The sequence below is a fragment of the Coenobita brevimanus genome, chromosome 117 (assembly GCF_032717465.1).
Source record: "Coenobita brevimanus isolate Jiangsu-jjx chromosome 117, ASM3271746v2, whole genome shotgun sequence".
NCBI classification, from domain to species: domain Eukaryota; kingdom Metazoa; phylum Arthropoda; class Malacostraca; order Decapoda; family Coenobitidae; genus Coenobita; species Coenobita brevimanus.
The window spans coordinates 7170461-7241479 of record NC_137070.1 but is presented as its reverse complement, the minus strand read 5'-3'; the positions used below and the strand labels follow the sequence as shown (position 1 = coordinate 7241479).

The 71019-nt window shown below is 50.1% G+C and overlaps 8 protein-coding genes across 8 annotated transcripts; 3 read left to right on the top strand and 5 right to left on the bottom strand.

Annotated features, from left to right (window-relative positions):
- Positions 1 to 8701: 8701 nt before the first annotated feature.
- LOC145418926 (histone H2A-like) lies at positions 8702 to 9064 on the bottom strand. Its single transcript, XM_080287183.1, has one exon. It carries the CDS (start codon positions 9062 to 9064, stop codon positions 8702 to 8704), a length of 363 nt encoding a protein of 120 aa, XP_080143309.1.
- Positions 9065 to 13597: 4533 nt separating this feature from the next.
- Positions 13598 to 13963, bottom strand: LOC145419021 (histone H2A-like). The gene has a single exon (XM_080287267.1). The coding sequence runs from the start codon at positions 13961 to 13963 to the stop codon at positions 13598 to 13600; it is 366 nt and encodes a 121-aa protein (XP_080143393.1).
- A 12845-nt stretch (positions 13964 to 26808) lies between these two features.
- LOC145418950 (histone H2A-like) lies at positions 26809 to 27180 on the bottom strand. The gene has a single exon (XM_080287204.1). It carries the CDS (start codon positions 27178 to 27180, stop codon positions 26809 to 26811), a length of 372 nt encoding a protein of 123 aa, XP_080143330.1.
- A 13540-nt stretch (positions 27181 to 40720) lies between these two features.
- Positions 40721 to 41092, top strand: LOC145419095 (histone H2A-like). Its single transcript, XM_080287336.1, has one exon. The coding sequence runs from the start codon at positions 40721 to 40723 to the stop codon at positions 41090 to 41092; it is 372 nt and encodes a 123-aa protein (XP_080143462.1).
- A 1066-nt stretch (positions 41093 to 42158) lies between these two features.
- On the bottom strand, positions 42159 to 44777 carry LOC145419205 (uncharacterized). The gene has a single exon (XM_080287438.1). It carries the CDS (start codon positions 44775 to 44777, stop codon positions 42159 to 42161), a length of 2619 nt encoding a protein of 872 aa, XP_080143564.1.
- A 4694-nt stretch (positions 44778 to 49471) lies between these two features.
- LOC145419034 (histone H4-like) lies at positions 49472 to 49783 on the bottom strand. Its single transcript, XM_080287279.1, has one exon. It carries the CDS (start codon positions 49781 to 49783, stop codon positions 49472 to 49474), a length of 312 nt encoding a protein of 103 aa, XP_080143405.1.
- A 4305-nt stretch (positions 49784 to 54088) lies between these two features.
- On the top strand, positions 54089 to 54499 carry LOC145418962 (histone H3-like). The gene has a single exon (XM_080287213.1). The coding sequence runs from the start codon at positions 54089 to 54091 to the stop codon at positions 54497 to 54499; it is 411 nt and encodes a 136-aa protein (XP_080143339.1).
- Positions 54500 to 67387: 12888 nt separating this feature from the next.
- LOC145419027 (histone H2A-like) lies at positions 67388 to 67759 on the top strand. The gene has a single exon (XM_080287273.1). It carries the CDS (start codon positions 67388 to 67390, stop codon positions 67757 to 67759), a length of 372 nt encoding a protein of 123 aa, XP_080143399.1.
- Positions 67760 to 71019: the final 3260 nt, after the last annotated feature.

Genomic DNA, 71019 nt, shown 5'->3' with positions numbered 1-71019 from the left:
TATGGGCGTGCGGGCCTTCTTATTCATCTGGAGAACCAACAACAACGTACCGTCGTCCCAAGAAGTGACGGCACAGAGTCAGATTGCTTCGGTCACTCTCCACTGCCATACGTTCTATGAAAACAGTGAATATAAGGTAAACATTCAATGCCTTCATCACGTCATGCCAAATAACGTATATATTATATCGCGCAAATAATGATGTAAAATGAATAACAGGAGGCAGTGATATATTAGATGGTAACACTTAGTTATCTTTCCCGATTTGAATGAATGTGAAATGTATTAATTTCGCGCGCGGTGGCCAGTACGCCTATAACTCCCAGTCATTTTTTTTTTTTTTTATAAACTCTAATGTCCTGCTGAACAGAAAATGCTTATTTGGAAGTTTTGAACTCAATGTTTGGTTTATGAACCTCTGCATTTTATTACTCTTGCGAATCGATTATGCACTGAGGATATCAGACACTGACAGTAGGTAGCATTCTCCAAGGAGCTCCGACTCTAATGTAGGCAAATTTCGATTTTTTTTTTTTTTTTTTTTTTTTTTTTTTTTCCCACCGATAGCCCTCTGTCTTATATGAAATAATCCTGAGATTTTTTTCATGGGAAACTGGCTAAAGGCAGTGTAATAACTGCATGTCCTTGAGTGAATGTTATCTCCTTTCGTGCTTGTTGATCGAAACATTTAAAATAGCTTACTGGCTTACGCCTCCTTCCCGCTTTCTGTCGTCGTCCATGGAGACATTGGAAACGGAAATAAATGACTTGAAATTATTCCCTCGTATTGTAACGGAAATTATTATTTTATAAATAATCATTAATCATTTCCAATGTTTATTGAAGCTCGCTTTTGTTCAGTCTTACGCTACCCAAAAATCACTGCCTGCTACCATGCTAGATTTGAACTCCACAAAATAATTATTCCCGACTCTTCCTGAGCGCCAGTTGTGAAATATCAGTTTGTTCCGTTTAGGAATTCCTATGATCGTAACTAACCAACTGCTTCCTACAATAATTTTGAAATATACAGATAACTGGTCATGGATTTATTGTTTTTTGTAACAATTTTACCTATTAGGTTTCACCTCGTACAGATATAAGGAAGAGTATGGACACTATCGCTGACCGAAAACTTCTGGATACTCCGCCGGCACTTCTTAGGCCGACTGTACCAACCCACACACTCAACAGGCGTACAGTAAATACATGCATGACATCGTATCATGCATATTCATGTCAGTCTATAATATGTAGGTACTGTACATACAACAACACATGTGCACAAATACATTTGTACTGTGTGCGCAGTGACCTACACATGTACGTACGCACTAAGTCATGCTCACATACTGTACACACAAGCCCTCATACATCCGTACACACAGACATACATGCTCACAAAGACACACACATACACATACGTACAGTATAAACATACAACATACATACATACACACGCACAACTGCAGGTAGAAATCGATGGGTTCAGGTTCACTTTTTTTTTTTTTTTTTTTTTTTTTCTCAGTATAGTAACTGAAGGATTTACCGTGGGTTCGTGGTCACTGTCAAACCTTCATGACGGGTACAGAGCATCTCCTAATATGCAGCGGGAATGCCTTTCTCTTTGTGCAAGCCTGTGTACGTTTATGAGGGCGTGAGTGAATCAATCAGGAAGTAAACGAAACAGGCAAATAACGACTACAAAACCTGCGACGTGAACAACAGATCAACAAAATAAATAAACGAATAGGCAAGTTCCCCCTCCCCCCAAAAAAGTAAATGAATGATTGAAAAAAGGATGAATGAATGAATGCATGTATGTAAGTATATAAGTACAGTTCATTCCTCCGTAAGTGTGTGTGTGTGTGTGTGTGTGTGTGTGTCCTCATACGTCCGTACACACAGACATACATGCTCACAAAGACACACAAATACATAGGTACAGTATAAACATACATACACGCGCACAACTGCAGGCGAAAATCGATGGGTTCAGGTTCACTTTTTCTTTTTTTTTCCAGCATAGTAACTGAAGAATTCACCGTGCGTTCATGCCGGATAGAGAGCATTTCCTAATATGCAGCGGGAATGCCTTTCTCGTTGTGCCAACCTGTGTACCTTTATGAGGGCGTGAGTGAAGCGATGAGTAAGTAAAAGAAACAGGCAAATAACGAAAACAAAAACTGCGACGTGAAGAACACATCAAGAAAAGAAATAAACGAATAGGCAAATATTCCCCCTCTTCAAAAAAAAAAAAAAAAAAAAAGTAAATGAAAAAAAAAAAAAAAAGAGGATGAATGAATGCATGTCTGTATGTAAGTATTGGAGTTCATTCGTCTGTGTGTGTGTGTGTGTGTGTGTGTGTGTGTGTGTGTGTGTGAGAGAGAGAGAGAGAGAGAGATCATGCTTCGCTGCGGAAAAGCAAGAGCTGATATATGGAAACCTAAACTGAGGGTCTGTCATCATCTCTCTTTGAAGAAGGGTTTTGGCCCTGAAAAGGGCCGAGATTTCTTTCGATCGAGGTGAGGGGCCTCTGCATATGAACAAGTTATCTCTTGAATTTGTCGCTGTCACGGCCGTTTTCTCTAAGTGCCAAAACCCACCTATCACCCATCGTACAAGCATTGCATCAACCGCCATACAACCGCCGAGGCCTGAAATCAAATTTAAATGGATCCGGTTGGTACTTGCACGACCGCTTGTTCATTATATAGAAGAGGTGGTTGACAAAGTGGCTGACACTCGCCTCCCAACAGTTTCACTATGCATGCCTTTACCGGAGCTCGCAGTTCGATGGCTGCTGCAGCTGATGATGATGATTTTTAATATTATTATTAATCTTGATGATGATGATGATGATGGATGGATGGATGAAGAGATAGATGGTGGTGGTATTGTTTTTTGATTTTGTAGTAACTAGTTGTTGCAATACTACTAATAACGAGAGAAATGAATGAATAGTATTTTCTTCATTATTCCCATTATTGCTCTTATTTCGGGGTGTTAACCCACCATGGTCGTCACCACACGGATAATATATATACTGTTGTATACATCACCATATCCTCTGTCACTGAACGACTTTGTCCATTCCTTCGATGGTGGGAGAATAGCCATCATCACCTGTGTTTTCATTCATCCACCCGGCCAGGCATTTATTTAGGAGGCATAATTATACAGTACAGTATTATGTAGGTGCAGTTGGGAACGGGACAAGACGCTATGTAGTAGTGGGAATAATAATATTATTAATCGACCTTCACTGATGTCAGTAGCTTCTTACATCCAACCGAACATAAAAATAGCCACAGACATATGCCAGCATTCAACTCATACCACATAGAAACAGACAGACACATACATACAGTATACCAACACATTCATCCATACACAAAGATGATGTTGGGCAATGCCAAAGTCTATTCTCTCTCAAGAAACGAATGTGGCTCCTAAAGGAGCCGATGGAGGTGAAGAAGAAGAAGAATTTCTTGGAAGCGTTTATTTCTTCTCCGTCTTCTTGGGGAGCAGCACAGCCTGGATGTTAGGCAGGACACCTCCCTGGGCGATGGTGACGCCAGAGAGAAGCTTGTTGAGCTCCTCGTCATAACGGATAACCAACTGCAGGTGACGGGGAATGATACGAGTCTTCTTGTTGTCATGGGCTGCGTTGCCAGCCAGCTCAAGCACTTCAGCTGCTAGGTACTCCACGACTGCAGCCAAGTAGACGGGGGCGTCAGCACCCACACGCTCGGCGTAATTGCCTTTACGAAGGAGACGATGGATCCTGCCGACGGGGAACTGGAGGCCAGCCCTGCCAGATCGGGACTTGGACTTTCCCTTCACCTTGCCACGTCCGGACATGGTATTATCGCCTTCGTCGTCGTCGCTGGAGCAGGACCTTCAGGAGAAGACTAATGCGTCACCCGCCCGTGACCTTCCCTTAAATACCCGTCTTCCCGGTCCGGCCCCATCCCACCCGCGAATGGGAAGGAGGCAGAAGCCGGGCTGCGATCTGGCAGCAATCACATAAAAGGATTTCAGCAGCTTACTTTCCTTGTCTGTTCACCATGTTCACCGCGTGGGCCCTAAGCCGCCTGTACCGATTTAAAAATAAGCCTATAAAAATCAAAGCTCATCTTGTCAAGGCACTAGTCCTCCCAGTCCTAGAATACCCACCCATATCAACTCACACACTAAGCAAAAATCAGTTAAAACAGCTACAGGTCATCCAAAACAAGGCCCTTAGATTTGCGACGGATCAACATTATCCCTATACACTCAACACTGAGTAGATCCACTTAACAACCAAAACCCTACCTTTGAACATCAGACTCCACAGTCAAGCCAAAAAAGATCTGGGGAAAAATAGAAATCCACCGTAATAACATCTACAACGAGCTTAAGAACACCACCAAAGACAACAACCTTAATTTTCACAGATGGTTCCCAAGTAGCCTAAGAGCCATATCAACCGACCCACATCCTATATACTAAACGCTATGAAACTCTACGGGAACGGAAAACCAACTTCAACAAGTTACTCAAACAGTACCCGCATCTAACAACATACACTGACAAGTGATCTCAAGAGACTGCAATACTGCTGCTAGTCACCCACAAACCACAAAACACCTACCTCAAAAACCAACGAAACCAACCGCCAGTTAGCTAGCTAAACAAGATTTTCGATAAAAAGGGGAAAGACAGACTTACAAATTTGCCTCTCAGAAACTCTGGTTTGTCGACTTTTTTTTTTTTTCCTTCATGTCTTTCTTTTTCTTTCTTTTCGGCAACGGTGGTTTGGGATGGGCACGTAGGCACAATCGAAATGTTTTGAACTAGGGCTGGGGGTTAAAACAATAGCGACAAAATAAAAGAGTAAATATGGGCGTGCGGGCCTTCTTATTCATCTGGAGAACCAACAACAACGTACCGTCGTCCCAAGAAGTGACGGCACAGAGTCAGATTGCTTCGGTCACTCTCCACTGCCATACGTTCTATGAAAACAGTGAATATAAGGTAAACATTCAATGCCTTCATCACGTCATGCCAAATAACGTATATATTATATCGCGCAAATAATGATGTAAAATGAATAACAGGAGGCAGTGATATATTAGATGGTAACACTTAGTTATCTTTCCCGATTTGAATGAATGTGAAATGTATTAATTTCGCGCGCGGTGGCCAGTACGCCCATAACTCCCAGTCTTTTTTTTTTTTTTTTTTTTTTTTTATAAACTCTAATGTCCTGCTGAACAGAAAATGCTTATTTGGAAGTTTTGAACTCAATGTTTGATTTATGAACCTCTGCATTTTATTACTCTTGCGAATCGATTATGCACTGAGGATATCAGACACTGACAGTAGGTAGCATTCTCCAAGGAGCTCCGACTCTAATGTAGGCAAATTTCGATTTTTTTTTTTTTTTTTTTTTTTTTTTTACCGATAGCCCTCTGTCTTATATGAAATAATCCTGAGATTTTTTTCATGGGAAACTGGCTAAAGGCAGTGTAATAACTGCATGTCCTTGAGTGAATGTTATCTCCTTTCGTGCGTGTTGATCGAAACATTTATAATAGCTTACTGTCTTACGCCTCCTTCCCGCTTTCTGTCGTCGTCCATGGAGACATTGGAAACGGAAATAAATGACTTGAAATTAATCCCTCGTATTGTAACGGAAATTATTATTTTATAAATAATCATTAATCATTTCCAATGTTTATTGAAGCTCGCTTTTGTTCAGTCTTACGCTACCCAAAAATCACTGCCTGCTACCATGCTAGATTTGAACTCCACAAAATAATTATTCCCGACTCTTCCTGAGCGCCAGTTGTGAAATATCAGTTTGTTCCGTTTAGGAATTCCTATTATCGTAACTAACCAATTGCTTCCTACAATAATTTTGAAATATACAGATAACTGGCCATGGATTTATTGTTTTTTGTAACAATTTTACCTATTAGGTTTCACCTCGTACAGATATAAGGAAGAGTATGGACACTATCGCTGACCGAAAACTTCTGGATACTCCGCCGGCACTTCTTAGGCCGACTGTACCAACCCACACACTCAACAGGCGTACAGTAAATACATGCATGACATTGTATCATGCATATTCATGTCAGTCTATAATATGTAGGTACTGTACATACAACAAGACATGTGCACAAATACATTTGTACTGTGTGCGCAGTGACCTACACATGTACGTACGCACTAAGTCATGCTCACATACTGTACACACAAGCCCTCATACATCCGTACACACAGACATACATGCTCACAAAGACACACACATACACATACGTACAGTATAGACATACAACATACATACATACACACGCACAACTGCAGGTAGAAATCGATGGGTTCAGGTTCACTTTTTTTTTTTTTTTTTTTTTTTCTCAGTATAGTAACTGAAGGATTTACCGTGGGTTCCTGGCCACTGTCAAACCTTCATGACGGGTACAGAGCATCTCCTAATATGCAGCGGGAATGCCTTTCTCTTTGTGCAAGCCTGTGTACGTTTATGAGGGCGTGAGTGAATCAATCAGGAAGTAAACGAAACAGGCAAATAACGACTACAAAACCTGCGACGTGAACAACAGATCAACAAAATAAATAAACGAATAGGCAAGTTCCCCCTCCCCCCAAAAAAAGTAAATGAATGATTGAAAAAAGGATGAATGAATGAATGCATGTATGTAAGTATATAAGTACAGTTCATTCCTCCGTAAGTGTGTGTGTGTGTGTGTGTGTGTGTGTCCTCATACGTCCGTACACACAGACATACATGCTCACAAAGACACACAAATACATAGGTACAGTATAAACATACATACACGCGCACAACTGCAGGCGAAAATCGATGGGTTCAGGTTCACTTTTTTTTTTTTTTTTTCCAGCATAGTAACTGAAGAATTCACCGTGCGTTCATGCCGGATAGAGAGCATTTCCTAATATGCAGCGGGAATGCCTTTCTCGTTGTGCCAACCTGTGTACCTTTATGAGGGCGTGAGTGAAGCGATGAGTAAGTAAAAGAAACAGGCAAATAACGAAAACAAAAACTGCGACGTGAACAACACATCAAGAAAAGAAATAAACGAATAGGCAAATATTCCCCCCCTTCAAAAAAAAAAAAAAAAAAAAAGTAAATGAAAAAAAAAAAAAAAAAGAGGATGAATGAATGCATGTCTGTATGTAAGTATTGGAGTTCATTCGTCTGTGTGTGTGTGTGTGTGTGTGTGTGTGTGTGAGAGAGAGAGAGAGAGAGAGAGCATGCTTCGCTGCGGAAAAGCAAGAGCTGATAAATGGAAACCTAAAGTGAGGGTCTGTCATCATCTCTTTGAAGAAGGGTTTTGGCCCTGAAAAGGGCCGAGATTTCTTTCGATCGAGGTGAGGGGCCTCTGCATATGAACAAGTTATCTCTTGAATTTGTCGCTGTCACGGCCGTTTTCTCTAAGTGCCAAAACCCACCAATCACCCATCGTACAAGCATTGCATCAACCGCCATACAACCGCCGAGGCCTGAAATCAAATTTAAATGGATTCGGTTGGTACTTGCACGACCGCTAGTTCATTATATAGAAGAGGTGGTTGACAAGGTGGCTGACACTCGCCTCCCAACAGTTTCACTAAGCAGGCCTCTACCGGAGCTCGCAGTTCGATGGCTGCTGCAGCTGATGATGATGATTTTTAATATTATTATTAATCTTGATGATGATGATGATGGATGGATGGATGAAGATAGATTTTTTTTTTTTTTTTTTTTTTTTGTGTCCGACTCTGGACATAGGCTTCACAGCCTGCTATCAAGGCCCAGCAGTCCTCCTACATACCATACACCTCTACATGTCACCACTTCGGCGCTAACACCCACCGTCCATATTGAATACATGCTAGGGCTGTCTCATACAGGACTGGTGTGTTGGTATTAGCGGGGGTATTTTTACGACATGTCAGCGGATCTTCTGGTAGATCAGTAAAGCCTGATTTTAATGAAATTCAAATCCTTAAACTGTTCCCTGCCCCAGCCGGGATTCGAACCTGGGTCCGGTGGGACTGCAGGCCACCTCTCTACCGTTTGGCGTATTGTTTTTTGATTTTGTAGTAACTAGTTGTTGCAATACTACTAATAACGAGAGAAATGAATGAATAGTATTTTCTTCATTATTACCATTATTGCTCTTATTTCGGGGTGTTAACCCACCATGGTCGTCACCACACGGATAATATATATTCTGTTGTATACATCACCATATCCTCTGTCACTGAACGACTTTGTCCATTCCTTCGATGGTGGGAGAATAGCCATCATCACCTGTGTTTTCATTCATCCACCCGGCCAGGCATTTATTTAGGAGGCATAATTATACAGTACAGTATTATGTAGGTGCAGTTGGGAACGGGACAAGACGCTATGTAGTAGTGGGAATAATAATATTATTAATCGACCTTCACTGATGTCAGTAGCTTCTTACATCCAACCGAACATAAAAATAGCCACAGACATATGCCAGCATTCAACTCATACCACATAGAAACAGACAGACACATACATACAGTATACCAACACATTCATCCATACACAAAGATGATGTTGGGCAATGCCAAAGTCTATTCTCTCTCAAGAAACGAATGTGGCTCCTAAAGGAGCCGATGGAGGTGAAGAAGAAGAAGAATTTCTTGGAAGCGTTTATTTCTTCTCCGTCTTCTTGGGGAGCAGCACAGCCTGGATGTTAGGCAGGACACCTCCCTGGGCGATGGTGACGCCAGAGAGGAGCTTGTTGAGCTCCTCGTCATAACGGATAACCAACTGCAGGTGACGGGGAATGATACGAGTCTTCTTGTTGTCATGGGCTGCGTTGCCAGCCAGCTCAAGCACTTCAGCTGCTAGGTACTCCATGACTGCAGCCAAGTAGACGGGGGCGTCTGCACCCACACGCTCGGCGTAATTGCCTTTACGAAGGAGACGATGGATCCTGCCGACGGGGAACTGGAGCCCAGCCCTGCCAGATCGGGACTTGGACTTTCCCTTCACCTTGCCACGTCCGGACATGGTAGTATCGCCTTCGTCGTCGTCGCTGGAGCAGGACCTTCAGGAGAAGACTAATGCGTCACCCGCCCGTGACCTTCCCTTAAATACCCGTCTTCCCGGTCCGGCCCCATCCCACCCGTGAATGGGAAGGAGGCAGAAGCCGGGCTGCGATCTGGCAACAATCACATAAAAGGATTTCAGCAGCTTACTTTCCTTGTCTGTTCACCATGTTCACCGCGTGGGCCCTAAGCCGCCTGTACCGATTTAAAAATAAGCCTATAAAAATCATAGCTCATCTTGTCAAGGCACTAGTCCTCCCAGTCCTAGAATACCCACCCATATCAACTCACACACTAAGCAAAAATCAGTTAAAACATCTACAGGTCATCCAAAACAAGGCCCTTAGATTTGCGACGGATCAACATTATCCCTATACACTCAACACTGAGTAGATCCACTTAACAACCAAAACCCTACCTTTGAACATCAGACTCCACAGTCAAGCCGAATAGATCTGGGGAAAAATAGAAATCCACAGTAATAACATCTACAACAAGCTTAAGAACACCACCAAAGACAACAACCTTAATTTTCACAGATGGTTCCCAAGTAGCCTAAGAGCCATATCAACCGACCCACATCCTATATACTAAACGCTATGAAACTCTACGGGAACGGAAAACCAACTTCAACAAGTTACTCAAACAGTACCCGCATCTAACAACATACACTGACAAGTGATCTCAAGAGACTGCAATACTGCTGCTAGTCACCCACAAACCACAAAACACCTACCTCAAAAACCAACGAAACCAACCGCCAGTTAGCTAGCTAAACAAGATTTTCGATAAAAAGGGGAAAGACAGACTTACAAATTTGCCTCTCAGAAACTCTGGTTTGTCGACTTTTTTTTTTTTTCCCTTCATGTCTTTCTTTTTCTTTCTTTTCGGCAACGGTGGTTTGGGATGGGCACGTAGGCACAATCGAAATGTTTTGAACTAGGGCTGGGGGTTAAAACAATAGCGACAAAATAAAAGAGTAAATATGGGCGTGCGGGCCTTCTTATTCATCTGGAGAACCAACAACAACGTACCGTCGTCCCAAGAAGTGACGGCACAGAGTCAGATTGCTTCGGTCACTCTCCACTGCCATACGTTCCATGAAAACAGTGAATATAAGGTAAACATTCAATGCCTTCATCACGTCATGCCAAATAACGTATATATTATATCGCGCAAATAATGATGTAAAATGAATAACAGGAGGCAGTGATATATTAGATGGTAACACTTAGTTATCTTTCCCGATTTGAATGAATGTGAAATGTATTAATTTCGCGCGCGGTGGCCAGTACGCCTATAACTCCCAGTCTTTTTTTTTTTTTTTTTTTTTAATAAACTCTAATGTCCTGCTCAACAGAAAATGCTTATTTGGAAGTTTTGAACTCAATGTTTGGTTTATGAACCTCTGCATTTTATTACTCTTGCGAATCGATTATGCACTGAGGATATCAGACACTGACAGTAGGTAGCATTCTCCAAGGAGCTCCGACTCTAATGTAGGCAAATTTCGATTTTTTTTTTTTTTTTTTTTTTTTTCCCACCGATAGCCCTCTGTCTTATATGAAATAATCCTGAGATTTTTTTCAAGGGAAACTGGCTAAAGGCAGTGTAATAACTGCATGTCCTTGAGTGAATGTTATCTCCTTTCGTGCTTGTTGATCGAAACATTTAAAATAGCTTACTGGCTTACGCCTCCTTCCCGCTTTCTGTCGTCGTCCATGGAGACATTGGAAACGGAAATAAATGACTTGAAATTCTTCCCTCGTATTGTAACGGAAATTATTATTTTATAAATAATCATTAATCATTTCCAATGTTTATTGAAGTTCGCTTCTGTTCAGTCTTACGCTACCCAAAAATCACTGCTTGCTACCATGCTAGATTTGAACTCCACAAAATAATTATTCCCGACTCTTTCTGAGCACCAGTTGTGAAATATCAGTTTGTTCCGTTTAGGAATTCCTATTATCGTAACTAACCAACTGCTTCCTACAATAATTTTGAAATATACAGATAACTGGTCATGGATTTAATGTTTTTTGTAACAATTTTACCTATTAGGTTTCACCTCGTACAGATATAAGGAAGAGTATGGACACTATCGCTGACCGAAAACTTCTGGATACTCCGCCGGCACTTCTTAGGCCGACTGTACCAACCCACACACTCAACAGGCGTACAGTAAATACATGCATGGCATCGTATCATGCATATTCATGTCAGTCTATAATATGTAGGTACTATACATACAACAACACATGTGCACAAATACATTTGTACTGTGTGCGCAGTGACCTACACATGTACGTACGCACTAAGTCATGCTCACATACACACAAGCCCTCATACATCCGTACACACAGACATACATGCTCACAAAGACACACACATACACATACGTAAAGTATAAACATACAACATACATACATACACACGCACAACTGCAGGTAGAAATCGATGGGTTCAGGTTCTTTTTTTTTTTTTTTTCTCTGTATAGTAACTGAAGGATTTACCGTGGGTTCGTGGTCACTGTCAAACCTTCATGACGGGTACAGAGCATCTCCTAATATGCAGCGGGAATGCCTCTCTCTTTGTGCAAGCCTGTGTACGTTTATGAGGGCGTGAGTGAATCAATCAGGAAGTAAACGAAACAGGCAAATAACGACTACAAAACCTGCGACGTGAACAACAGATCAACAAAATAAATAAACGAATAGGCAAGTTCCACCTCCCCCCAAAAAAAGTAAATGAATGATTGAAAAAAGGATGAATGAATGAATGCATGTATGTAAGTATATAAGTACAGTTCATTCCTCCGTAAGTGTGTGTGTGTGTGTGTGTGTGTGTGTGTGTGTGTGCTCATACGTCCGTACACACAGACATACATGCTCACAAAGACACACAAATACATAGGTACAGTATAAACATACATACACGCGCACAACTGCAGGCGAAAATCAATGGGTTCAGGTTCACTTTTTCTTTTTTTTTCCAGCATAGTAACTGAAGAATTCACCGTGCGTTCATGCCGGATAGAGAGCATTTCCTAATATGCAGCGGGAATGCCTTTCTCGTTGTGCCAACCTGTGTACCTTTATGAGGGCGTGAGTGAAGCGATGAGTAAGTAAAAGAAACAGGCAAATAACGAAAACAAAAACTGCGACGTGAACAACACATCAAGAAAAGAAATAAATGAATAGGCAAATATTCCCCCCCTTCAAAAAAAAAAAAAAAAAAAGTAAATGAAAAAAAAAAAAAAAAAGAGGATGAATGAATGCATGTCTGTATGTAAGTATTGGAGTTCATTCGTCTGTGTGTGTGTGTGTGTGTGTGTGTGTGTGTGAGAGAGAGAGAGAGAGAGAGAGAGAGAGAGAGAGAGAGAGAGAGAGCATGCTTCGCTGCGGAAAAGCAAGAGCTGATATATGGAAACCTAAACTGAGGGTCTGTCATCATCTCTCTTTGAAGAAGGGTTTTGGCCCTGAAAAGGGCCGAGATTTCTTTCGATCGAGGTGAGGGGCCTTTGCATATGAACAAGTTATCTCTTGAATTTGTCGCTGTCACGGCCGTTTTCTCTAAGTGCCAAAACCCACCAATCACCCATCGTACAAGCATTACATCAACCGCCATACAACCGCCGAGGCCTGAAATCAAATTTAAATGGATCCGGTTGGTACTTGCACGACCGCTAGTTCATTATGTAGAAGAGGTGGTTGACAAGGTGGCTGACACTCGCCTCCCAACAGTTTCACTATGCAGGCCTCTACCGGAGCTCGCAGTTCGATGGCTGCTGCAGCTGATGATGATGATTTTTAATATTATTATTAATCTTGATGATGATGATGATGGATGGATGGATGGATGAAGAGATAGATGGTGGAGGTATTTTTTTATTTATTTTTTTTTTTGTAGTAACTAGTTGTTGCAATACTACTAATGACGAGAGAAATGAATGAATAGTATTTTCTTCATTATTACCATTATTGCTATTTCGGGGTGTTAAATCCACCATGGTCGTCACCACACGGATAATATATATACTGTTGTATACATCACCATATCCTCTGTCACTGAACGACTTTGTCCATTCCTTCGATGGTGGGAGAATAGCCATCATCACCTGTGTTTTCATTCATCCACCCGGCCAGGCATTTATTTAGGAGGCATAATTATACAGTACAGTATTATGTAGGTGCAGTTGGGAACGGGACAAGACGCTATGTAGTAGTGGGAATAACAATATTATTAATCGACCTTCACTGATGTCAGTAGCTTCTTACATCCAACCGAACATAAATATAGCCACAGACATATGCCAGCATTCAACACATACCACATAGAAACAGACAGACACATACATACAGTATAACAACACATTCATCCATACACAAAGATGATGTTGGGCAATGCCAAAGTCTATTCTCTCTCAAGAAACGAATGTGGCTCCTAAAGGAGCCGATGGAGGTGAAGAAGAAGAAGAATTTCTTGGAAGTGTTTACTTCTTCTCTGTCTTCTTGGGGAGCAGCACAGCCTGGATGTTAGGCAGGACACCTCCCTGGGCGATGATGACGCCAGAGAAGAGCCTGTTGAGCTCCTCGTCATTACGGATAGCCAACTGCAGGTGACGGGGAATGATACGAGTCTTCTTGTTGTCATGGGCTGCGTTGCCAGCCAGCTCAAGCACTTCAGCTGCTGGGTACTCCATGACTGCAGCCAAGTAGAAGGGGGCACCAGCACCCACACGCTCGGCGTAATTGCCTTTACGAAGGAGACGGTGGATCCTGCCGACGGGGAACCCAGCCCTGCTCGATCGGGACTTGGACTTTCCCTTCACCTTGCCTCCCTTGCCACGTCCGGACATGGTAGTATAATCTTCGTCGTCGTCGCTTGAGTAGGACCTTTAGGAGAAGACTAATGCGTCACCCGCCGTGTTGTGTTGTGTTGGGATATTCGTCCCAGGACGTACTGGGACACGGGCAAACATGTGAGCCCGTCACAGTTGCGCTATGCATGCGCATCTATATTATCGTGGTGGAGGGTAGCGACTGACTACCCGAAGTAATAATGAGAAAGGAGCACGGGCAACTATGCCAGCGGCATCCCTCACCTCATCTTCTGATGGGACGTATGCCCCACTAGGGAGAGACCTGAGAGCAGAAGTCACAGGGCAATTCAAGAGATAGTGCAGTAGAGGCTCCTCCGACCTCTCTAAGCAGTGTTCACAAGGGTCTGAGTCCACTCCTTTTATCTGTTTATAGCATAAGTATCCCAAACGTAAACGCCGCAGCTTCACTAGCAGACAATTCGGTAAGCCCAGAGGGGGCTGCAATGGTGAATAAGAAGTGGCACTGGCATACCAAGTGGCGGATCGTGAGCCTTCAGCCACACATAGCCTATGTTCCTCCACTGAGTGATGTCCAATAGTCACAGCGAAAGATCTAATGATTTGAGCCTGACTTTTGCAGAGTGGGAACGTGACAGCAGGGAGAGTACAGGCAGAGCGCGCAGCCTCATCTGCCATCTCATTCCCCAAGATGCCAACATGACCTGGAAGCCAGTGAAGGATGATCGTGGCTCCCCCACGGACAAGGAGAGAAGCTACAGTGTATATGGAGGATAACAAAAATGTTGTCTTTGAGGGAGAAGGAGCGAAGGCGTACAATAGATGAGAGAGAGTCTGTATGAATAACCACACGGCTATATCGGCGGTTGTGTGCATGCCGTAAAGCTCCCAGAATAGCAGCGAGCTCTGCCTGGAAGGGAGACGCCCCCTGGGACACCCGCCAAGACTCCACCATGTCACCAAAAACAAAGGCCGCTCCAGCAGTGCCATCAGCTGCCACAGAGCCATCAGTATAATAAACTGCTGACCCTGCAGACCCTAGAGCAGCTACCCGGCGGAGACTATCCTGACGGAGGAGAGCTGGGATGGTATTGCGAGGCTTCCCACCTGCTGGATAAACACACCGGAAGAGGAGGCTCCCAAGGTGGTGGTTCCTCGAACCCGTAGAATGGCGAGTCAGGGACCTGGCATATATCGGCAGTAGCACCCATACTATGTATCATAGCAACCGTGGCACGGGCCCAGTCCCGCCCAGGGGCCGGGTCAGGAGGGCGTGACAGAAGCCGCTTTAGTAGATAAGAGACTGGGAGATGTTGCCTGCGGTGCACAAGTTGCAGAGAGGTCGCTGCAGCCCGAAGCATAATGCGGCCTTTCAACGATGGGAAACCGCCCTCCACTCGCAGATTCACCAGTCTGGTCCAAGGGGGTGCATGCAGAATGATGCGCAGAGCCTCATTCTGCACGACCTCCAGAGACTGAGAAACACTTGGGGCAAGACCCGTCAGGCAGATGGCACTATAGTCCACCAAAGACCGAATAGCGTGGACATAGAACGTGCGCAGCACATAAAAAGAGGCCCCCAAACTCTTCTTTGAGAGGGAGCGAAGAGCAGACAGACGTGTCTTTGCCCACTCGCGCAAGTACCTGACGTGGCTCTCGAAATTGAGGTTGCTGTCTAGTCGCACCCCAAGATACGTGTGTACTGCCACGAGAGACAGCTGGCGGCCACCAATCAGAAGGGGAAAGCGGGGAGGCCTAAGGCCAAAAGGCATGCATGTGGTTTTACCGTAGTTAATTTTTAGGCCCAGCTCCGCACACTTTCTATATAGCCGTGCAAGTGCAATGTTGGCATGTTCGTAACAATCCCTCCTGGCTATGACGAGGGCCAGATCATCGGCATAGCACAGGAGGGTAACGCTGCGCCCATAATCCTCAGTAAGTAGCCCCTCCATGAGGATATTGAAAAGGAGAGGGCTCAAGACACTCCCCTGGGGGGTGCCGTTTAGGTGGGTATGAAAGGAGGAGAGCTGGCCCTGGAAGCGGACCCCCGCAGCACGCTCATGAAAAAAGTCCACAAGCCATGACAAGAGCTTGCCACCCACTCCCTTGTCTGCAAGAGCCTGAAGTATGACTTTAGGGCTCGCCAACTCAAAAGCTTTCTCAAGGTCAAGGAAGACCGCCATCCCCACTCCACCCCGAAGTTCACCGAGGAGAGATGCAAGGCAGTGAGAGGCACTTCTGCCAGGATGATAGGCAAATATCCTCTGGTGAAGCGGACCTAACCTCCATGCCAGACGCGCCCGCACAACCCGCTCAGCCGTCTTGGCAATACAGCTGAGCAGCGAGATGGGGCGCATGGCACCAGGATTGTTAGGCTTCGGGATGGGGTGGATGACAGCAGTCTTCCACGACCTCGGCAGACGCCCCTCAGACCACGAGAGGTTGAGCAGAGCAAGAAGCCGCTCCTTACCACAATCTCCCGCATGCGACAGGATGGAATAAGTCAGCCCATCAAGGCCTGGAGCAGTGTCCGCTCGATGCTGCAAAGCTGCCAGCAGCTCCCCACTAGTGATGGGGCAATCAGCTGGATCAGGACAGTCACAGGCCGCCTGAATAGCCTCAACACGAGAGGCGGACAGCTGCTCCTGAATGGCCAAGATGGACCGCGGGAGATTGCAGGACGCAGAGCGGTCTGCAAAGTGCTGAGCCAGGCGGCTGGCCTCTGCGACAGGATCAGGGTGTGAAGGTGGACGGGAGGGGCGTGGATCGGAGATGGACCTAATCCTCCTCCACATCTCACGGAGTGTGGAGTGAGAATCAAGGGTACGACACCACCTAATCCACACCTCCTCCCTAAGGCGGCGCTTCTCCGCGAGGACATGGCGAGACACGGCAGACAAGCACCGGCGGCACGGCGAAGTGCGGCGCCGCCGGTACTGTCTGCGAGCTGCATTTAGCCTCCGATTCAACTCCCTGACCCTATCACAATAGAACCAGCCATCCCGGTAGCACCTCGCAAAGCGCTGCTGCATCGGGATAGCAAGAGATGCTGCTTGCCTAAAAACATCAGCAACTTGCTCCGCTCGACCCTCGAGGTCTGCTGCAGGGGCAGATGAGAAGGCAAGAGTGAGAGCCCTGTCAAAGGCTGCCCAGTCCGCCCTGCTAATATCCCACCTCTGAGGAGGCGACCCGGGTGGAGGAAGGGGAGCCAAAGGTAAATCAACCACAACAGCATAGTGGTCACTCATGAGGTGGGGATGGAGTGACCACATTGCCGAGCCTGCGAGAGGGGTGAAAACAAAGGTAAGGTCTAGTCGACCTCCTCTAATATGAGTAGCCTCACTGATATCATTCAGCAGGGAGACACCTCCCATCTCCTCCATAACTACAGAGATGTGCCGACCAGCCTCGTTGGTCTTGAGAGGCGAGGAAAACATATCGTGGTGTGCATTGAAGTCGCCTCCAATGAACACAGGCCCCCTCGTAGCCTGGGAGAACAAGTCCCCCAACTCCAGAGAGGCATCTCGGCCACGATATACATTAAACACAGTGAGGGGTGACCCCGCTAATTGTAGGATCACGCCCTGGACCTCAACACCAGTCCCACAGTAGGGAGGCTCATAGACTGCAGAACCGATGTGGTCCCTAACCAAAACTGCACAACCCTGAGCTACACCACGTTCACGAGGGAGGAGATAGGAGGTGTATCCCGCCAAACGAAACCGGGAGCTCTCAGTCAACAAGGTTTCCTGCAGGAGAATAACATGTGGTTGATCCCTGTTGGCCACCTCTTGCAGGAGGGGAAGCTTACTCATTGCTCCTGCGCAGTTCCATTGGAGGACCCTGAGGTAGGTACCGTCCTGGGGCCCGGAGACAGACAGAGGCGAACCTCCTCTGATTCCTGACCCACTGGCATCAAAGGAGGCACCAAGGGGGCCGATGGAAGATGAGGAGAGCCGGCCGCTAGGGTGCGGGGTGGCCGAGCCTTGATCTTGGCTACCTTTGAAGCAGCCCCTCTGGGGGACGACTTGGGCTTCCTCGGTGATCGAGGCCGCTTGGCTGAGGCAGGAGGAACAACGAGCTGTCGTTTCGCCTCGACTGCTTGATTTAGTGTACGGTCCACTACTGCCACTATAGGATCTGTGTTTAGCTGGACCCCCAGAGTCTGAGCCACGGTTTCTGCTATGGCAAGAGCCAATTGCGTCCCCAGGGTGCGCAGCTCGTCCAGTGTGAAGAGTGGGGCTGCTTGAGATTGATGTGCCTGCGGAGGAGGAGTTTGCGTTACCGGCGCGAGCACTGGATCCTCTTGGGAAGGAGGGGGCGGCAGGGGTGATAGGTCCACTGAGGCCATGGGTCTGTGAACTTCCGCCACTGTCTCGACAGTCTGTGCGGGAGTTGGCAGGGGAGGAAAAGCAGTCGTGTCTAAGACAGGAGGAGTCTGTGCCTGGGGGCGGCGTTGTTGACCCCAAACAAAAGTTCCTGGGGGAGCCGGCGTTGATACCAAGGACTGCTGTTCCTGCACCCAAGAGACCTGCCTTTCTCTGCCCTGGTTCACCCTCTTCACCCTCGCTGGGCAACTGGGATGCCAGGCGTGGTGTGCTCCTGCACAGCTGGGACAGCGGGAGGTGACCGGCTCCTTTGCTCGGAATTTCACCAGGCACTGCTCCGTGTCGTGGGAGCCGCTGCAGATCCTGCACACTACAGGCCTGTTGCAGCTGGCACGATGGTGTCCGAACCTCTGGCAGCGGTAGCACCTCAGTGGCTCTGTAGTGTACGGGCGCAGCCAGTACACTCCCCAGTTCCCAAGGTCGAGAGAGGGGACGAGGGGGCCGCGGAGGGTGACACACACCTGTAGGGTTTCCTCCCGCGTCCGCTGGTGCTGGCACCTGGTAGCCTCCTCTACCAAGTCGTGCCTTCGGAGGATGTCCAATGGGAAACGACGAGGGTATCCCATCACTACAGCCTTCGTCACCTGTCCACCCCGTGTCAGCTCTGTCACCTTCACCGTTGCCGCCTCGTCCTCCGCTACAGCCTTGAGCTGCTGGTAAGCCTCCTCCGTGGAAGGAATGAGGACACAACTTTCGTCCCTGCCAAAACGATTCCTCGCTACAAGACCCGGCAGCTGGCTCTCCAGGGCCGCCACTGCATCGTAGCTGGTTTCGTAGCCCGATTGTAGTGGAACCCTGAAAGCTGGGAAGGAGGAGCGGGGTGGAGGAGGGGCTGCCACAGACACTGAAGGGCGAGGTGGAGGAGGAGGTTGCTTCAGAGCAGGCCGAGAAAAACCCTGGGCTGCAGGCTGGGTCCGGTTTGTACGCTTAGCCCTGCGAGTCACAAGGGTAAACCCCTCATTCTCTGTAGAGCCATTTGCATTAACAGGAGTAGGAGCAGCAGGTGTAACATCATCATCATGAGATGTAGCAGTGTCGGGGTTTGGAGCAGGCACAATGTCCTCCATCCCCTCATGGCGGCGAGCTATCTTCCTTGGTGCAGTAGAGGAAGCAGAGCAAGAATCAGGACGTCCTGGATCAGCACAACCGCCAGCAGACACAGTCGAGCTATCCCCTGATCCACGACGCTCCCTTTTCCTCCCAGTAGTGAAAAGAGTCTTGCCTACGTTCGCAGCTGGATGGGTGACCGAGGTTAAAACACCCTGGGCCGAGACAGCAGCTGAATGGGTGACCGCAGCCATGCTCCCACCCAAGACCCCAGGAACCGTCTCAACCCTATCTCCAGCATAGGGAACGTGAGCTGATGAAGCAGGCAGCTGGATCCTGGATGGCATAGGAATCCTCGAAGGCCCCGAGGGCCTAGGCCTCGACTTGCCTGTCATCACACACCGTCACAAACACCCACACTGACACTCACACAAACACACAGAACAGGCACACAGAAACGCAGGAAGAAGCCTACCTACTGTGGCAGGAATCTGCCCCTCCGCTAGCGGAGGACGCGGCAGCCCTTACCACAGCCCCGAAGGTCTTGCCTAACCCTAGCCCTAAACAAAGTTTTGGCTCACCCCTGCAGCTTCCTATAACCACCCCGACTACGGGGCCCCCTTGTGTACCAGGCCTGCGCCTGGAAACCGCGGGGTTCGGCTTCGTACCACGTACCAGGGGAACACTAAGAGCCAGAAAGGAAATACAGTAAGAGGCAAAAAGAAACCACTGAAGGGCGAGCGCGCACAAGCGTGAGCACCCCGGTACACAACAGTGGCTGGAGACCAAGGCGTGGTCAGGATGAAGGCGGCAAGCAACGACAGCAACAACACCTCAAAGCACTGTCAAGAGACAAGAGGGGCAGAGCAGCTCGATCAACGGCGAACCGGAGAGCTGTTACCCTTGTTGAAACAAGACAGGAGCAGGAGATGTTGTCAGTGTGGAGGCAGGCAGCAGAATGGTCACCCGCCCGCGACCTTCCCTTAAATACCCGTCTTCCCGATCCGGCCCCATCCCACCCGCGAATGGGAAGGAGGCAGAAGCCGGGCTGCGATCTGGCAGCAATCACATATAAGGATTTCAGCCAGCGCGTATAGTCTCCAAAGAAGGCGCCGGGTGCCACAGGCATCGGACATCACATACTCAAACACCTCCCAAACACATTCATAAATGCACTTACACACTTATACAACGCTGCCTTGGCATCCGGCTACTTTCCGGAAACGTTTAAGACCGCGACAGCAACTCTAATCCCTAAAAAAGACAAGACAACAACAGACCCTTTAAACTTCAGGCCCATCAGTTTACTAGAAGTGTTAGGAAAAACTTTCGAACGAATCATCAACATTAGATTACGGCAATACTTAGAAGACGAAAACCTTCTTTCCCCCAGACAGTTTGGTTTCAGACCTAGACGATCCACACAGGAAGCCCTAAACATCATCACCAATTACCTACATATCAACCAAAACATCCGCAATGCATACAAGACAGCCCTTATTACTCGTGACGTAAAACGTGCATTTGACTCTGTTTGGCACGCAGGCCTGAAGTACAAAATCTGCGAACAATTCAACTTTCCTTCACTCATTAAAAAACTACTTTGCAATTTTCTAGACAACCGCACAATGCGCATTAAATTTAAAAATAATTACTCAGACTTTTTCCAGCTTCACGCAGGTGTACCTCAGGGCTCCGTCCTTGCACCCACCCTCTACACACTCTACACAAATGACATCCCCACCCCACTACATGACGATTCACTCACCATTCAATACGCAGACGACATTACTCAACTTGTACGATCAACGACAATTGACGGAATTACCAACAAAGCGAGCATAGAGCTGGACCGAATTGCACGATGGGAGCAGAAGTGGCGGATTCAAGCGAATCCCTTGAAATGCACAGTAACATATTTTCGTATTAAATCAGCCAACCCCCGCCCACTTTTTCTAAATTCGCGTGATCCCGATCGCGTTCCCATTCCTATTAGGAATACTTGCACCGTACTTGGTCTTACATACGATAAAAACTTCAAATTTCATCATCATATACGAGGCAAAGCAGGCGTGGCTGGCACTGCATTAACACAAATATACCGATTCCGTAGTGCAACACCATCAACTAAATTTCATTTGTATAAAGCACTGATCAGACCACTGCTCACGTATTCACCATTAAGCCTATCTCTTTCGGCCAAAAGCAACATTCTAAATTTACAGAAAGTTCAAAATAAAGCCATACGTTGGGCACTGAGCATACGGTGGGATGATTTTATCACCAACATACACTGTCATGAACGCGCCAACATTCCACCCATCAACACTTACCTTCACCACCTACAACAAAAACAAATCACCAAACTCACCGACGTTCACACTGACTTCATCGACTTTTTCACCCGGATCACACCCCCCACACGACCTCTAGCCAACCTCTTCCACCCTGACGCAAGACCTCCACCAACCCCATTGTTTACTTAATTACCACTAATTTATTTATTATTGATCCTGTCATTAATTAATTCACACCCAGCAACTCATTAAACTTAAACCACCCCTACACCCACTATCAAATCACGGCAGCCACGCATTCACACGCCATCCTCATATCCAGCACCCCAGACCCCGACCTTGACCACCCCATCAAGATAATCACCTTCCTCCACCCCTCCCCTTTCCTTATCCCCCTACCCAAGCCCCCTAGGGCTACAACACCTTACCCTAACACCCCTATCCTACCATCCTATCCCAGGCTCCGAAGCCGGAAAAATCAGATGAACCTGAGAGGCAGCCAATAAGCCAATGCTTGGCAGAGAAAGCCGTAGCGACTCACTCCTCCCTCCCTTAAGTAACAACACTGTGCACGTGCGAGACCCCACCCCCCTCCCCAACACCAAACACACGCACGTTGGGTTAAGCCCCGACACTCTTTCTCTTCGTCTAAATTCTTCCTCTCCTACTATTATAAAAAAAAAAAAAAAAAACATGCACATTACACAATGCAACCAGGAACCTGATCTCTCAGTAAGGCCGGGAGATTAAACTAAGGCCTAGTTCCTGCCACCACGTGTTGTCGTCGTCCTGGTTGCATTACACTCATCACACATATACACAATCATTCTTTACCTTCCTTCCTTTCCCCCCCTTTTCTATACGTCATTGTATTGTATTGTGCGTCCCCCATGTCGACTCAGTCTCTCGCTCGCTGCCGCACCGTGCACATAGTAGTAGTAATACCGTCTGACTCGTCAGCGACGCCATGCCACCCAAGACCTCCGGAAAGGCTGCTAAGAAGGCTGGCAAGGCCCAGAAGGCCATTGCCAAGGGAGACAAGAAGAAGCGTAGGAGGAAGGAGAGCTACAGCATCTACATCTACAAAGTGCTCAAGCAGGTCCACCCTGACACCGGAGTTTCCTCCAAGGCGATGTCTATCATGAACTCTTTCGTGAATGACATCTTCGAGCGCATTGCTGCAGAGGCTTCACGCCTGGCACACTACAACAAGCGTTCAACCATCACCAGCCGGGAGATCCAGACGGCCGTCAGGCTGCTCCTCCCTGGCGAGCTGGCCAAGCACGCCGTGTCTGAAGGCACCAAGGCTGTCACCAAGTACACCTCCTCAAAGTAGAGAGGTTACGCTCTTGGCCATTTCAACATTTCCGGCTCCAATCGGAGCCACAAGATTTTCGATAAAAAGGGGAAAGACAGACTTACAAAGTATCCTCTCAGGGACTCTGGTTTATCGACCTTTTTTTCTCTCTCTCTCTCTCTCTTTCTTTTTTCCCTTCATGTCTTTCTTTCTTCCTTTTTTCCCTTCATGTCTTTCTTTTCCGCAACGGTGGTTTGGGATGGGCACAATCGAAATGTTTTGAACTAGGGCTGGGGGTTAAAACAAGAGAGTCAAAATAAAAGAGTAAATATGGGCGTGCGGGCCTTCTTATTCATCTGGAGAACCAACAACAACGTACCGTCGTCCCAAGAAGTGACGGCACAGAGTCAGATTGCTTCGGTCACTCTCCACTGCCATACGTTCTATGAAAACAGTGAATATAAGGTTAACATTCAATGCCTTCATCACGTCATGCCAAATAACGTATATATTATATCGCGCAAATAATGATGTAAAATGAATAACAGGAGGCAGTGATATATTAGATGGTAACACTTAGTTATCTTTCCCGATTTGACTGAATGTGAAATGTATTAATTTCGCGCGCGGTGGCCAGTACGCCTATAACTCCCAGTCATTTATTTATTTTTTTTATAAACTCTAATGTCCTGCTGAACAGAAAATGCTTATTTGGAAGTTTTGAACTCAATGTTTGGTTTATGAACCTCTGCATTTTATTACTCTTGCGAATCGATTATGCACTGAGGATATCAGACACTGACAGTAGGTAGCATTCTCCAAGGAGCTCCGACTCTAATGTAGGCAAATTTCGATTTTTTTTTTTTTTTTTTTTTTTTTTTTTTTACCGATAGCCCTCTGTCTTATATGAAATAATCCTGAGATTTTTTTCATGGGAAACTGGCCAAAGGCAGTGTAATAACTGCATGTCCTTGAGTGAATGTTATCTCCTTTCGTGCGTGTTGATCGAAACATTTAAAATAGCTTACTGTCTTACGCCTCCTTCCCGCTTTCTGTCGTCGTCCATGGAGACATTGGAAACGGAAATAAATGACTTGAAATTATTCCCTCGTATTGTAACGGAAATTATTATTTTATAAATAATCATTAATCATTTCCAATGTTTATTGAAGCTCGCTTTTGTTCAGTCTTACGCTACCCAAAAATCACTGCCTGCTACCATGCTAGATTTGAACTCCACAAAATAATTATTCCCGACTCTTCCTGAGCGCCAGTTGTGAAATATCAGTTTGTTCCGTTTAGGAATTCCTATTATCGTAACTAACCAACTGCTTCCTACAATAATTTTGAAATATACAGATAACTGGTCATGGATTTATTGTTTTTTGTAACAATTTTACCTATTAGGTTTCACCTCGTACAGATATAAGGAAGAGTATGGACACTATCGCTGACCGAAAACTTCTGGATACTCCGCCGGCACTTCTTAGGCCGACTGTACCAACCCACACACTCAACAGGCGTACAGTAAATACATGCATGACATCGTATCATGCATATTCATGTCAGTCTATAATATGTAGGTACTGTACATACAACAACAAATGTGCACAAATACATTTCTACTGTGTGCGCAGTGACCTACACATGTACGTACGCACTAAGTCATGCTCACATACTGTACACACAAGCCCTCATACATCCGTACACACAGACAAACATGCTCACAGACACACACATACACATACGTACAGTATAAACATACAACATACATACATACACACGCACAACTGCAGGTAGAAATCGATGGGTTCAGGTTCACTTTTTTTTCTTTTTTTTTCTCAGTATAGTAACTGAAGGATTTACCGTGCGTTCGTGGTCACTGTCAAACCTTCATGACGGGTACAGAGCATCTCCTAATATGCATCGGGAATGCCTTTCTCTTTGTGCAAGCCTGTGTACGTTTATGAGGGCGTGAGTGAATCAATGAGGAAGTAAACGAAACAGGCAAATAACGACTACAAAACCTGCGACGTGAACAACAGATCAACAAAATAAATAAACGAATAGGCAAGTTCCACCTCCCCCCAAAAAAGTAAATGAATGATTGAAAAAAGGATGAATGAATGAATGCATGTATGTAAGTATATAAGTACAGTTCATTCCTCCGTAAGTGTGTGTGTGTGTGTGTGTGTGTGTGTGTGTGTGTCCTCATACGTCCGTACACACAGACATACATGCTCACAAAGACACACAAATACATAGGTACAGTATAAACATACATACACGCGCACAACTGCAGGCGAAAATCGATGGGTTCAGGTTCACTTTTTCTTTTTTTTTCCAGCATAGTAACTGAAGAATTCACCGTGCGTTCATGCCGGATAGAGAGCATTTCCTAATATGCAGCGGGAATGCCTTTCTCGTTGTGCCAACCTGTGTACCTTTATGAGGGCGTGAGTGAAGCGATGAGTAAGTAAAAGAAACAGGCAAATAACGAAAACAAAAACTGCGACGTGAACAACACATCAAGAAAAGAAATAAACGAATAGGCAAATATTCCCCCTCTTCAAAAAAAAAAAAAAAAAAAAAGTAAATGAAAAAAAAAAAAAAAAGTAAATGATTGAAAAAAAAAAAAAAATAGGATGAATGAATGCATGTCTGTATGTAAGTATTGGAGTTCATTCGTCTGTGTGTGTGTGTGTGTGTGTGTGTGTGTGTGTGTGTGTGTGTGTGAGAGAGAGAGAGCATGCTTCGCTGCGGAAAAGCAAGAGCTGATATATGGAAACCTAAACTGAGGGTCTGTCATCATCTCTCTTTGAAGAAGGGTTTTGGCCCTGAAAAGGGCCGAGATTTCTTTCGATCGAGGTGAGGGGCCTCTGCATATGAACAAGTTATCTCTTGAATTTGTCGCTGTCACGGCCGTTTTCTCTAAGTGCCAAAACCCACCTATCACCCATCGTACAAGCATTGCATCAACCGCCATACAACCGCCGAGGCCTGAAATCAAATTTAAATGGATCCGGTTGGTACTTGCACGACCGCTAGTTCATTATATAGAAGAGGTGGTTGACAAAGTGGCTGACACTCGCCTCCGAACAGTTTCACTATGCAGGCCTTTACCGGAGCTCGCAGTTCGATGGCTGCTGCTGCTGCTGATGATGATTTTTAATATTATTATTAATCTTGATGATGATGATGATGATGATGGATGGATGGATGAAGAGATAGATGGTGGTGGTATTTTTTTTTTTTTTTTTTTTTTTGTAGTAACTAGTTGTTGCAATACTACTAATGACGAGAGGAATGAATAGTATTTTCTTCATTATTACCATTATTGCTATTTCGGGGTGTTAAATCCACCATGGTCGTCACCACACGGATAATATATATACTGTTGTATACATCACCATATCCTCTGTCACTGAACGACTTTGTCCATTCCTTCGATGGTGGGAGAATAGCCATCATCACCTGTGTTTTCATTCATCCACCCGGCCAGGCATTTATTTAGGAGGCATAATTATACAGTACAGTATTATGTAGGTGCAGTTGGGAACGGGACAAGACGCTATGTAGTAGTGGGAATAATAATATTATTAATCGACCTTCACTGATGTCAGTAGCTTCTTACATCCAACCGAACATATAGCCACAGACATATGCCAGCATTCAACACATACCACATTATACGCACATACAGTATACCAACACATTCATCCATACACAAAGATGATGTTGGCCTATGCCAAAGTCTATTCTCTCTCAAGAAACGAATGTGGCTCCTAAAGGAGCCGATGGAGGTGAAGAAGAAGAAGAATTTCTTGGAAGTGTTTACTTCTTCTCTGTCTTCTTGGGGAGCAGCACAGCCTGGATGTTAGGCAGGACACCTCCCTGGGCGATGATGACGCCAGAGAAGAGTTTGTTGAGCTCCTCGTCATTACGGATAGCCAACTGCAGGTGACGGGGAATGATACGAGTCTTCTTGTTGTCATGGGCTGCGTTGCCAGCCAGCTCAAGCACTTCAGCTGCTAGGTACTCCATGACTGCAGCCAAGTAGAAGGGGGCACCAGCACCCACACGCTCGGCGTAATTGCCTTTACGAAGGAGACGGTGGATCCTGCCGACGGGGAACTGGAGCCCAGCCCTGCTAGATCGGGACTTGGACTTTCCCTTCACCTTGCCTCCCTTGCCACGTCCGGACATGGTAGTATAATCTTCGTCGTCGTCGCTCTAGTAGGACCTTCAGGAGAAGACTAATGCGTCACCCGCTTGTTGTTGTTGTTGTTGTTTTAGATTTCCCCTTCGTTTGAATGGAAGGGGCCGGGCCATATGTTAGCCCAGTCAGTGATGTAAGCATAGATAAGGAAGTGATGAAGACTGCAGGAGCAGTCTCTTGACTATAAAAAACTATATATGCACATATATACACACATGTGTATATATATATGCATATGCACACGCACTCACAACACACTCGTACAGGGACACACACACACACACACACACACACACACACAGACACTCTTGCATATCAGTCGATATGCACGTTAGGTGGGAGGAGGTGCAGAGCGCACCACCTCAGTCAGAGCTGAGAGTGGGGCTGTGGCTACAACGTATGCTGCAGCATGACGTAAAGAGTTGATGGGTCTGGCTGCTTTGTGATTTCTGGGAGTGTCTGGATTAGGAAGAGGTCGTTTCCTGATGAGGGATGTGGCTGGGCATCTGAGAAGATAGTGCAGGAGGGGGTAGAGTGGAGCCTCGTGGCAGTGTTCACATTCAGGTTCGGGGGTGTTGACATCTTGAACCATTTCACTGTAGCATTTATAGCCCAGGCGAAGGCGGCGTAAACGATTGAGCATTGTAAGGTTGGATCTAGCGGTGATGGGCAGTGATTTATAGCGAGTGGCAAGTGAGTACCATCTAGCCGAGGGGGAACCCAGTTCAACATATAGGCGGTGGTCTGCTTTATTTAATCTGGCTGCCCTGGTCTTAATGGCATGCTTGACTTGGCGTAGGCTCGTTGAGATTGCAAAGTCAATGTTGGGGTTTTTTAGGGCTTGATTTGCTATGCGGTCCGCCTTTTCATTGCCTGCAATGCCTACATGACTAGGGATCCAATTGATGGTAACCGATCCCCCAGCATTGCGGATAGCTTGGGTGGTGGAGAGAATGTTGTATATTAGGTGAATGTTGTCTTTGTGATCGTTTTGGCGAAGGGTGTGAATGGCCGAAGCCGAGTCTGTATGGATGATAGTGGGAGTTGTTGGACTGTGTTCCAGTGCGTCAGAGAGGGCAGCTGAGATAGCTGCCAGTTCAGCCTGAAGGGTGGAGGCACCATCTGTGACTCGGAAGCCGAATGATCGGCTCCCGCACACGAAGGCTGCTCCGGCTTTGAATGATGCTACCGAACCGTCAGTGTAGTAGGTGATGGACTCTGGGGCTGTGAGGGCAGCAATTTGTCGGAGGCCCTCTTGGTGCAACAATGAGGTTGGTGTTCGAGTTTTGGGTGGTGTATGTGTGAGAATAAGCGTGAGTAGAGGTGGACTCCACGGAGGCTGCGGGCTGTAATTGATACCAGTCGTGTCGTGGGCCTGTGATATGAAGTCATCTAGCTCATAGATGTGGATTGCTTGAGCTATATTATGAACCCAGCTGTCTGTTAGGAGGTCTGGATGAAGGCTGGCTGCCGCTGTAAGCCGTGGCAGGAGGGGGAGGGGAGAAGCATTATGGACTAGTTTGGCTGCCAGGCCCGCCACCCTTGCTTGTATGCGAAGGTGTAGGGATTCAAGATCACATTCCATGCGGAGATTGCACAGTCTAGTCCACATGGGTGAACCAGTCATGATACGCATGGCATTGTTCTGGATGACTTCCAGTTTGGCTAATTGTGGTTCATTGAGGGATGGAAGTACTGGCGCCGCATAGTCCACTATTGCTCGTATGGCTTGGATGTAAAATAAACGGAGGACTCTGTACGAGGCATCCTTTCCCTTTCCTGCCAAGGATCGCAGGGCATTAAGGCAGAGCTTAGTTCGTTCTTGGAGGTGGTTAACCTCCGTCCGGAATGAAAGTTTGGAGTCAAAGATGACTCCCAAGTACTTGTGTGTGGTTACATAGTCAATGGCTGTGTGGCCGAGGTGAAGAGTGTCTTTAGGGGGGTTTATGAGGAAGGGAAGAGCCTTGGTCTTAGTCGGGTTGATTTTGAGTCCCAGCTCTGTACACTTGAGGTGGAGTTTTGTTAGAGCCCTATGGGCTTTTGCATGGTATGGGCCTCCATGGACAACCAGAGTTATGTCATCAGCATAACAGAGGAGGCGGGCTCCAGGGCCTAGGTCCACCTGTAGGAGGCAGTTGATGAGGGTGTTGAAAAGCGTGGGGCTGAGAATGCTGCCCTGTGGGGTTCCGTTCATGTGACAGTGCTCTGATGAGGTGTGCCCCTGAAATTGTACCGCTGCCCGTCGGCCCTGAAAGAAATTCTCGAGCCAGCACAGGAGGCGTCCCTTGACTCCCCTGTTTGCCAGGGTTGCCAGGATGGCCTCCGGGCATGCCAGCTCGAAGGCCTTTTCTAGGTCTATGAAAATGGCTAGGCCTGTTCCTCCACGTAACTCCGAGAGGAAGGAACTCAGGCACTCAGCCGTCCCCCTGCCTCTGGTGTAAGCAAAGATGTGGCTGTGGGGTGAGGGCAGAATCCAGCCGAGGCGCCTGAGCACCATCCTCTCGGCAGTTTTACTCAAGCAACTGAGAAGGGAGATAGGTCTAAAGGATCTGGGATCAGGCGGTTTGGGGATGGGGTGAATGGTGGCAGTCTTCCATTGCTCAGGGAGTTTCCCCATGGACCAGGAGTGGTTTAGTAGATCAAGAAAGGCGGATCTTGCTGTGGGCCCAGTGTGGGTGAGCATGGAATAGGTGATACCATCTGGGCCCGGGGCAGTGTCGGTGCTTGTTTTCAAGGCTTGATCAAGCTCGTGTGTGGTGCATATATGATCAGAGTCAGATGGGGTGGCCTTGCAGATGGTGATCAGATCCGTCCTGGTTTGGTGTAGGGCTTCTTGTTTGCTTCTGGTGTCTTCGGGAAGCTGTGTGGGTGAGGTCCTCTGGGCGAATGTTGCTGCCAGCCTTTCAGCCTCTCCCTGTGGGTCGGGGTGAGACGGGGGACGAGGTGGCTGAGGATTGGAAATGGCTCTCAATTTTTTCCAAATACTCCCCAGCTTGATTGAGCCCCAAGGGACTGACACCACTCCAGCCACTTTTGCTCCTTAATGTCGGATTTTTCTCCTATAGAATGCCTGATGACAGCCTGGAGGTAGGCGAGGCTGCTAGCTGTGGGGTTGGCTCGATGGATCTTTTTAGCTCTATTAAGGCGTCTGTTTAGTTCCTTTACCCTATCACAGTAAAACCAATGGTCGGTATGGTAAGCCTTTGGGGGAGCGGTTTTTGGGATAGTGGAGCCTGCTGCTGCACTGAAGGCATCTGTGAGGAGGGCGGTATGTTCCTCCAGATTTATTGGAGCGTTAAATGCTGCTGTCTCTTCCAGTGTGTAGTGAATTTAGGCCAGTCTGCCCTCTTAGTATTCCATCGTGGTGGCGGCCCAGTAGGCGTGGGGAGTGGGGCAACCTTGATGGTGGTTAGTATAGCATGGTGGTCTGACGTAAGGGTGGGATGGAGCCTCCAGGTAGTGAGGGGGGCTAGGCCGGAAGACACAAAAGAGAGGTCTAGCCTGCCTCCACGGACGTGTGTTGGGGTGGCTGGGTCATTAAGAAGTATGAGCTCTGGCACCTCCTCCAGTAGTGCAGAGACATGGCATCCAGCTGCATTCATGGGGAGTCTAGAGCCTAAGCTGGGATGATGGGCATTAAGATCGCCACCAATGAAGAGCTGGTTAGTAGTGGAGAGAGTGGCAACCTCCCCAAGGTTAATGTCAGCTGTAGGGTGACGGTAAATATTGTATAGTTGTAGGTGACCATCTGCCAGGGTTATGTCAACTCCCTGGACCTCAACACCTTCGCCACAGTCTGGTGGCGGATCAATAGCTGTGGCAGGTATATGGCTCCGAACAAGTATGGCACAGCCTCTGGGGCTGCCTCGAGTGCTGGGGAGGAGGAAGGTGGTGAAGCCTCGCACTCGGAGCTGCCTGTTTGGTTTTAGGAGTGTTTCTTGGAGGAAGAGGATGTCTAAATGGTCTCTATGGGCTGCCTCTTCTAGTAGGAGGCGTCTGGGAGTAATCCCATAGACGTTCCACTGTAAAATGTGGAGTGCTTGTGTGTGTGTGGGTTGTCTGTGATGAGATGGGTGAGGAAATGGGTGTGTTAGTCGTCCATGTCTGTGTGCGTTGGGATGGGGGATCGTGATCTCCTCCTGTGTGTGTTGGTGTCCGTGTGTGGTGGTGCTGGGGACAGCTGGTGTACTTTGTCTGGCTGGTTGTCTGTGGTGTTGGCATGGCTGCGTGACTGTTGGTGAGGTGTTCGTAGGCAGTCTTGAGACTGTTTGCGTGAACGTGAGCGGCTTTCACATTCCTCTTTTCCCCTCTGTTTGCTGTGTTGTGTGTGAATAGGAGCAGTGGTAAGGGTTGTGGGTGGCGGTGGCATCTCTGTTTGTGTTGGCTGTGGGTTGTGTGCAAACTGGTCGAGTGATTTGCGTACGAGCGTGTGGATTCCCTCTGGGCTGGGGATAGGCATGCCTAGCTCCTTTCCCATCCATGTGGTGATATGGTCGGCTATTTGCTGAGCAAAGCAGGCCAGTTGGTCCCTGTTCAGAATAACATATCCTGGAGGTAGTATGGGAGCTGGTGGAGGAGTTTGTGTGGTGGCATCTGGCACTGTTTGAGTCGAGATGGTGTGGACTGTCGGACGTGTAGGTGGAGGCGGTTGTGCTGTGGTGTGTGATGTGGCAGTGGGAGTGGGTCTGGAGGGAGGTGGGGGAACTGCTTGAGGTGCATGTTTGCTTGGAGGTAGAGGGGGGAACTCTTCTGGGGCCAGTGGTTGCCGTATTGTGGGCTGTGGTGCGAGTTGTTGTCCCCATGTGAAGGTCCCTGGTGGTGCTGGTGTCACTGTAGTCCTTGCCTGGAGCCAACGGTGCTCTCTTACTATGCCCTTCTGCACAAGGTCTTTGCGTGCTGGGCAGAGTTTGTTCCAGGCATGGTGAGGGAGCTGGCAGTTGGGGCACTTCGGCTGAACCAGCTGCTTGGCCTTTAACTTGGTGATGTACTCCTCTGTGGCATGACGACCGCTGCACACAGCGCATGTTGGGGGGCGAGTGCATCGTGACTGGTGGTGCCCGTAGCGCTGGCAATTGAAGCACCTGAGAGGTTCCGGGGTGTATGGGCGGATAGTGTAAGTGCCCCATGACTGTAGGTCGAGTGCTGTTGGGATGGGGCCTCTGAGGGTGACTAGCACCTGCCTGGTGGGGGCTCCCCCTACCTCGCATCTCGTGGCTTCCTCCACTTGGATGTTGTTTTTGATGGCTTGCAGGGGAAAATTTGTAGGGTAATTTTGGAGGATCACTTTTCTGGTGGACAGGTTAGGGTCAAGTTTTTTCAGGCTGATAGGTTTGCCTGCCACAGAGGTGAGAGAGTCTAGGACGTGAAAGGTGTCTTTATCGAGAGGAACCAGGATCGTGTTTTGGTTCCGTGTTGCCTCCAGTTTAAACTTGAGATGAGGCATCTCTGTCTCCAAGGCGATCACAGTGTCATAAGGGGTGGGGAAGGCATCATTATTGGTCATAAGGAACGCAGGAGGCTTGGAGGGGGGAAGAGGGAGTGTACTGGTAGTGTTAGGTGGCTGAGGAATGTGCTGGGAAGATGAACGTGTGTTTGTGGGTGTGGTGTGGCGGTCTGTATTGCAGGAGGATGTGGCTGGCTCATTAGCAAGGTTGGTAAGTCTTTTACTATTTTTCTTTCTCTGTACCACTGTGAAGCCGTCATCATCAGTCATCGTGTCTGTGGTCGTGGTGGCAGAGGCCTGGGTAGCATCTGTCTTGGAAGTCAAGGTGTCAGGAGGAGTTAACTTGGCGTCCTTGCTGGAGAGGTCTGAGTCAGTGGGAGAGACATCTTCGGTATCCATGTTCAGGAAGAGATCATCAGCACCATATTCTGGCCCTGTTAGTCGTGGCCTTTTGCAGTGAGACTTAGGCTTGGTGCCTGTAGGTGATGGAGGTGAACACGAGTCACCACTCGGGTCAGGATCAAGTGCAGGATCCGGCGCGCTCATGGTAAAAAAAAAAAAAAAAAAAAAAAAAAAAATTCTCTCTCTCTCTCTCTCTCTCTATGTATCATTTATATATATATATATATATATATATATATATATATATATATATATATACAGTATATATATATATATATATATATATATATATATATACAGTATATATATATATATATATATATATATATATATATATATATATATACAGTATATATATATATATATATATATATATATATATATATATATATATATATATATGTACTGGAGTATTTATTTATTTAAATGTTATTCCATCCCTCTTTCTAGCATACACACATGTACATACTCATACACACATGTATACTTAAAATATACACGAATATATGTGCATGAACCAATGTATATACCTTAAAAGAGCAACGAAAGAAACAAGAAAATAAATAAATTATCAGCTGCTAATCCGGCGGTTCCCTACAGTGCCGGGGGCCTAAACTCCCCGCCCTCTAAAGGGCGCCGTGAGAGTACCCCAACACTGCCCCGTGAGGGACTTACCTAACCCTAGCCCTAACAGAAAGCCTACCCTTGCCGCCTCCTATAACCAGGCCTCTAAGGCCCCCCTTCATGGAAATACCCTACGGTATCCCTTCAGGGTTCGGCGTCGTACTACGGCAGGGACTCTAAGTGGCAGCCGGAAAAACAGCTGATAACACAAAAAACACAAGAGCACACAAGACTTTGGTGAAAAGCACCGGATCTCGTAAACGAGAGAAAAAACAGACTGTGAAAGTCTAAGGAGAGTTCTAGCCACCGTTCAGGATCTGGGGAAGAGATGTGCTCACTACGAGAGCTGGGCCAGAACTGAAGAGCAGGATGTGGGGGACGCGTTTGTTTGTTTGTTTGTTTAGATTTGTCCATGTTATATATAAAATGGACCCGGGCTGAGGGTGGAGAGCCCGCCAGAGTTCTCAGAGATGTCAGTGTAGCAGCCTCTATGAGGAACTGCTGGGGCTGGTCAGTTTGGAGAATAAAGATAGGTCTGTCTGTTTCAGACGGCGTAGGAGAATTTCGGGATTAATGGGTTTAACGACCGACTTAACGATGCTGGAGATTTCTGCCTCGCTGAGGATTTTGTTCTAGCTGAGGTCAGGTTGAGAAGCGTGTGGAGTAGGGCGTTCAGGATCCATCTTGGCAGGTGGCGGTGGTTTGGGCTGTTTCTTCTTCTTCCTCCTTCTGTTCGATGTCGGTGGTGGGGAGGGAGAGGTACAAGCCTCCTCGGTGGCCTGGAGGTTCACGACAGCATCAGGTGGTGAGGGGGAGGTGTGGTCGCTTTCTTCCTGTAGGATGGAAGGGACAGGAGAGGCGATCCTTTCCTCAGCTGCTGATGGTGGGCGGTCATCATCGGCGGTGTCGATGTCCATGGGCGGGGCAGAGGTAGAGCAGGAGGCAGCAGTTGCCCTGTTTAGGGGAGCGTCAAGCTGCAGCCTTTTCCGCGGTGTTGTGCGGGGTCTAGGAGGCTGCAGCTTTGTGGTGTGACGCTCGGGGGGGGGGGGGGACGCGCTTGCTGAAATCTTATATGTGATTGCTGCCAGATCGCAGCCCGGCTTCTGCCTCATTCCCATTCGCGGGCGGGCTGGGGCCGGATCGGGAAGACGGGTATTTAAGGGAAGGTCGCGGGCGTGCCCGCCCCCCCCCCCGCCCTCAAGGCCACCCCCTACCAAGCCCACCACCAGGGAGAAGCGAGAGCGTAAACTCTCCTCCAGTAGCTCTTCCTCATCCTCCTCCGGGGCCCCCCCCACTGCTCCCCCCGCTCCAAGGCCTAACGGACCCGCAGCACACCCACGGTATGCTGCTCCCACCACGTCCTCGTCCGTGCGAGCTAAGATCGCGCGGATTCACGAAACCATGGATGGGATCACGCCTGCCCCAGCTCCCACCTCTTCAGGCTCCCAGGCTTCTCCCCAAGTAACTCACAGCCCCTCCAGCACTCACAAGCGACCGCCTTGCCCCCCCTCTGCAAGTGCACCACAGCCTACTGCCAAGACCCTGCCGAGTGTTCGAGCACGCGACAGCGCCACAAAGGCCACCACTGCTGCCGGGGAAACTGCCCCCACAGGCACCCCGCCTGCCCCTGCTGCCACCACTGCTGTTAACTCTCCTGATGAAGAGGGCTGGACCCTCGTGTCACGCAAAAAATCACGAGCGACACAGGGAAACGACCGAATCCCGGCCAGCCGCATGACTGCTCCCCAGCAGCCACCACCTGCACCATGCCCCTCAGCTCCTCAGAGGCCCCCTTCTGCGCCACGCCCCTCGGTCTCAGTCCGGCCTCCTCCACCACCCCCATCCAACTTCCCAGCCTTTCGTGTCCCAGTTCAACCGGGATTCACGACCAGCTACGGCGCGGTCCAAGCCCTGGAAAACCACCTAAAGGGACTAGCCGTTACAAACCGCTACGGCCGCGACGACAGCTGCGTCCTCATCCCCCAGGACGAGGAGACCTACCTGCGACTGAGGGCATTGGCGGAGGACGAGGCCCCACCTCTGAAGATTGTAGAGCTGCAAAGGGGCGAACAGCTCACCAAGGCCACTGTCATGGGCTACCCCAGGCGTATGCCGGTGGGAATTCTCCTACAGCACCCCCTAGTGGAGGAGGCCAAGCGCTGCCAAAATCAGTGCACGCGGGAAGAGACCCTTCAGGTCACAGTCACTCTGAGGGGCCCGCTAATACCTTCCCTCGATCTAGGGAACTGGGGCGAATTCCACCTGCGCCCCTTCACGCCAGAGCCGCTCCGTTGTTACAGGTGCCAAAGATACGGACACCACAGGGCCAACTGCCACTGCCCCCCAGTATGCGGCATTTGCTGCGCCAGCCACGACACCGAGCAGTGCCTGGCAAGGCTGAAAACAAAACAGCCTGTAACTTCCCGATGCCCCAACTGCTCAGGATCGCACCATGCCTGGCACCCCAGCTGCCCAGCCAGAACGAGGAGAGTACTGAAAGGCCGCGAACAGCAAGTGGCATGGGTACAGGAGCAGCAGGCCATCAGCCTGACTCCAGCCCCTCCAGGTACCTTCGTTTGGGGCCAACAGCGCCGCCCCACGGAAAAAGTCCCAGCCACCACGAGGCAGAATTCCCTCCGCTGCCTACCACGCCGAGCCCACCGCTATGCACCACGACAGCAGTCCCCCCACCACCTGCTCTCACCCAGGTCGTCACGACTGCAGAGGTACATTGTCCAGCCTCGCCACCGCAGCACCCATCAGCCGGGGCCACTCACAGTCCCTCCCAGGCCCCCATTCAGCAGGAGCCTGTATTCACCCTCGTGGAGCTCCACACCATTGGGAAACAGATAGCCGAGGCCTTAGTTGTGGGGATCAGCCAATGCCTGGGAATAACGTGCTCCACAGCCCCTGTCTCAGCCGCAATCGATGGGATCATCAAGCTGGCCATCGAAAAGAAGCGAAGCGGCACACCTCAGCCTGCACCCCCTCCAGAGACTACCAACTCCCCACCGCACAGGGCAGCTCGCCCGAGACGGAGGGCGCGGCCTCGACACACCGCTACCTCATCCCAGAGGGCTCAGGAGCCTTGTCTCCCACCCCTCCCATCAGAGGAAGCGCCGGCACCAGTGGCAGTCGACACGGTGGTCGAGGCCCCGGCCTCCCTCTCGGCCGACAGCCCCCCGCCCCCCACGGCCTGCAAGCAAACCCTGCAGACATCCGACTAATACAGTGGAACTGTTTGGGGATCAGACACAAGATCCCCCTCCTGCAGGAGGCAGTCGCCAGGGATCAGCCCCATGTCTTCCTCCTGCAGGAGACCCTACTCCCTGACAGTGCCACCTTTCGGCTACCTGGATACACCTCCCATCTCCTCCCCTACGAACGTGGAGTCACACGAGGATGTGCCATTCTCGTCCAGGATCACGTCCCCCACACTGTTTGTGACCCCCTGCCCTTTTGTGGACCAGGTGTAGAGGTGCAAGGTGTTGTGTTACACCTGGCATCCTCCTCACTAACTGTGTACAATGTATACAAAAGCCAGGGGGGCACTCTTGATGTGGGGGAGGTGTTCTCCCACGCTGCCTCCCATTCTGTCTTTATCGGGGGCGACTTTAATGCCCATCATGACATTCTTGCATCGCCCCTTCCATCCGAGGCAGGACGGCACATCTCTCTCGTTCTCGAGGAGATGGAATGTGTCTCCTTAATAAACAACATTCAAGAACCCACCCACATTCGGGGAGGACGCCTGGATCTGTCATTCACCTCCACCCCCCTTGCTGGTCAGCGCAATGGTCGCTCCACCCGCGCCTGGCCAGCGATCACTTTGCCATATAGATCAGGCTGCCACTCATACCCCTCCCCCCGCCCCCACCTCCCCCACCGAGATGGGGCCTCAGCAAAGCTGACTGGGCTGCCTTTGCCAGGGCCTTATCCACCATTTTTAAGGCCTCCCCTCCCGTCCTGGACCTCGAGGGTAGAGCAGATCAAGTTGCCAGTGCTTTTGCACAGGCTGCCTCCATATCCATCCCACAACAGCGACGTTCCGAGAGGCGTTACCGAGACGGCTGGATCTACTGCGACAGGGTCAAGGAACTTAACCACAGACTCAACGCTGTGCGAAAGCAATACCGGCGGCGCCGCACATCTCCGCACCGCCGACACCTTGCTGCTGTCACGCAACACGTTGTGTCAGAAAAACACTGGCTGAAGGAGGAGGCGTGGATCAGATGGTGCAGGACCTTAGACTCTCACTCCACTCTCAGGGAGATGTGGAGAATTCGGTCGATCTCTGACTCACGTCCCCCCTGTCCTCCCTCTCACCCTGACCCAGCCGCTGAAGCCAGCCATCTCGCTCAACACTTCGCGGATCGCTCTGCTTCCCACAATCTTCCACAGTCCGTCAGAGACAAGCAGGAGCAGTTGTCTACCTCTCGTCTTGCAGCAATTCAAACTGCCTGTGAAAGGCCTGACCCCGCCGATGTTCCCTTCACCAGCAGGGAACTGAAAAAAGCGCTGCAGCACAGAGGAGACACTGCTCCGGGGCTCGACGGGCTAACCTACTCTCTGTTATCACATGCTGGAGATTGTGGGAAAGATCGCCTTCTTGATCTGCTCAACCTCTCGTGGTCTCAGGGCCGCTTACCAGGGTCGTGGAAGACAGCCATCATCCACCCGATCCCCAAACCTCGCGACCCTACTGTCATGCGCCCGATCTCTCTTCTTAGCTGTGTTGCTAAGATGGCGGAGAGGGTGGTGCGAGCTCGCCTTTCCTGGCGCCTGGTCCCTCTACACCCGAGGATCTTTGCATATCACCATAGCAGGAGTGCCACCCACTGCCTAGCATCCCTCCTCGGGGAGCTCAGAGGGGGAAGGGGAATGGCTGTCTTCCTCGACCTTGAGAAGGCCTTTGAACTGGCTAGCCCGGTCGTCATCCAGGCTGCTCTAGCTGAGAGAGGAATAGAGGGCAAATTGCTCACCTGGGTGGGACACTTCTTCGCAGGCCGTCAAGCAGGGATCCGTTTCCAGGGGCATCTTTCCTCGTTTTACCACCATAGCAACGGCACGCCTCAGGGGAGCGTCATAAGCCCGCTGCTCTTCAATGTCCTAGTTGAGGGGCTCCTCACAGTCGACTACGGACAGGGGGTCACCCTACTCTGCTATGCCGATGACCTGGCCCTGGTTTTCACGAGGAGAGATTGCTACACTCAAGCCCTTTCTGCTCTTCCTAAACTGCACGCAAAGTGCACCGAGCTTGGCTTGAAGATCAACTTTGAAAAAACCAAGTGCCTGCCCTTTGGCTTACACCCCCCAGAATTCCCATTGCTGCTTGGTGGCCACCAGCTCTCCATCGTCACTCTCCACCAATATCTTGGAGTCTGGGTCGACAGTGGTCTGACCTTTAAAAAACAAGTTAGATACCTGCGGGAGCGTGCTGCCACCCGCACTGCTGCCCTAAGGTATCTATCACAGCGCAGCCTAGGGGCATCCTTTAAGGTCCTGAGAACATTTTATGTTCATGCGGTCCGCTCGATTGTGGACTACAGCGCCATATGCCTGACCGGCCTTGCCTCCCCATCCAGAAGGTCGCTAGAAGTCCTTCAAAACAACTGCCTGAGAGTCATGTTGGGAGCTCCCCGGTGGACTCGGATTGCCAACTAAAGGGCTGAGGGTGGTTTGCCGTCCTTGGAGCATCGTATTGCGCTCCGGGCTACAGTTACCACCCTCCAGCTAGTCCAACGACGACCAAACCTTCCAGTCTCAGCCCTATTCAGACGACTCTTAAGCCGCCCATGTGACCCTCATCCAGAGCACGACTGGGCTCGCACCACTGCCGCCTTGGTGCATAGCCTTGGAGCTGCCCCTGACATCTGCGGGGAACCCGACTCCCCCTACCCTGGATTCACCAATCCACCGCCATGGGCCCCTCTTCCATATGAAATCCACTGCCCAACTGAAGATCACCCACGTGCTTCCATCCCTGCCCTTCTTCGACAGGAAGGCCTCAGCAGGATGGCTGCTCTCGATTCCCCTGAAGCCGTCACCTATTACACAGATGGATCTGTGTGCGCTGACGGATCCGCCGGGTCGGCTTTCGTTGTAGGGCTTCATATTGAATCTTGGCGACTCTCCCCTGGGGTCTCTGCCTTCCAGGCTGAGTTAGTTGCCATACTTGGTGCATTACGCCACGCACAACTTAATCAGCAACGGCGGGTCGTCATCCACACAGACTCCTTGTCATCCCTTCAGGGGTTGCGCTCCTTCTCCAGCAGTGACAACGTTTCCCTCTTAACGGAGATATACTCAGTCGCCTCCCTCCTCACGAACGGAGGCACCTCCGTCACCCTACACTGGATTCCAGGGCACGTTGGGATCCTTGGCAATGAACGAGCGGATGCTGCGACACGCTCAGCATGCTCTCTCCCGGGAATCACTTTCCCTCTCCGTCCTAGCACCACTAACACCATTGCCAAACTGACTGGCACTATTGCTAAGCTGTCCCGGGAGGACCATCAACTGTGCGTTGCAGAGGGCTCTCGTTCTGTGCTGTGGTAAGCCACAGCCACGGCTTACCTACCGCTCCTGCCCCCACCTGGAGTACCGAACTACGTGTTGGTGCGGCTCCGGCGATTACGGCTGGGATTCCCCTGTTACAATCAGGTCACCGGGGCCGCATCAGAACCATGCCCCCACTGCCTTGAGAGGGCTGAAGAGCCCCTACTGCACTATCTACTCCACGGCCCAGCCACTGCCCAGCTCAGATCTCACCCAGATGTTGGCCGCGCCAGTTGGATAATGCCTTCCATACAGCAGCCAACATCATTGCGCAGTCCCCTCTTAGCACTCTACTATGCTTAGTAACAAATTACCCGCCCCCTAGGTAAATCAGCAAGGGCATTGTTAGCTCTACCCTGACGGGCTCTTTGTTTGCCCGTACCCCACCAAGTGTGGGGAAATATCCAACAACAACAACAACAACAACGGCGGGTGACGCATTAGTCTTCTCCTGAAGGTCTTCCTACTCCAGCGACGACGAAGACGATACTACTACTACCATGTCCGGACGTGGCAAGGGAGGCAAGGTGAAGGGAAAGTCCAAGTCCCGATCTAGCAGGGCTGGGCTCCAGTTCCCCGTCAGCAGGATCCACCGTCTCCTTCGTAAAGGCAATTACGCCGAGCGTGTGGGTGCTGGTGCCCCCGTCTACTTGGCTGCAGTCATGGAGTACCTAGCAGCTGAAGTGCTTGAGCTGGCTGGCAAAGCAGCCCGTGACAACAAGAAGACTCGTATCATTCCCCGTCACCTGCAGTTGGCTATCCGCAATGACGAGGAGCTCAACAAGCTCCTCTCTGGCGTCACCATCGCCCAGGGAGGTGTCCTGCCTAACATCCAGGCTGTGCTGCTCCCCAAGAAGACGGAGAAGAAGTAAACGCTTTCAGGAAATCCTTCTTCTTCTTCACCTCCATCGGCTCCTTTAGGAGCCACATTCGTTTCTTGAGAGAGAATAGACTTTGGCATTGCCCAACATCATCATTATCATCATCAATCATGTTTGTGTATGGATGAATGTGTTGGTATACTGTATGTATGTGTCTGTATGTATGTAGGTATGTGCATATAATGTGGTATGTGTTGAATGCTGGCATGTGTCTGTGGCTATATTTACGTTCGGTTGCATGTAAGAAGCTACTGACATCAGTGAAGGTCGATTAATAATAATAATAATAATAATAATAATAATATTATTCCCACTACTACATAACGTCTTGTCCCGTTCCCAACTGCACCTACATAATATTGTACTGTATAATTATGCCTCCTAAATAACTAACTGCCTGGCCGGGTGGATGAATGAAAACATAGGTGATGATGATGGCTATTCTCCCACCATCGAAGGAATGGACAAAGTCGTTCAGTGACAGAGGATATGGTGATGTATTCAACAGTATATATATATATATATATATATATATATATATATATATATATATATATATATATATATATATATATATATATATATATATATATATATATATATATATATATATATATATTATCCGTGTGGTGACGACCATGGTGGATTTAACACCCCCAAATAAGAGAAATAATTAAGAAAATACTATTCATTCATTTCTCTCGTCATTAGGAGTAGTATTGCAACAACTAGTTCCTACAAAATCAAAAACCACCACCACCACCACCACCACCACCATCTATCTATTCATCCATCCATCCATTCATCATCATCATCATCATCATCAAAGATTAATAATAATAATAATCAGCAGCAGCAGCAGCAGCAGCAGCAGCCATCGAACTGCGAGCTCCGGTGAAGGCCTGCTTAGTGAAACTTTTGGGAGGCGAGTGTCAGCCACCTTGTCGTGTGTGTGTGTGTGTGTGTGTGTGTGTGTGTGTGTGATATTCGCCCCGGCGCGCCGGGGCACGGGCAAACCTGTGAGCCCGTTCAGTGGAGTGCCGTCTGCACTATCTAGTTATCGAGGGGGTGGGTATTTCTCTAAGACAGTGAGTAGTAGTTGAAGGTTGGTGTTTTTAATAACTGTAGGGGCATCCACCTCGTCAACATGTGACCAGGTGAAGCCCCCGTTAAGGCTGGCTCGTAAAGGGTGAGTGGCGGGGCAGCGTAGGATGAAGTGATGGAGTGGGGATTCTTCCATTTCCTGGCAGTGCTGACAGGGGTCTGGTTGGAGATTCTTGATTTGTTTGTAGCATAGGAAGCCTAGCCGCAAGTGACGTAGTTGTATAAGAACGTGGTTAGGTGTATGTGGCAGTGGTGGTAGTGGCTCACAGCCTGTGGCCCTGCCATACCACGTCGCTGAACGGGAGGCTTCTGCAGTTAAAATTTGATGTTCCTCTTTATTCCACCCTGAAATTGTTTTAGCAACTGGTGCCAGGATTTTGGTGGCATTGTCTCGGAGAAAGAAGGTGATGGTGGGGAGGGAGCAGGCGGCCTTCGCTGCTTGATCGGCGCGTTCGTTGCCTAGCAACCCCACATGCCCGGGAACCCAGTGTAGGGTGACACTACCCCCGCGAGTGTTGATTTTCTCCGCGTGAAAGAAAATGGATGATATTAAAAAGGGGTTCTCATCTATATTGTATGAATGGATTGCTCGTATCGCTGAAAGTGAATCAGAATGCACGACTATATTTCTGTGTGCATGTTGACATGCGTGCTTAAGTGCCCCAAGGATAGCTGTGAGCTCCGTTTGGAACACTGATGCGCCCTGAGTGATTCGCCACGACACCACCTCTTCACCGCAGACGAAGGCTGCTCCTGCAGCGCCGCCTGCAGCGACAGAGCCGTCGGTGTAGTAGTCTGCAGACGACGAGCGCCGCAGAGCCACTACCCGAGCTAAGGCGTTTTGCTGAAGGAGGGCAGGGATGGTATTACGCGCCCTCCCCTCCCCCGGAAAAACAAACCTGAATGGTGGTGTTGCCCATGGAGGTGGGTCAGTGTAACCATCACAAGGCACATCAGGCTCCTTGCAAATGTTTGCTGCAGCATTTAGCTCGTGCAGCACAGCTACAAGCCCGCGGGCCCAGTCCCTGCTAGGTGCAAAGTCAGGTGGTCGTGACAGCAATCTTTTTAGCAGGGCTGAGACAGCGAGCTCGGGTCTGCGCTGCACCAGCTTCAGTACTACAGCAGTAGCACAGAGGGCGATTCTTCCACGTAACGAGGGAAGACCGCCTTCCAAGCGGAGGTTCACAAGACGTGTCCACATGGGTGCACGGAGAATAATGTGGAGTGCGTTATTCTGGATCACTTCCAGCGATGCGAGCACAGGTGGGGCTAAGTTAATCAGACAAATAGCGCTGTAGTCGATAAGCGACCGTATGGCTTGCACATAGAAGGTGTGGAGGACCTTGTACGAGGTCCCCAGCCCCTTCCGAGAAAGAAATCTCAGTGCTGCCATACGCGCAGTCGCTTTCTCCTTCAGGTATTTGACATGAGCTGTAAACTTTAGCCCCACGTCCATCCATACTCCTAGGTATTTGTAGGTGGTCACACAAGGTAATGCGTGTCCTCCAAGCAGCAATGGGTGTGGCGATGGGCTGAGGCCAAAGAGCATATAGCGAGTCTTCGCCATATTCACCTTCAACCCCAGCTCCATCGCCTTACCATGCAGTCTAAAGAGGGCCTCATTAGCTTGTGTGTAGCAGGCTCTGCTTGAAAAAACTAGAACTAGGTCGTCCGCATATGCCAGGAGCGTGACTCCCCGACCGTAGTTGACATGAAGCAGCCCCTCCACCAGGATGTTAAACAGGGTGGGGCTAATGACACTGCCCTGAGGCGTGCCATTTTCATGCCGACACGACGGGGAGACACTCCCCTGGAAGCGGATGCTAGCAGTTCTGTCAAGGAAGAAATCCTGAATCCAGCGTAAGAGTCTCCCTCTCACTCCTCGAGCTGCGAGAGTGCTCAGAATAACGGTGGAATTAGCGAGCTCGAATGCTTTCTCTAAATCGATGAAAACAGCCATACCCACTCCACCCCGAAGCTCCCCGAGGAACGACGCTAGACAGTGTGCAGTACTGCGGCCGTGATGGTATGCATTAATCCTCGGATGGAGAGGACCCAATCGCCATGAGAGCCGCGCCTGCATCACCCTCTCAGCTGTTTTGCCAATACAGCTGAGCAGTGAGATGGGGCGCGTGGCGCCTGGTTCACTCGGCTTCGGGATGGGGTGAATTATCGCGGTCTTCCATGATTTAGGTAGTTTACCTTCCGACCATGACAAGTTGAGCAATCGCAGCAGCCATTGCCTCCCGCAATCTCCTGAGTGTGCTAGTATCGAATATGTGAGACCGTCAAGCCCCGGGGCAGTGTCAGCCCTGTGCCGCAAAGCTGCCAGTAGCTCAACAACCGTGATGGGGCAGTCTGCCGCATCAGGACGATTGCAAGCTGCCTGGATGGCCGCAGCACGAGAGTCTGACAGTTGCACCAGTCGGGCTGTGACGTCTCTGGGTAGATTGCGGGAGGCCACGCGGTCCGTGAAGTGCCTTGCAAGACGGCTGGCCTCTGAGGCCGGGTCAGGGTGTGAGGGCGGGCAGGAGGGGCGGGGGTTGGTGAAGGACCGCAGCCTTCTCCACATCTAACGGAGAGTGGAGTGAGGCCCTAGAGTCCTGCACCACCGCACCATTTCCTCCTCCCGAAGGCGGCGCTTCTCCATCAAGACGTGTCGGGACACAGCCTCTTGGCGTCTGCGTAGAGGTGAGTCCCGATGTCGCCGATAATCGCGACGCGCTGCATTCAGCCGCCTGTTCAGTTCCCTGACACGGTTGCAGTAGATCCAACCATCTCTGTAGCACTTCGTGGACCGGCGCTTTTGTGGTATCGTCTCTGTGGCTGCCTCTTGAAATGCCGATGTTATAAAGTTGCTCAACCCGTCAAGATCAGAAGGGGGGTGAGATGAGGAGAAAGCGCGGACTATGGCTTTCTCAAAGGCAGCCCAGTCCGCGCCCTCCACATCCCACCTTAATGGGGGCTCAGGGGGTGGGAGGGGGGTTAAGTCGAGGTCGAGAATTATGGCGTAGTGGTCACTCATGAGGGTGGGGTATATGGACCAACGCACCGAATCCTTTAAAGGAGCCAATACGAATGGAAAGTCCAAACGCCCCCCCCTTACATGAGTGGACCGTGAGGTGTCTGTCAGCAGAGACACATCATCCATCTCCTCCATAATCAGGGACAAATGCCGTCCTGCTTCATTAGTGGCTTGAGGAGAGTTCAGTAGTGCGTGATGCGCATTCAGGTCGCCCCCTATGAGCACAGGCCCCCTGGCAGCCTGGGAGAATAATTCCCCCAGCTCCAGGTTCGCACCTGGCCTGTTATAGATATTATAAATGGTAAGGGGCGACTCCTGAAGGTGAATGCGCACCCCCTGAACCTCCACATCACCACCACAGAAAGGAGTATGCTCACAATCTGTGGCAGTAATGTGGTTCTGAACCAGGACGGCACATCCTCTGTTTACACCTCGAGTGTAAGGGAGGAGATGGGTGGTGTAGCCCTGCAGACGGATTTTATGTTTATCTTTTTCCTCCAGCAGAGTTTCCTGCAGAAGGACTACGTGGGGGTTATCCCTTGCCGCAGTCTCCTGCAGGAGCGGGAGCTTCCTCCTTGCTCCCACACAGTTCCACTGGAGGATTCTTAAGGTGTGGGAGACCCCTCGTCCATGGACAGCTGGAGTCGAGTGTCCGGCGATCTCCGAGGCACACGAGGAGATAGGGGAATCTCCTGGGTGCCTGACGGGGAACGTGGGGAACTGCGACTCAAGCTGTCTTTTTTGGACTTGTAACGTCTTCGTGTTTTGTCTCTGTTTCTCTTCCTGCTCCTTTCTCTGTCTGTGCCCTCTTTCTGTTCCTGTTGTGTTGGAGCTGGTGCTGGCAGACTAGGTTGGCGTTGTTTTGTTTCCTCTGGTGTCGGTGGACTGGGAGAGCGATGGTTCATTACAGGTGAGTGTGATCTGGCAGCTGTGGGGGAAAGAGTTCTTGCCACTGCAGGAGAGGTAGCTGGTTCTGGCTGACTGGGTTGGCGTTGTTTTGTTTCCTCTGGTGTCGGTGGACTGGGAGAGCGTTGGTTCGTTGCCGGTGAGCTTGATCTGGCAGCTGCGGGGGAAGTGGTTCTCGCCACTGCAGGAGAGGGAGCTGTCTGTGATGGTAGTGGGAGCTGGCCTGATGTGAATTTCTCTATTATATCCTGCATGGTCTCGTCTGCTGTTTTTAGCACCGTTCTCGGCAGTATTGGGAAGTGATCGAAGAGCAGGTTCAGTAGGGCTAGAAGGAGAGATTTGCCGAGTTCCGCCACTTTTTCGAAAGTGAAAGTTAGAGGTTCCTCTCGTGCGGTTGGCAGTGGTGTTGAGGGTGTGGTGGGAGCGCTGGTGGGTGGCGGGTGGTGCGTGAATGTCTGCTGTGACAGTGATGATTCGGCGGTTGGAGGGGCCGCTGTCGCGCTCGCTGTCTGCATATTGTTGAGTGGCGGGAAGTTTTCTGGGGCAAGGGCGGGGGGAGGCGCAGGTGTTTTCGTCCTCTGCTGTCCCCAGATGAAGGTTCCTTGGGGCGCCGGGGTCATGAGAGTGTCCTGTGTTTCCCGCACCCATTTCACCTGGCTCTCTCTCCCTTGGTCTACTCTGTGTATGCGTGCGGGGCATGATGGGTGCCAGGCGTGGTGTGACCCTGTGCAGCTGGGGCATCTGGCAGTTGTCTTTTCCTTTGCTTTCAGTTTGTTGAGGCATATGGTCGTGTCGTGCGCCCCGCTGCACACGCCACATGTATGGGGCCTCGCACAATTCGCCCTGTGATGCCCGTATCTCTGGCATCGATAACACCTCAGAGGCTCTGGAGTGTAGGGTCTCAGATAGAATTTCCCCCAATTTCCCAGATCTAGTTCTGGCACGAGGGGGCCCCGCAGGGTCACAAGAACCTTCAGTGTCTCCTCGCGCGTTTTCTGATTTTGGCAACGCTCTGCTGCTTCCAGAAGGTCGTGTTCTTTCAGAATGTCTACCGTCCATCGGCGCGGATAACCCATGACTATTGCTTTGGTTAGCTGGTCCCCTCGATGCAGTTCGATAACTCGCACCGTCGCTGTCTCGTCCTCCACAACCTGTTTTAGTAGGTGATAGGCCTCTTCTGTTTGGGGGACCAAAACACAGCTGTCGTCCCTCCCGAACCTGTTGCTGACATTCAGGTGCGGGAATAGTGCTTCGAGTTCCGCCACCGCTTTGTATGAATGCGTATAACCCTCCTGATGCGGCACTCGGAAAGCTGGGAAGAGGGAGGGGGGTGGCGCTGGTGCCGCGACTGAGACAGAGGTGCGCGTTTTCTGAGTGGGCAGAGTGGGAGGTGGGCACGGTTGTGGAGTGGGCTGGGTAGGAGGTGTGGGTGAAAAATCCCCTGCCGGTTTTGTTTTCTTGCGTCCCCCCCTCTTCCGCACCTGGGTGAAGCCATCGTCGTCGGTGTTAGCATCCGAGGCTACACCAGGTGCGGGAGTGGTTGCAGGTGCTGGTTGTGCATCAGTGGTAGCAGTGGCATCTTTGGAGGTTGTGAGGTGGGTGGGTGGGCTGGAGTCAAGCGGGGCCGGGAGTATGGCATCAAACTCCATACCTTCATGTCTGCGCAGCATTTTCCTGGGGACATCATACGAGGTGGAGGCAGCTTTCATGTCAGGGTATTTCGGGCGAGCTCCTTGTTCTTTTGCAGCCATAATTCGTTTAGAGTCGGCGGAGTCACCGTCCTCAGAACCATGGCGTGTGCGTTTTTGTTGTCCAGGTTTCTTGTTGAAGGTGGCGCCGTCAGCAACAGAGCTGTTGGCGGCGATGCCAGGGTCTTGGAAGGGCCGTGGGGCAGGTGGGGTGGAGGAACTACGGCTCGCCATGGTTGGCGGCCATCACTCACACAGTCACACACACAGGCACTCACACAATCACACAGGCGCAAGAAGAAGCCTACCTACAGTGGCAGTTTCTGCCCCCCTGCTAGCAGAGGACGTGACAGCCCTACCACTGCCCCGAAGGTCTTGCCTAACCCCTAACAAAGTGTTTGACTCACCCTGCGGCTTCCTATAACCACCCCTACTAAGGGGCCCCCTTGTGAACCAGGCCTGCGCCTGGAATCCGCGGGGTTCGGCTTCGTACCACACTAAACAGGGGACACTAGAGCCAGAAAGGAAATACAGGAGAAGGCAAAAAAAAAAACACTGAAGGGCGAGTGCACACAAGAGTGAGCACCCCAGTACACAGCAGTGGTGGGTGACCAAGGCGTGGTCGGGATGATGACGGCAAGCAAGCAACAGCAGCGAAAACAACTCGAGCACTGCCGCCACCTCTCGTGAGACGAGCGAGAGAGTCGCACCTTGTCGACCACCTCTTCTATATATAATGCACTAGCGGTCGTGCAAGTACCAACCGGATCCATTTAAATTTGATTTCAGGCCTCAGCGGTTGTATGGCGGTTTATGCAATGCTTGTACGATGGGTGATTGGTGGGTTTTGGCACTTAGAGAAAACGGCCATGACAGCGAGAAATTCAAGGGATAACTTGTTCATATGCAGACATTCTGTCTGTTTAACACTTATGCATTCATATCATGCACTGTGTGTGGTGCCTCACTGACGTCACTGACTGTGTCTTCTATTCTCTAGGTGCATCCTTCAAGTTTGCTGCTCGTGCATATGAAGGCAGAAATACCTTGGAATAGTGGGATTTGCCTTCACGATTTATGAAGGCGACTCCCGGAGCACAGCAGAGGAGATGCTCTCGCAACAGGATGGACATTGCCCTGATAGGTATGGAGAAAGCTTTCCTGAAATGGGGGGGGGGTGTTAGATCAGAGGGACAGAGAAAGCAATGGCCCAGCAAAATAAGTGATAATGTATATGTATGCAGACGTCCATTAAAATTAGAAGATGTAGAAGCAAAATTGACAGTTGCCTAACCCCCCCCTTTTTTTTTTTTTAACTGCCAGAGAGAGAGAGAGAGAGAGAGAGGGAGGGAGGGAGGTTTGGTATGGTTCAGTTAGGTTAGGGTTGGTTATGTTAGGTGTGGTAAGAGTTGGTTGGGTTGCATTACTTGTCTTCATATCCATTACCTTAAAAAAAAAAAAAAAAAAAAAATTGGTGCTAGCTAACCTGCTCAACGTCTGCATTTACTTAGACTACTATGCCTTCATTCATTCTCTTTCACAGAAATTAGGTGTGGACCTCTAAAAGAGGTCCGGGGGTTGTTGTTGTTGTTGTGTGCTTTGCCGTGGCCAGGTGGAATAGTGCCATGCAGTTAGGCACGCACCCTCTTAACCGCCGAAGCCGTAAAGGGTGTGCCCTTGTCGCTTCAGGGCGTACACCACGTCCATCGCGGTCACGGTCTTGCGCTTGGTGTGCTCAGTGTAGGTGACAGCATCGCGAATCACGTTCTCGAGGAACACCTTGAGAACACCGCGGGTCTCCTCGTAGATCAGGCCCGAGATATGCTTCACGCCATCACGACGAGCCAGACGACGGATGGCAGGCTTGGTGATGCCCTGGATGTTGTCACGAAGCACCTTGCGGTGTCGCTTGGCGCCTCCCTTGCCCAGACCCTTGCCGCCTTTGCCTCGACCAGTCATAGTGTCTACAGCTGCTGCTCAAACCCAGTAGTAGCGAGTGTCCACTCCGCTCCCGGCACCAACAATGATGACGGCCCCGCTCACCAACCACCCTTATATAATTCAGTGTCGGTCGTGCAAGTACGAACCTTATCCATCTAACCTTGATTTCAGGCCGAGGCCCCACCCCAGCTCCCAGGAGGCCAATCCTAGAGAGGCGTCGTAGCCAGGTCACGCCACAGGGCATGCCAAATTTTGCAAGCAAAAGCAGGAATTGCATCGAAAAAGCATGAACAGTAAATCACCGCCATGTACATCACACCCCGACCACTCACACGCCGCCAGTCCTGAGACAGGGGACATAAAAGGCCGCTGCCAGGTGCGGCGCACACGCATTCCAGCGTCTCACAGGGCGCGCGCAGGCTCCAGCGAACTCTACGGCAGAAGCAACCTGTGTTTCACTTACTAGCAGAAGACAAGTCAGCACACCACCACCTTCGACTCTACCCTGCAATAGTGACACGGCGCTCTGTACGTGAGCTTCCCTCAGAGCTTCCCACGCGGCAACCTCCAACTACAAGCATTGTCTCGCCACCAACACCAGCGCAGACCAAGCTGCTGCCACCACAGCCACCGCCGTTCCGCCCCACGATTGTGTACCGGGGTGCACACACTTGTGTGCACTCGCCCTTTCGTGGGTTGCGCCCCCCCTTCTACTAATCCTTTCCTTTCGGCCTTAGCATCCCCCAGTGTTATTCCGACACCGAACTCTGCGGTTTCCTGGCGTTAGGCCAGGTACACAAAGAGGCCCCTTAGCAGGGGTGGTTACAGGAAACACTGGAGTGGCCAAAAACTGGTTAGGGTGATAGGCAAGACCCTTCGGGGGCAGTGGTAAGGACTGTCGCGGCCTCCGCTAGCGAGGGGACAGAGCACCACCACTGTAGGTAGGCGTCTTCTTTTCTCTGTGTGAATGAGCGAGTGATAGGTAGAGTGAAAGAGTGTGTGACGGCCGCCAAGATGGCGAGCCGAGAAGAAACCCAGAACAATGCAACACCACCCCACTTCAACCCCCGTGACCCCAGGATGGCAAACAAAAAACGAGCCCATGACGCAGAAGAAACCCCCTCTGAATTCGACACTCCAGCAGGACGAAAACCAAGATTCAACGACTCTGACCTCAACCTCGACGACTACTACCTCAGCATGGAGTTTGACAACGCCACCGTCACCCAGCATGCCGACACCGCCCAGCTAAACCCCCAGGATGGACTAAATGACGAAACAGCCACCGCCACTCTTGACCACGACGATGGCTTCACACTCGTCAGCAACAGAAAGAACAAAAAAACCGCCCAAGACTCGCCCAGCTCCCACCCAACCTGCCCAACTCAGAACACAAACAAACCCCCCCCCACACCCAAACTACCAGCCTTCCTCATCCCAAAACATGATAATTTCAACAACACCTATGATATTATAACAGCCATAGAAAATTCCCACCCACACCTTCAGTTCAAGATGATCGCAACGAAAGCCTTAAACACTATAATAGTCCCCCTTGACACTGCCTCCCGGGACATCATAGAAAACCTGCGCAAAGTGGAGGGCAAACCCATCCAATTACAGAAACTTGACCCGAATCTCTCCACAAGGAAGCTTGTAGTACAACACTACCCCCTGAACTTCCCCCTCGAAGCCATTCTTAAACATCAACAGGTAGAGGAGGCAACACGTTGCAACGTTAAGGGGGAACCAACAAGGCAAGTAATGATAACCATCCGCGGCCCCACCCCCGACTCCTTGGACCTCAGAACATGGGGCAATTACGACCTACGCCCCTTCACCCCCGAGTCACTGCGCTGCTTCAACTGCCAGCGTTTTGGCCATCACCAGTCCTCCTGTAAACGACCACCAACCTGGGCCCTTTGTAGCGGACGCCACCTCACACAGCAGTGCCTGGATAAGTTCAAAGCTAAACAGCCTGTCACACCTAAGTGCCCCAATTGCCATGGCAACCACCACGCCTGGAACAAGATTTGCCCAGCACGCAAAGCTATCATCCATAAAGGCACTAACAACAATCCAAATGCAACCCAGGGGAGAATTATTACCACCCCAGCTCCACCAGGTACCTTCACATGGGGAACACAGAATAAAAACACAACCCACCCTGCCCCAACACCAGCTAATCTCCAAAACCCCCCCACTCTAACAACAACTAACTTCCCCCAGCTACCCGCTCCCCACAGAAACCCCCACAACACTCACAACAACCCCCAGCCCCCCACCACACCTCACCAAACCACACTGGCCACCCCCTCCCCCCCCCTCAACCCACCCACAAAAATGCCAGCACACAAACCATGGCCTCCACCCAAACACAGACTCCCCCACCAGCCCCCGCTCAACCCCCACACCCCACCACTCTCACCACCTCAGGCCTCGAACACATCACGAACAGCATAGCCCAGGGACTAGCAACTCTCCTCACCAATATCATAGGGAAATCAGTCCCCACCGTAAACATCGCCAAAGTACTACACCACTCTATTCATAGCCTTCACAACACCTCCCCCCCCCCGACACAAACACCGAAAACTTTCTACACACACCCACACCCACACCTACAGAAAACACAAACGCCACTTACACACACACACCCAAACAAGACACAGCACACAGCACACCCCGCACACAACCACAACCTGACACACCCTCTCTACAACCCCCACAACCACAGAAGCAACGCAACAGACCCAAAAACCGACAAAACAAGGACTCCCGTAAAACCACACCATCACACTCCACATCCAGATCATCATCAACATCATCCCCCTCCAGAAGACGACACGAATCCCGCTCTGCCACACGTGAACACATGGAGACAGACACCACCTACAAATCACACTCCCGATCTCCACTCTCACGACGCCCCTCACCGATACCAACGCCACCTGACACAGACAACTCAACACCATCATGGATGAACAAAGACGAGTAAACACCCCCCCACACACCCCCAACTTCCCCCAACCCCCCACACCCACGACACCCCCCAACCCCCCACACATCAATATCATGCAATGGAATATTCAAGGCGCATCCAACAAGCGCTCTATTCTTGAAGAGGCAGCCCACACAAACCAAATTGACATATTCCTTCTTCAAGAGACCTTAATCCCCGCCCACAAATCTCTCAAATTACGAGGCTTCACCTCATTCACACTCCCTTATTCCCGAGGAGGCCCCAGAGGATCAGCGATCTTAATTAAAAACCACATCCCCGCCAAACCCATCCACCCCTTACCCGACTGCGGGGAAGGAGTGGAGATTCAGAGCTGCTCTATTACGCTTGCCACCACACAACTCCAAATTTACAACACATACCGCTCCCACAACTCTGAACTAAACCTAGATGAGGCTCTCGCAACATCCGCCACGGAACATATATACCTAGGAGGCGACCTTAATTCCCACCACCCACGCCTGGGCTCAGCAACTACCAACCAGACAGGCCGCCATATCGGTATACAATATGAGCAGCATGACACTCAAAAAGATCAGACGGCTCAGATTAGGATATAAGAGCCTTGCACAAATCCAAACGAACAACAACCAAACCGTAACCTGCGAAAACTGCAATACCGAAACCTCCTTCCCGCTCCTCCATTACATACTGCGCTGCCCAGCCACCAATAAATTTATAAGACCCGCCACCCCCCCCCAACCCTGACATACCAAGCGCTAACATTACACTTCAGCTAGAGGTAACACTCAGGCAGGCAGCCACCTCAGTAATAGCCAACACGCCCATCTCTACACTGGTAAACACAGTTAAGTCTTTCCCCCCCCCCCTTCTAATGTCAGTCGTACAGTTAATCCCTAGCCCCGTTAATCCCCAACCCTGTTAATCCCCTTCCCCCCTTCCCTAATGTCACTCGTATGCTTGTGCCTGCATGCGCTGATGCTCATGCCTCAACATGTGCAGGCATAGGGCGTGCCTGTGACCTCTATATATATATATATATATATATATATATATATATATATATATATATATATATAAATATATATATATATATATATATATATATATATATATATATATATATATATATATATATATATATATAAAAGCACAGAGCCACCACGGTGGTTTCTGCCCCCGAATAAAAAGTCCATACAGCCATCATGGCACACCCGTACAACCCAGCCTTAAACACCGACCGGGCTAATACACGGCCCGGCCCTCTCTATAGGAGAGGAAATCGTGAACGAACGAACGAACGCGGCGCACTAACACTCTCGCTCCCTCAGTCACGCGCCATGGCTCGTACCAAGCAGACTGCACGTAAGTCCACTGGAGGCAAGGCCCCTCGCAAGCAGCTGGCCACCAAGGCCGCTCGCAAGTCCGCCCCTGCCACCGGCGGCGTCAAGAAACCCCATCGTTACAGGCCTGGCACTGTGGCCCTGCGTGAGATCCGTCGCTACCAGAAGAGCACTGAGCTGCTTATAAGGAAGCTGCCATTCCAGCGTCTCGTCCGTGAGATTGCCCAGGACTTCAAGACTGACCTGCGCTTCCAGTCCTCTGCCGTCATGGCTCTGCAGGAGGCGTCTGAGGCCTATTTGGTCGGTCTCTTTGAGGACACCAACCTGTGTGCCATCCACGCCAAGCGTGTAACAATCATGCCTAAGGGCATCCAGCTGGCCCGCCGCATCCGTGGCGAGCGCGCCTAAGGCGAGAGGCCCCTCACCTCGATCGAAAGAAATCTCGGCCCTTTTCAGGGCCAAAACCCTTTTTCAAAGAGAGATGATGACAGACCCTCAGTTTAGGTTTCCATATATCAGCTCTTGCGTTTCCGCAGCGAAGCATGCACACACACACACACACACACACACACACACACACACACACACACACACACACACACACACACGAATTAACTCCATTACTTACATGCATTCATTCATTTTTTTTTTTAAATCACTCATTTACTCTTTCTTTTTTTTTGGGGGGGGTGGGGGGGAATACTTGCCTATTCGTTTCTTTCTTTTCTTGATGTGTTGTTCACGTCGCAGTTTTTGTTTTTGTTATTTGCCTGTTTCTTTTACTTACTCATCGCTTCACTCACGCCCTCATAAAGGTACACAGGTTGGCACAACGAGAAAGGCATTCCCGCTGCATATTAGGAAATGCTCTCTATCCGTCATGAACGCACGGTGAATTCTTCAGTTACTATGCTGGAAAAAAAAAAAAAAAAAAGGTGAACCTGAACCCATCGATTTTCGCCTGCAGTTGTGCTCGTGTATGTATGTTTCTACTGTACCTATGTATTTGTGTGTCTTTGTGAGCATGTATGTCTGTGTGTACGGACGTATGAGGACACACACACACACACACACACACACGGACGAATGAACTGTACTTATATACTTACATACATGCATGCATTCATTCATTCCTCCTTTTTCAATCATTCATTTCCTTTTTTGTTTTTTTTTTTTTTTGGGGGGGAGGGGCAACTTGCCTATTCGTTTATTTCTTTTGTTGATCTGTTGTTCACGTCGCAGTTTTTGTTGTCGTTATTTGCCTGTTTCGTTTACTTCCTGATTGATTCACTCACGCCCTCATAAACGTACACAGGCTTGCACAAGGAGAAAGGCATTCCCGCTGCATATTAGGAGATTCTCTGTACCCGTTATGAAGGTTTGACAGTGGCCACGAACGCACGGTAAATCCTTCAGTTAATATACTGAGAAAGAAAGAAAGAAAAAAAAAAAGGGAACCTGAACCCATCGATTTTTGAGCTGCAGTTGAGCGTGTGTGTGTATGTATGTATGTATGTATGTTTATACTGTACGTGTGTGTGTGTGTGTCTGTGAGCATGTATGTCTGTGTGTACGGACGTATGAGGGCTTGTGTGTATGTGAGCATGACTTAGTGTGTACGTACATGTGTAGGTCACTGCGTATACAGTATAAATGTATTTGTGCACACGTGTTGTTGTATGTACGTACAGATTGTAGACTGACATGAATATGCATGATACGATGTCATGCATGTATTTACTGTACGCCTGTTGAGTGTGTTGGTTGGTACAGTCGGCCTAAGAAGTGCCGGCGGAGTATCCAGAAGTTTTCGGTCAGCGATAGTGTCCATACTCTTCCTTATATCTGTACGAGGTGAAACCTAATAGGTAAAATTGTTACAAAAAACATTAAATCCATGACCAGTTATCTGTATATTTCAAAATTATTGTAGGAAGCAGTTGGTTAGTTACGATAATAGGAATTCCTAAACGGAACTAACTGATATTTCACAACTGTCGCTCAGGGAGAGTCGGGAATAATTATTTTGTGGAGTTCAAATCTAGCGTGGTAACAGGCAGTGATTTTTGGGTAGCGTAAGACTGAACAAAAGCGAGCTTCAATAAACATTGGAAATGATAATGATTATTTATAAAATAATAATTTCCGTTACAATACGAGGGAATAATTTCAAGTCATTTATTTCCGTTTCCAATGTCTCCATGGACGACGACAGAAAGCGGGAAGGAGGCGTAAGCCAGTAAGCTATTATAAATGTTTCGATCAACACGCACGAAAGGAGATAACATTCACTCAATGACATGCAGTTATTACACTGCCTTTGGCCAGTTTCCCATGAAGAAAAATCTCAGGATTATTTCATATAAGACAGAGGGCTATCGGTGAAAAAAAAAAAAAAAAAAAAAAATACCGTACATCAGAGTCGGAGCTCCTTGGAGAATGCTACCTTCTGTTAGTGTCTGATATCCTCAGTGGATAATCGATTCGCAAGAGTAATAAAATGCAGAGGTTCATAAACCAAACATTGAGTTCAAAACTTCCAACAAAGCATTTTCTGTTGAGCAGGACATTAGAGTTTATTAAAAACACACACACACACACACACACACACACACACACACACAGTGACCGGGAGTTATAGGCGTACTGGCCACCGCGCGCGAAATTAATACATTTCACATTCATTCAAAACGGGAAAGATAACTAAGTGTTACCATCTAATATACCACTGCCTCCTGTTATTCATCTTACATCCTTACTTTCGCGATATGATATGTAATGCTGAGTAGAATTTGGCTCGACTTCTCGTCCCAAATCAACTCAACACGGAGCGGGGTCCTCTTTCGAGACCGGAGCTAGTGCAATGAAGAGAGGCAGGACATAAAAACCTTCGGCAACACCATACACGTGTATTATTTCAGTCAGACACAAGACATTTCAGTAGACATTACATCACAATATAGAGCAATACAAAACCTTATCTAAAATATTGTGTATCTCGCAGGATACTAGCTTCCTAGATATTAATGACAATACAACAAATCTTAGTACTAGGAGTACAGTAAATACCCGTGCGCGCGGAGCGCGTGAGGGGAGAAGGGGGGGGGGTTTGTGATCTACCAGGAGGGGGGGAAGTAGGGAGACACGGAGAGTGACTTAGAACGGCGAGGGGGAAGTTATGGTAATATTTAATGAGGCCCGATATTAGCAAGGGAGTTTAGGTGTTTTCTGTTGGCAAGAATTCTTTGACAATTAACTCTGGTTCTTATTTGGACTTTAAGGGCGGGGGTGAGGAGTGGAAAGAGTTTTTAGGGATAGCGTGCGGAGCAGGGGAATATAGTTATTACTTGCTGTCCTCGTTGTTTTGGTGACACTAGGTTTCTGTCGGCACAACTTATATATTACACATCTCCCCGGTATGTTATGTAGACTCACACTTCCCAACGCCTAACAAGGTCGGAACCCTCGTAAATTCTATTCCATTATATTACTCAGAGCTTAGCCAATAGCACTCCAATAATGTGTTAGCCTTTCTTCGGGCTCTAGAGAGAAGTCCTTAGAAAACTTCGGGATGACACTCGCACGTATTTTCACTTGAGGTCTCTACCCACATTCTCGCCCTTTAACGGAGGATTATGTCCTGGTTTACCCCAATGGAAATTACATGAAATTACTGCACTAGTCTTATTCTAAGAGGAAAGGAGTCACACTTAACCTACTTCACGATTATTACAGGATCACTCGTATTTCTCGTGGAGAGAAACACGGTTACCTCAGTGATGATCCGGTCGGACTGAGGGCGTCGTCAGGGTAGGGCGAGCCGGGAGGGCACGGGGCGACTCGCTAGGGCGTCCTCTCACGTCCGGGGGTTTCCGGACTGGGCTCCGGTGTAAGGCCCTTGGGACTGGGGCCGAAGAGGGCTAGGAACCTCTGGGTCAGGTCCCGGCGTCGCGGGGGCGTGGTGAGGTCTCGCCCGGGTGTCCTAGGGCGGGCCGGAAGAGGCGACGGACTGCGGTCTCCTATGAGCAGGGGCGCCGACAGGGGAGGACTGCGGTAGCGGCTGTCACGGGGGCCCGACAGGTGGGTCTTCTCAAGGGCCTCGCGCAGGGAACAGAGGCCGGGGGAGACAGGGAGGTCTTTCCTCCTTACTATACCCTGGGAGCGACCATCGATCGTCTCTACCGGAGTGCTGAGGGAGCGACCGTGGATCGTCTCTACCTGAGCTTTCAGGGAGCGACCATTGATCGTCTCTTCCTGATTTTTATAGGAGCGACCATAGATCGTCTCTACCTTGTTTTTATGGGAGCGACCATTGATCGTCTCTACCGGAGTGCTGAGGGAGCGACCGTTGATCGTCTCTACCTGAGCTTTCAGGGAGCGACCATTGATCGTCTCTACCTGATTTTTATGCGAGCGACCATAGATCGTCTCTATCTTTTTTTATGGGAGCGACCATTGATCGTCTCTACCGGAGTGCTGAGGGAGCGACCGTCGATCGTCTCTACCTGAGCTTTCAGGGAGCGACCATTGATCGTCTCTACCTGATTTTTATGGGAGCGACCATAGATCGTCTCTACCTTGTTTTTATGGGAGCGACCATTGATCGTCTCTACCGGGTTTTGATGGGAGCGACCATAGATCGTCTCTACCTTGACACTATTAGAGCGACCATATATCGTCTCTACCTTAGGGGCGCTGCCCGGAGTATAGTTTCTGACTCCACCCCTAGCTAACTCAGTGATTCCGCCATGCGAAGGTAGTGTCTTTCGCCTATGGTGGCGGCGGCGTGGTGGTTGAATGTCACAGGGGCGCACGGCCCGGGCTGACATGCGTCGTTGTTGCCCGGAGTGGTGATGGCTAGTGGCGGCTACCCCGTGGGGTCCGAGTGGGGGTGTCAGCATTCTCGTGGGCGAACTCCGTTGTTTCTGGTTCGCCCTGTTGTCGGGGATACTATGGTATTCTCCGGGATATTCTGGAGTACCGTATGTGTGTCTGTTAAAGCCACGCATTTCATGATAAATACGTTATTTGGCATGACGTGATGAAGGCATTGAATGTTTACCTTATATTCACTGTTTTCATAGAACGTATGGGAGTGGAGAGTGACCGCAGCAATCTGAAACTGTGCCGTCACTTCTTGGGGCGACGGTGCGTTGTTGTTGTTGTTGGTTCTCCAGATGAACCAGAAGGCGCGCACGCCCATACTTACTCTTTTATTTTGACTCTATTGTTTTAACCCCCAACCCTAGTTCAAAACATTTCGATTGTGCCCATCCCAAACCACCGTTGCGGAAAAGAAAGAAAGAAAGAAAGAAAGACATGAAGGGAAAAAAGGAAGAAAGAAAGACATGAAGGGAAAAAAGGAAGAAAGAAAGACATGAAGGGAAAAAAGAGAGAGAGAGGAAAAAAAAAGGTCGATAAACCAGAGTTCCTGAGAGGATAATTTGTAAGTCTGTCTTTCCCCTTTTTATCGAAAATCTTGTGGCTCCGATTGGAGCCGGAAATGTTGAAATGGCCAAGAGCGTAACCTCTCTACTTTGAGGAGGTGTACTTGGTGACAGCCTTGGTGCCTTCAGACACGGCGTGCTTGGCCAGCTCGCCAGGGAGGAGCAGCCTGACAGCCGTCTGGATCTCCCGGCTGGTGATGGTTGAACGCTTGTTGTAGTGTGCCAGGCGTGAAGCCTCTGCAGCAATGCGCTCGAAGATGTCATTCACGAAAGAGTTCATGATAGACATCGCCTTGGAGGAAACGCCGGTGTCAGGGTGGACCTTCTTGAGCACTTTGTAGATGTAGATGCTGTAGCTCTCCTTCCTCCTACGCTTCTTCTTCTTGTCTCCCTTGGCAATGGCCTTCTGGGCCTTGCCAGCCTTCTTAGCAGCCTTTCCGGAGGTCTTGGGTGGCATGGCGTCGCTGACGAGTCAGACGGTACTACTATGTGCACGGTGCGGGAGCGAGCGAGAGACTGAGTCGACATGGGGGACGCGCTTGCTGAAATCCTTATATGTGATTGCTGCCCGATCGCAGCCCGGCTTCTGCCTCGTTCCCATTCGCGGGTGGGATGGGGCCGGATCGGGAAGACGGGTATTTAAGGGAAGGTTGCGGGCGGGTGACCACTCGCAGTCCACCTCTCGCCGAGGCAACACCTCCACCGCTGTTCCCGGCGGGACCAGCTCTCCACAGCAGCCGTTTCAGCTGAGGGTCAGGCCTGTCCTTTCCACCTTCGGGAGTGCCCTGGTCAGCCCACCAGGAGATGTAGGCTGTCCGCCCTTTCCATGGCCGACCGCCATTCCTCCGCCACTACCTTGACCGGGGTTGTGCCCTTCGTGTCCACCAGGACCGGGCCTACCCTCCACGCTTCCACCTGCTGCTGTGGAGAGCTGGAGCGAGTCAGATGGGGGTTGAGGGCAGAGTTCGGGACTTCAACCTGAGCTTCGGCGCCCTACCATCGGCGCCGTTTTGTCCATCATGCTCTCGTCCCTCTCTGCCCTCGGTTAACATCGGAGCAGCCGGCCGCATACCATCACCGTCGTTTGGGGGTTTCTACCTGAGTATGCTGGCGCCCTCTCCATCGGCGCCGTGCTGTCTACCGCTCTCCCCCTCGCCTCCTCGATCATCGGGTTGTTTCCATCATCGCCTCGTTCCCTTCCTCTGCCGCCCTTGCCCTGTCTGCCAGTCTTCGTCCCTGCTTTGCTCCTTTATTGGAGCTATTTTCGCCTATCTTTGATGGGCTCTTTGTTTGCCCGTTCCCCACCATGTTGTGGGGAGAATATCACAACAACAACAACGGCAGGTGACCCACTCCCTGCCTAGACACCGTCTGATGCAGAGCCCTGACTGTTTTCTCACTCGTGCTGGACTTAGTCTGATTTACTAGTGGCGATTTTTCGCCTGTTTTCTCAGTTTTGCCAGTTTTGAGACTTAGTCTCTGGCACTGAGAAGAATTTTTGCTGTTTTCCAGGTTTTTTCTGGGACTTTGTCTCCGATTGCCTGGGTGTGAGTGGGAGTGTGTGTGTGTTTGTGACTGTGCGTGTGGGTGTGGGTGTTTTTTTTTTTTTTTTTTGCCTGCAGTTAGTGTCCCTCACCGTAGTACGACGCTGAACCCTGAAGGGGTGCCGTTAGGGCACTTCCATGAAGGGGGGCCTTTAGGGCCTGGTTATAGGAGGCGGTGAGGGCGGCTCTGTTAGATTAGGGAAAACCCGAAAGGGGCAGTGGCGGGGCCTCCCATCGCCCTTTAGAGGGCGGGGAGCATAGGTTGCCCGTCACTGTAGGGACCTGACCACTTTTGCTGTTTTTTTTGTTTGTGCTGTTTGAGTGGTTGTGTGTGTGAGGTGTATGTGTGTGTGTGTGTGTGTGTGTGTGTGTGTTGACTGAGTTTTTTTTTTGGTTGCTTCTGTGAGCAAATGAAGGGATCCAGCATCCCTAGGCCCCAGGGGCATTCCCGCCTCCCACTTCCTCAGTCGAGGCCCTCCATCCCGTGTCCTGCCACAGGCACGAAGCGGGAGTGTCACTGCTCTGACTCAAGCTCCCACTCATCAGCTCACGAGGTTTCCTGTGCTAACCCCTCTACACCCAAGTCTACGGGAGTGGTACCTCGCTTGCATGGTGACTCTACCCGTTCTGCTAAGGCAGCCCGCCGACATGAGGCTATGGAGGAGGTTGCACCTGCTCCACCATCTCTCTCTTCCACCAAGGGCACTTCAGCTTCTCTAAGTGCAGATGCCAGCCCTACTCCGCGGCAAGGCACTCCCGTGAACTGATCCCTCGATCCGCAGCCTCGCGCTCCCACCTGCGCACCCTCTCACGAGCCTAGGCCGGCTAGTTCTCGCATTCTCAAGCGGCTGGAGGTCCCGTCGGAGGCTCCTGCTGCGACTCAGATCTCCCCCTCTGCTGATCCCGCTCTGCATGAAGATGAGGGTTTCACCCCCGTGGTACGCAAGGGATCGAGGCGTGCTCGCCAGGGAAACGGCCCTTCTCTGGCAGTACGCACTGGGCCTCCCCTCAGGGGTCCTTCTGTTGCTCGTCCCTCCGTGTCAGCAGCTGTGCGTCCGCCGCCCCGCTCTGCATTCCCAGCTTTCCGTGTGCCGGTACAGGACGGGCATGCGACGAGTTACGACGCCGTGGCTGCACTAGAGCGTCACCTGCCAGAGCTACGCTGCTCCAACCTGATAGGTCGGGATGGAAGCTCGGTGTTGGTGCCGAAGGACGAGGGAGCCTACGACCTCTTGAGAACAGCTCTGCAGGACGAGGCCTGCCCTGTGAAGCTAGTCGAGCTGACGCCTGGCCAACAGTCTACGAAGGCAGTTGTCATGGGTTATCCCTTGAGAATGCCTACGGAGATCCTGCTTCACCACCCTCAGGTCGAAGAGGCAACCCGCTGCCAGAAAGCGCGGACCCGGGAGGAGACTTGTCAGGTCATTGTCACCCTGCGGGGTCCTCTGATCCCTGCGATCGACCTGGGGAACTGGGGAAAATATCACCTTCGCCCCTTCACCCCGGAGCCACTCCGTTGCTACCGCTGCCAACGCTACGGGCACCACCATGCCAACTGCAACCACCCCGTCATCTGCGGCATGTGCAGTGGCGCCCACGACACGGACGAGTGCCTGCAGCGGTTCAAGGCAAACCAACCAATTGCGGCCAAGTGCCCTAACTGCTCCGGACGAAACCACGCCTGGCACCCCAGTTGCCCTGCGAGGGTTCACCGAGTGAACCAGGGTCGAGAGAGGCAGGTTGCTTTTGTGCAGGAGCACCAGGCCACCAGCGCCACTCCAGCTCCCCCTGGCACTTTCATCTGGGGACAACAGCGCCGCCCTCTCATCCAGCGCCCACCACCTCTCAGCGACCAGGAGTTCCCTCCATTGCCCTCAGCTCTCACTGTGGTCCAGACCACAGCAGAGGTCCACCGCCAACAGCCGCCTGTCTCGCCACCACTTCCAACTGTAGCGACCAGTGGGTCACTGACAATTCCGCCACCAGTGTCTGGCTCCACACCCAGTCCACCCCCCGCTCCTGCTCCTCCGGTGATCTCGTTCACAACGGAGGAGCTCAGGACCTTTGCCACAGAGCTCGCGATGACCCTAGCGAAGACAGTAGCTTTAACCCTCGACATCCCTCTCCCAACAGAGCCCCTTGCCGAAGCTGCCAATCGCCTTGTGGACCAGGCGATCGAGAGGAAGATGGCAAGCCTAGGTGCTCCTCTGTCCCCTCGCCGCCCAGCTCGTTCGGCAGGGTGACCCCGTCCCACATCGCACAGGACAGCTCGCCCGTCCAAGAGGGTCAAGCCACGACCTCCCAATGCTCTGTCTTCCACCGCACAGCTGCCTCGTCATCGCCATCGTTTGGGGCAAACCCTAACACCATCTGGGTCCAAAGTGATGGACAGGGCCTCACCACTGCTGCAGGAGAACGACCGTCCGCAGCTGTCGCCGGACGGCCAGTAGACCCCTCTCTCAGGCTCCTCCAGTGGAATTGTGTGGGAGCACGGAGCAAGCTCCCCCTTTTGCAGGAAGCGGCCGCAAAGGACCGCCCTCATGTCATTCTCCTGCAGGAGACCCTGCTCCCGGGCAATTCCACTTTCCATCTCTCGGGATACACCACCCATCTCCTCCCGTATATTCGTGGCGTTACACGGGGATGTGCCGTTCTGGTCCGGGACCACATCGCGTGCACGGATTGTGAGCCCCCTCCTTTCTGTGGACCTGATGTGGAGGTTCAGGGCGTGGTTCTCCATCTGGCGATGTCGCCCCTGACGGTATACAATGTATACCGGAGCCAGAGGAGCACCCTGTAGTTGGGGGAACTTTTCTCCCAAGCTGCCAGGGGAGCTGTGTACATTGGGGGCGACTTCAATGCCCACCATGCCCTGCTCTCTTCGCCTCTTCGGCCCAACGATGCAGGACGACACACCTCTTTAATACTGGAGGAGGTGGGTGATGTTTCCCTATTAAACGACACCACTGAGGCCACACACATTGACGGGGGGCATCTGGACTTGGCGTTTGTGTCCTCCCCCCTTGCGGGCTCGGCAACATGGTCACTGCACCCTCACCTTGCTAGTGATCATTTTGCCCTAGAGGTCACTCTGCCAACTGCTCCACTCCCACCGACGCCGCCCCCTCCTCTGCGGTGGGACTTCCGTAGGGCCGACTGGGTGGCGTTTGCCCAGGCCTTAGCTGGGGCCTTTGCTGCATCTCCTCCCGCCTCAGACCTCGAGAGACGAGCAGATCAGGTGGCGAGTATCTTTTCACAGGCTGCCTCTCTTGCTATCCCCCTGCAGCGTCGATCCGCGAGGTGCTATCGGGACGGCTGGATTTACTGCGACAGGGTCGAGGAATTGAACCGGCGGCTCAATGCGGCACGCAGGCAGTACCGACGGCGTCGCACATCTCCACACCGTCGGTACCTGGTGGCTGTCACGCGACATGTCGCCACAAAGAAATGCCGCCTCAAGGAGGAGGCGTGGATTGGATGGTGTCGTACCCTAGACGCTCACACCACACTCAGGGAGATGTGGAGGAGAATCAGGTCCATCTCCGATCCACGTCCTCCTCGTCCGCCCTCGCATCCTGATCCTGCCGCGGAGGCCAGCCGCCTCGCTCAGCACTTCGCAGATCGCTCTGCTTCAAGCAATCTCCCACAATCCGTCCAGATTCTGCAGGCTCAGCTATGCACCGCTCGTGCCACGGCAGTTCAGGCTGCCTGTGATAGGCCAGACCCAGCTGATTGTCCCATCACCAGCGGGGAGGTTCTAAAAGCACTGCACCACAGGGGGGACTCTGCGCCTGGACTGGACGGGATTACATATTCACTCCTGTCACACGCTGGAGATTGCGGCAGCGAGCGCCTACTTGATCTAATCAACCTCTCGTGGTCTGAGGGGCGTCTGTCAAGGTCGTGGAAGGCGGCTGTTATTCACCCGATTCCTAAGCCTCAAGATTCTACCGCCATGCGCCCCATCTCCCTTCTTAGCTGTATCGCTAAAACGGCTGAGAGGGTTGTGCGGGCTCGTCTCGCTTGGCGGCTGGGACCACTGCACCCCAGGATCTTCGCTTACCACCATGGTAGGAGTGCCACTCACTGCCTCGCGTCTTTCCTTGGGGAACTGAGAGGGGGAAGGGGGATGGCCGTCTTCCTCGACCTTGAGAAGGCTTTTGAACTAGCCAGCCCTACGGTTATTTTGGCTGCCCTTGCAGACAGGGGTGTGGGAGGCAGGCTTTTGTCCTGGATTAGGGACTTCTTTGCGGATCGCTCTGCAGGGGTCAGATTTCAGGGGCACCTCTCACACTTTTACAAACATTTAAATGGCACGCCCCAGGGGAGCGTATTAAGTCCTCTCCTTTTCAATATCCTTATGGAGGGGCTCTTAACTATCGACTATGGGCCTGGCGTCACCCTCCTCTGTTATGCGGACGATCTTGCTCTCGTCTTTACAAGAAGGGATTGTTTTAGACAGGCTGACTTGGACCTTTCTCGGCTCCATGCCAAGTGTGCCGAGTTAGGCCTCAAAATTAACTTTCAGAAGACCAAGTGCCTGCCATTCGGACTCCGCCCCCCAGACTTTCCACTGCTACTCGGTGGCCATCAGCTCTCCCTTGTCACTGCACATCGGTACTTGGGGGTCTGGCTTGACGCGGGTCTCAACTTTTCCTGCCACGTTCGGTACCTGAGGGAGCGTGCATCCACCCGCATGGCTGCTCTCCGCTATCTATCCAAGCGGAGTTTGGGGGCATCATATTCCGTCCTACGGACTTTTTATATACACGCAGTCCGATCCTTAGTAGACTACAGCGCCATCTGCTTGACGGGACTCGCTCCACCAGTCGCTAGATCTCTGGAGGTCATCCAGAATGATGCCCTCCGCATTATGCTGGGTGCTCCACGCTGGACCCGACTTGTCAATCTGCGTATGGAGGGTGGGCTGCCATCTCTGGCCCATCGCATTGTATTACGAGCGGCAATTGTCACTCTGAAGCTGATCCAGTGCCTGCCTCACCTGCCTGTCTCTGCCCTCCTAAAACGCCTTCTCTGCTGCCCACCCGAGCTGGCCCCTCAGCGTGACTGGGCCCGCACCACAGCCACTGTCATTCATGGATTGGGAGCTGCTGCAAGCCTCTGTCAAGATCCCAACTCTCTCTTTCCTGGATATGTTGATCCACCGCCATGGGATCCTCCTCTTTTTAATATTATTTGTCCATCGGAGGCTAAACCTCGCCCCTCAATTCCAGCACTCCTTCGCCAGGAGGGTCTCAGTAGGGTGGCAGCTCTGGCCTTAGCAGACTCAGCCATCTATTACACTGATGGCTCTGTTTCCTCTAATGGCGCAGCTGGAGCGGCCTTTGTCTCTGGGCAAATAGTGGAAGCTTGGCGACTCTCTTCAGGTGTATCTGCTTTCCAGGCGGAACTTGCGGCCATCCTGGGTGCATTGCGCCATGCTTACCACCATCGTCGCAATCGAGTCATAATCCACACAGACTCTCTTTCCTCCATTCAGAGATTACGATCCTTCTCGCTGCATGACAACGTCTTTCTCCTAACAGCAATTCATACATTTGCATCACTTCTTGTCCATAGGGGCGCAACGATTAACCTTCACTGGCTCCCGGGACATGTGGGAATCAGTGGTAACGAGCGTGCTGATGACGCTGCGTGCTCAGCTTGCGATCTCCCAGACATCACATTCCCACTACGCCCTAGTCCCTTGCACCTCATCCGCACTCTCACTGCCACCATGGGAAGACTATCCCTAGAGGACCATCAGCTCTGGGTCACGGAGGGCTCTTGCTCTGCAAAATGGTATGCTACTGCCACGTCCTATTCCCTCCTGTTGCCCCCCCCAGGTCTACCTAATTTTATTGTAGTCCGGCTTCGAAGATTGCGTCTTGGGTTTCTCTGCTACAAGCAAATTGTGGGTATGGAGCCAGACCCGTGTGAACATTGCTTGGCCAGCTGTGAGGAGCCCCTTCTTCATGATCTTCTGGACTGCCCAGCCACCACCATGCTCAGGTCTGAGCTCGACTCGGCCCTAGCCCGATCTGGTGACGTCTTTATGGACGCTGCTGGCGTTGTTGCCCGTGCTCCATTAAATAAGTTAATTACTACGGTAAGGGATTATCCTCCACCTCGCTAAAGCAAGTTCGCGCAAGTAGTGCGCACCTCTGACGGGCTCTCGGTTTGCCCGTGTCCCAGGAAACTGGGACGAATATCCCACAACAACACAACAAAAGGTGGGTGACGCATTAGTCTTCTCCTGAAGGTCTTCCTACTCCAGCGACGACGAAGATGATACTACTACTACCATGTCAGGACGTGGCAAGGGAGGCAAGGTGAAGGGAAAGTCCAAGTCCCGATCTAGCAGGGCTGGGCTCCAGTTCCCCGTCGGCAGGATCCACCGTCTCCTTCGTAAAGGCAATTACGCCGAGCGTGTGGGTGCTGGTGCCCCCTTCTACTTGGCTGCAGTCATGGAGTACCTAGCAGCTGAAGTGCTTGAGCTGGCTGGCAACGCAGCCCTTGACAACAAGAAGACTCCTATCATTCCCCGTCACCTGCAGTTGGCTATCCGCAATGACGAGGAGCTCAACAAGCTCTTCTCTGGCGTCATCATCGCCCAGGGAGGTGTCCTGCCTAACATCCAGGCTGTGCTGCTCCCCAAGAAGACGGAGAAGAAGTAAACGCTTCCAAGAAATCCTTCTTCTTCTTCACCTCCATCGGCTCCTTTAGGAGCCACATTCGTTTCTTGAGAGAGAATAGACTTTGGCATTGCCCAACATCATCATCATCATCATCATCATATTTGTGTATGGATGAATGTGTTGGTATACTGTATGTATGTGTCTGTCTGTATGTATGTATGTGCGTATAATGTGGTATGTGTTGAATGCTGGCATGTGTCTGTGGCTATATTTATGTTCGGTTGGATGTAAGAAGCTACTGACATCAGTGAAGGTCGATTAATAATATTATTATTCCCACTACTACATAGCGTCTTGTCCCGTTCCCAACTGCACCTACATAATACTGTACTGTATAATTATGCCTCCTAAATAATAAATAACTGCCAGGCCGGGTGGATGAATGAAAACACAGGTGATGATGGCTGTTCTCCCACCATCGAAGGAATGGACAAAGTCGTTCAGTGACAGAGGATATGGTGATGTATTCAACAGTATATATATATATATATATATATATATATATATTATCCGTGTGGTGACGACCATGGTGGATTTAACACCCCCAAATAAGAGGAATAATTAAGAAAATACTATTCATTCATTTCTCTCGTCATTAGTAGTATTACAACAACTAGTTCCTATAAAAAAAAGAAAAAAAAAAAACCATCATCATCTATCTATTCATCCATCCATTCATTCATTCATTCATTCATCATCATCATCATCATCAAGATTAATAATAATAATAATCATCATCATCAGCAGCAGCCATCGAACTGCGAGCTCCGGTGTAGGCCTGCTTAGTGAAGCTGTTGGGAGGCGAGTGTCAGCCACTTTGTCAACCACCTCTTCTATATAATGAACAAGCGGTCGTGCAAGTACCAACCGGATCCATTTAAATTTGATTTCAGGCCTCGGCGGTTGTATGGCGGTTGATGCAATGCTTGTACGATGGGTGATAGGTGGGTTTTGTCACTTAGAGAAAACGGCCGTGACAGCGACAAATTCAAGGGATAACTTGTTCATATGCAGACATTCTGTCTGTCTAACACTTAGGCATTCATATCATGCACTGTGTGGGTGGTGCCTCACCGACGTGACTGACTGTGTCTTCTATTCTCTAGGTGCATCCTTCAAGTTTGCTGCTCGTGCATATGAAGGCAGAAATACCTTGGAATAGTGGGATTTGCCTTCACGATTTATGGAGGCGACTCCCGGAGCACAGCAGAGGAGATGCTCTCGCAACAGGATGGAAATTGCCCTGATAGGTATGGAGAAAGCTTTCCTGAAATGGGGGGGGGGGTTAGATCAGAGGGACAGAGAAAGCAATGGCCCAGCACGATAAGTGATAATGTATGTGTATGCAGACGTCCATAAAAATTAGAAGATGTAGAAGCAAAATTGACAGTTGCCTAACCCCCCCCTTTTTTTTTTTTTTAACTGCCAGAGAGAGAGAGAGAGAGAGAGAGAGGGAGGTTTGGTATGGTTCAGGTAGGTTAGGGTTGGTTATGTTAGGTGTGGTAAGAGTTGGTTGGGTTGCATTACATGTCTTCATATCCGTGACATTAAAAAAAAAAAAAGAAAAAAAAACATATGTTTAGTAACTGTGTGGTGTCAGGCAGGGTGGATGTGTTGTACTTAAACCCCTGTCTGTTCACTGTACATAGCCATTTTCCCTTTTTCGTTTTATACTTTATCAACTTGTTATACTTATTATATTTCTTAAAATTGTTTGCTTGTTTTTAACCTATGGTAGACATGTAATTTTCTAACCTTAACCATCATGTAAATGCGCGTCCACACGTGTCCTCGAACATGTGTTGACAACACGGTTGGCAGCATGTTTGGGTACATGTATGCAGCAGTACTTGGACAGATGTATGCAAACATGTTTCAGTGCAGCTTCGAACACTGGCAGCAGAGGTGATGGGATATGAGTGGCCATACCAGGCAGCTGAGACTTCATCATGATGTTGCCAACATGTTCTGGACGCTGCTGTTTCCAGTATGTTTGCAGCGTGTTCGTTACTGTGTTGCATACATGTTGCCAGCACTTGTTCGAGCACACGCGTGGACGGGCACTAATAGAACAAAGCTCCTATTTCTGCGGCTGAAGTGTAGCTGGCACACCTTTGTGACATCAAGACCATATTGATAGCTTATTCCTTTGCAGTTGAGCATTTATTGATATCAAGAGGTCATGATCTTAACGTCTTAGCCATAACTTCTTTTCATAATCAGCACCATGCTCTAAGATAATCTTGTGTTACAGGTCAATGAGATAATAAGACATTAGTACGCAGGTAGGCTACATCCTTTCCATATTTTTTCACTTAGTGTCTATGTCAGGATATACTGTAGTCGTACTTTCTTGCTACAGCTCACCGCTCAAGATGGAGAGTGGCAGTTTTATGTGAAGAGTATATTGACTCTTACGATGGCTTCCTATTTTTACAGTGTTCTTGGCAGCATCAACGCAAACACATTCACCCGCCATTCCATCACTTCAGGAAGCAAGGTCTGCAATTAAGTGTATAAACATCTTCAGCAGTGTTTTAGTCTACAGTATATTCTAATTAGTGTTTTTGTTAGTATTTAAATACTGCCTGAATCAGCACAATATTTTACGAAAGACAAACTACAGCGGAACAATTCTAAATCCCAGACAGTATATGGTGACAAGTATTTATGAGCAATATGAGCACTCGGAATTATGAATCTGGTGACAGCACGGATGAGTCACGTACAGCGAAGGATCTAAGTGAAATGTTACCCTGGAATCTCGAAAACGACATGCTTGATTGGGAAGTGGTGCGTACCGTACTTGAACAAGATGAACCACTCGACATGCCTGACTGGAAAGGATGGATGCACTTTTAGCACTGGACCTTCGGAGGAAAGCAACATTATGTCTAACTACTTGCGATATACTGGCCAGGAAAATGACAAAACTATACCACCTGATACATCTAATGCTTCTTGGTTACGTTTGCCAGCCTTTGGTGAAAAGCAAAACTGCAGTTCTTTACCCGGCACGATTGATGAAGGCAGTGCCATGGCTGCAGGTCAAACAGCACCAGGCATCCCGATCATCACGATTGTTCAAGGTAGTGCCATGGCTGCAGGTCAAACAGCAACAGACATCCTGATCATGATTGTTCAAGGTAGTGCCATGGCTGCAGGTCAAACAGCACCAGGCATCCCGATCATCACGATTGTTCAAGGTCGTGCCATGGCTGCAGGTCAAACAGCACCAG

Excerpts from the sequence above, each read along its gene's own strand:
- LOC145418926 (XM_080287183.1), bottom strand. The coding sequence starts at position 9,064 with ATGTCCGGACGTGGCAAGGTGAAGGGAAAGTCCAAGTCCCGATCTGGC.
- LOC145419021 (XM_080287267.1), bottom strand. The coding sequence starts at position 13,963 with ATGTCCGGACGTGGCAAGGGAGGCAAGGTGAAGGGAAAGTCCAAGTCC.
- LOC145418950 (XM_080287204.1), bottom strand. The coding sequence starts at position 27,180 with ATGTCCGGACGTGGCAAGGGAGGCAAGGTGAAGGGAAAGTCCAAGTCC.
- LOC145419095 (XM_080287336.1), top strand. The coding sequence starts at position 40,721 with ATGTCCGGACGTGGCAAGGGAGGCAAGGTGAAGGGAAAGTCCAAGTCC.
- LOC145419205 (XM_080287438.1), bottom strand. The coding sequence starts at position 44,777 with ATGTGGAGAAGGCTGCGGTCCTTCACCAACCCCCGCCCCTCCTGCCCG.
- LOC145419034 (XM_080287279.1), bottom strand. The coding sequence starts at position 49,783 with ATGACTGGTCGAGGCAAAGGCGGCAAGGGTCTGGGCAAGGGAGGCGCC.
- LOC145418962 (XM_080287213.1), top strand. The coding sequence starts at position 54,089 with ATGGCTCGTACCAAGCAGACTGCACGTAAGTCCACTGGAGGCAAGGCC.
- LOC145419027 (XM_080287273.1), top strand. The coding sequence starts at position 67,388 with ATGTCAGGACGTGGCAAGGGAGGCAAGGTGAAGGGAAAGTCCAAGTCC.